The sequence below is a fragment of the Molossus molossus genome, unplaced genomic scaffold, assembly GCF_014108415.1.
Source record: "Molossus molossus isolate mMolMol1 unplaced genomic scaffold, mMolMol1.p scaffold_m16_p_13, whole genome shotgun sequence".
NCBI lineage: Eukaryota > Metazoa > Chordata > Mammalia > Chiroptera > Molossidae > Molossus > Molossus molossus.
In genome coordinates, this window is record NW_023425348.1 from 48,761,725 (window position 1) to 48,833,253 (window position 71,529).

The 71,529-nt window shown below is 42.1% G+C and overlaps 6 protein-coding genes and 2 pseudogenes across 8 annotated transcripts in view; all 8 read right to left on the reverse strand.

The window, feature by feature from the left end:
- Positions 1 to 5,767: 5,767 nt before the first annotated feature.
- LOC118627579 (ubiquilin-1-like) lies at positions 5,768 to 7,303 on the reverse strand. The gene has a single exon (XM_036257859.1). The coding sequence runs from the start codon at positions 7,301 to 7,303 to the stop codon at positions 5,768 to 5,770; it is 1,536 nt and encodes a 511-aa protein (XP_036113752.1).
- Positions 7,304 to 17,492: 10,189 nt separating this feature from the next.
- Positions 17,493 to 19,454, reverse strand: LOC118628855 (ubiquilin-3-like). The gene has a single exon (XM_036259837.1). The coding sequence runs from the start codon at positions 19,452 to 19,454 to the stop codon at positions 17,493 to 17,495; it is 1,962 nt and encodes a 653-aa protein (XP_036115730.1).
- A 2,051-nt stretch (positions 19,455 to 21,505) lies between these two features.
- UBQLNL (ubiquilin like) lies at positions 21,506 to 23,350 on the reverse strand. The gene has a single exon (XM_036257864.1). It carries the CDS (start codon positions 23,348 to 23,350, stop codon positions 21,506 to 21,508), a length of 1,845 nt encoding a protein of 614 aa, XP_036113757.1.
- A 2,227-nt stretch (positions 23,351 to 25,577) lies between these two features.
- On the reverse strand, positions 25,578 to 31,790 carry LOC118628583 (olfactomedin-4-like). The gene is made up of 6 exons (XM_036259560.1): positions 31,722 to 31,790; positions 29,878 to 30,030; positions 28,883 to 29,107; positions 28,597 to 28,696; positions 27,976 to 28,135; positions 25,578 to 26,232 (listed from the first exon to the last, which is right to left on the reverse strand). The coding sequence occupies exons 1-6, from the start codon at positions 31,788 to 31,790 to the stop codon at positions 25,578 to 25,580; spliced, it is 1,362 nt and encodes a 453-aa protein (XP_036115453.1).
- Positions 31,791 to 46,634: 14,844 nt separating this feature from the next.
- LOC118627565 (olfactory receptor 52H1) lies at positions 46,635 to 47,689 on the reverse strand. Its single transcript, XM_036257833.1, has one exon. The coding sequence runs from the start codon at positions 47,656 to 47,658 to the stop codon at positions 46,711 to 46,713; it is 948 nt and encodes a 315-aa protein (XP_036113726.1). The 5' UTR covers positions 47,659 to 47,689; the 3' UTR covers positions 46,635 to 46,710.
- An 8,265-nt stretch (positions 47,690 to 55,954) lies between these two features.
- On the reverse strand, positions 55,955 to 56,909 carry LOC118627564 (annotated as a pseudogene).
- A 3,440-nt stretch (positions 56,910 to 60,349) lies between these two features.
- Positions 60,350 to 61,046, reverse strand: LOC118628584 (annotated as a pseudogene).
- Positions 61,047 to 64,731: 3,685 nt separating this feature from the next.
- The window catches only part of LOC118627563 (tripartite motif-containing protein 5-like), a 19,888-nt gene continuing 13,090 nt past the window's right edge, over positions 64,732 to 71,529 (reverse strand). For all 3 annotated transcript variants that reach the window (XM_036257830.1, XM_036257831.1, XM_036257832.1), the window contains 4 exons: positions 68,980 to 69,002; positions 67,678 to 67,778; positions 67,362 to 67,388; positions 64,732 to 65,820 (listed from right to left, as the gene is read on the reverse strand). In XM_036257830.1, the coding sequence (XP_036113723.1) occupies positions 65,207 to 65,820; positions 67,362 to 67,388; positions 67,678 to 67,778; positions 68,980 to 69,002 (765 nt within the window). In that variant the 3' untranslated portion in view covers positions 64,732 to 65,206. The remainder of the gene's footprint in view (positions 65,821 to 67,361; positions 67,389 to 67,677; positions 67,779 to 68,979; positions 69,003 to 71,529) is intronic.

A 71,529-nucleotide genomic window follows, 5' to 3' on the forward strand; every position in this document is an offset into this window, starting at 1 on the left:
AAGAAGATTGAAATCATATCAAGCATCTTCTCAGATCACAACAGCATGCAACTAGAAATAAATTGTAACATGAACATGCAAAGACATTTGAAAACATGGAGTCTAAATAACATGTTATTGAACAGGGAGTGGGTTACCATGGTGATCAAGGAAGAAATCAAAAACTTCCTGGAAACAAATGAAAATGAAGACACAACAACACAAAATCTATGGGATGCAGCAAAAGCCGTTCAGAGAGGGAAGTTCATAGCACTACACACCTACCTCAAAAAACAAGAAAAATCTCTTATATATTATCTAAACTCACAACTTAAAGAACTAGAGAGCAAACAAAAAGAAAACCCAAGAGCAAGTAGAAGTGAGGAAATAGTAAAGATCAGAGCAGAAATAAAAAACGTAGAGACCAAAAAAACAATTAAAGGATCAATGATACAAAGAGCTGGTTTTTCGAAAAGATAAACAAGATTGATGGACCCTTAGCTAGACTCACCAAGAAACAAAGAGAGAGAACCCAAATATACAAAATCAGAAATGAAAGAGGAGAAGTAACAACTGATACAACAGAAATACAAAAGATCGTTAACAACTACTATGAACAATTATATGGCAACAAAATTCGACAATCTAAGTGAAATGGACAAATTTCTAGAAACACATAGTCTCCCAAAACTGGACCAGGAAGAGAGAAAACTTGAACAGACCAATAACAACAGAAGAAATTGAAGATGTAATCAAGACTCTCCCAGCAAACAAAAGCCCAGGCCTGGATGGCTTCACTGGGGAGTTTTACCGAACATTCAAAGAAGAACTAACACTCATACTCCTCAAACTATTTCAAAAAATTCAAGAAGAAGGAAGACTTCCAAACTCATTTTATGAAGCCAGCATAATTCTAATTCCAAAACCAGAAAAAGACACTACAAAGAAAGAAAACTACAGGCCAATATCCCTGATGAACATAGATGCCAAAATCCTGAACAAAATACTAGCAAATTGGATCCAGCAATACATCAAGAAAATTATTCACCTTTACCAAGTGAGATTCATTCTTGGGATGCAAGGCTGGTACAATATTCGCAAATCCATAAATGTGATACACCACATAAATAAAATGAAGAATAAAAACCACATGATCATATCAATAGATGCTGAAAAAGCCTTTGACAAAATCCAGCATCTATTTCTGATAAAAACACTCAGCAATATGGGATAAGAGGGATTATATCTTGACATAATAAAGGCCATGTATGAAATACCTACAGCCAACATCATACTCAATGGGCAAAAACTAAAAGCATTTCCCTTAGAACAGGAACAAGGCAAGGATGCCCACTTTTGCCACTCTTATTTAACATAGTACTGGAAGTCTTAGCCACAGCAATCAGACAGGAAGAAAAAATAAAAGGGATCCAAATTGGAAAGGAGGAAGTGAAACTGTCATTATTCGCAGATGACATGATACTACACATAGAAAACCCCAAAGACTCCATCAAAAGTTTACTAGACTTAATATATGAATTTGGCAAAGTAGCAGGATACAAAATTTATGTCAAGAAATCGATGGCATTCTTATACACCAAGGATGAACTCACAGAAAGATAAACTAAAAAAACGATCCCACTTACCACTGTGGCAAAAAATTTAAGATATCTAGGAATAAACCTAACCAAAGAAATAAAGGACCTATTTGCAGAAAACTACAGGTCATTGAATAAAGAAATAGAGGAAGATATAAAAAAGTGGAAGCACATACCCTGTTCATGGATTGGATGAATTAACATCATTAAAATGTCCATACTGCCCAAAGCAATCTAAAGAGTCAAAGCAATCCCCATCAGAATACCAACAACATACTTCACAGAACTAGAACAAATACTTCAAAAGTTCATATGGAACCAAAAGTGACCTTGAATAGCCACAGCAATCTTGAAAAAGAAGAACAAAGTTGGAGGTATCACATTACCAGATTTCAGGTTATACTACAAAGTCACTGTACCCAAAACAGCCTGGTACTGGCACAAGAACAGGCATATAGACCAGTGGAACAGAACAGAGAACCCAGAAATGGACCTAAGGCAATATGCTAAATTAATATTTGGCAAAGGTGGAAAGAGCATACAGTGGAGTAAAGACAGCCTCTTTAATATATGGTGTTGGGAAAATTGGACAGCTACATGCAAAAAAATGAAACTAGACCATCAACTTACACCCTACACAAGAATAAACTTAAAATGGATAAAAGACTTAAATGTGACTCATGAATCCATAAAAATCCTAGAAGAAAATGTAGGCAACAAAATTTCAGACATCATAGGTAGCAGAATTTTCACTGATACATCCCCTAAGGCAACAGAAACAAAGGAGAAAAAGAACACACGGGACTATATCAAACCTAAAAGCTTCTGCACAGCAAAAGAAACAACCACCTAAATGGAAAGGCAACCCACTCTATGGGAGAGCATCATTGCCAATGATACATCAGATAAGGAATTAATTTCCAATATATATAGAGTGCTCATACAGCTCAACAAAAGGAAGACAAAGAACCCAATTAAAAAATGGGCAGAGGAACTAAATAGACACCTCTCCAAACAGGACATACAAATGGCTAAGAGACATATGAGGAAATCTTCAACATCACTAATCATCAGAGAGATGCAAATTAAAACAACAATGAGGTATCACCTTACACCTGTCAGAATGGCCGCCATCAACAAATCATCAAACAACAAGTGTTGGCGAGGCTGTGGAGGAAAGGGGACTCTCATACTTTGCTGGTGGGAATGCAGACTGGTGCAGCCACTTGGGAAAACAATATGGTTTCACCTCAAAAAATTAAAAATTGAACTGCCATTTGACCCATTGATCCCACTTCTAGGCATATACCTTAAGAAGCCTGAAACACCAATCAGAAAAAATATATATACCGCCATGTTCATAGCAGCACTATTTACAATAGCTAAGATCTGGAAACAGCTCAAATGTTCATCAGTAGACGAATGCATAAAAAAGCTGTGGTACATATACACCATGGAGTACTATGCAGCTATAAGAAACAAAGATCTCTTATCCTTTGAGACAACATGGAGGTACCTGGAGAGTATTATCCTAAGCGAAACAAGCCAAGCAGAGAAAGATAAATATCACATGATCCGACTTATTTGTGGAATATAATGTACATAACAGTCTGAGGAATAGGGTGATTCCTGAGATGTGGAAGTGGGGTACAGACTGAATTCGCAGAAGAGGGGGTGGTGGGGGAGAGATAAATCACAGAACTTATATGCATGTATGCTTGAACAATGGACATGCAAAGCTGGGGACAGGGCGGGGAGGGTGTGGGAGGGGGTTCGGTGGGGTAAAAAGGAGAAACATCTGTAACAAAAATTAATTAATTAAATAAAATAAAAATAAATAAACACCTCTGAAAGATTTCTTGTGTCCGTGAGCATTTGTGAGTGTGTGTGTGTGTGTGTGTGTTAAGAATATTCAATCAGTTTTAACTAAAGTCTGAAATGAGGTTAGTGGTTAATAGGAGAAAGCAGCATTTTCCCAGTTAATATTTCCCTGATCACCACAACCCAGTGTTTAGTATCATCTATTCTTAAGTGCACACATGAAAAGAATTTGACATCTGAGGATAGACAGAAGTCACCATTCATCAAGCGTGAGCAAATGTTTCAGCCTGCTCTGTGAGCCTGGCCCTGCTAGACCTTAAGCAACCCTTCTGCTAGACAACTTTGCAAATGTCATACACTTGCATAGGAATCAGTAGAATTACCAAATTGCAGAGAAGGGTTTACAATAAGCCTAACAATGGAATCCTGCTGTATCGGATATTCTTGTTTCTTTTTGCCCTGAGGCTACATCTTTCCATTTGTGCTAAGGGAGACCCTTTGAACTGAATTTTGATTCAGCCCTGGTGAGGTCTTCAGCAGCTACCCTGCTGAGTTCTCCTCAACGTCGTAGCCTCCCCAGGACTAGAATTCCCCCACCACTCCCAATTCTGTCTGTATGCCTCTGTTACAAAACACACATGCGCACGCACACACACACACACTCACTTTCTTGTATATGTACAAACTAAAAAACAAAAACAATCTTTTCGTCTGACTCCTATGGAAAGTCCCTAGTACCTCTCTCTGCCTCCTACTTGACTGTCACATTATTTTATTTTATTTTTATTGTGCTCGTTATAAGTAGGCACAAGTAATTTCTTTATTGTGATTTGAGCTTTTCTCTGAGCTTTTCCTTTCTAAATAAGTTTCTAAACTCCTAAGTTGTTCCTTAGGAGTTGTGACCAGGGCCACACAGGACACACTTTCTGCTCACTGTCTTCCTGGGAATGGACTGATCCTGGCTGTCAGACAGTGTAAAGCGAAGAGCACAAACTGCGGAATCAAAGAGCTTGGGTTTCTTCATCTCTGTCAATCACAAACTGTGTGACATTGGAAAAATTACAAACCAAAGCAGGCATGCTCCATCTGCCTACACCATGAGTCACCTCAGTGATAGAGCAGAGTTTTCAGAAGATAATAAGAGGATGGGGAAAGCATAGATGACTCTCACTAAGATACTGGGCCCACGTAATTTAGAGTATGGATGGGAGTCAAGGAAAAAATGCTGAGCTATATTTGGACATGCTGAGCCCGAGGTTCCTTTCGGACAACTAAAGGAAAGGCTAGTAAACTTCGGAAAGTACAGATAGACTCAGCTTTGGGAACCATGTAATAAGCCTTAAGAACAAGAACCAAGGGAACGGCCAAACTCTTTGAACGATGAATAAAAAAATTGGTGTAACATATTCTCACGAATCACCGCTCTGTAAGACAGTAGATAAGAGAATAGATGAAATGAAACAGCTTAAAGAAAGAAAGGTCAGTGTATGAAATTACATAAAACATCTTGGGAAGATTGGGAATGAGGAACAGTTCAGGGAACGTTTCTGCACCATACTGGGGATAAGTCAGAGAGATTGCAGAGGATGGTGAGACATGGTCACTGGGAGGGCAGATGAAATTCTGAGATAAGAGGAGAGATAACCTGATACAGCAGCAGAGCCAAGGATTTTGCATCGTAAAGGGAGGAGATCTGCATAGAAGGAGAGGGTAGAGCTTCAGTAGTGGAGGTGGATCTCATTTGAGCAGGATTTTGACAGAAAGATATCTAAGGAAGTGCCCTAGCTGGGAGGAAAGTTAAACATCTCTTCCACAATACTAAGAGACTAGACCTAAAGACAGAGAAATGTGGTCAAAGAGTAGGTAGCTTGCAGAGGCTGTAAGGAAAGTCATGGCTTCCTGGGGGGGAACGAGCCAGGATTCCTTTGGAGTCACTCAAAGTGGAATAGAGGTAGTCATGGTGACAATGGTAATGTTGGTGAGGAGCTCGGTTTCCAAGTGAGCAGGAGAAAAAAAAAATTACTGAAAAAAAAAATACAAGTTCCCCACTTCATGTTCAAATTTGGAAAATACTCTGAGGTTAAGTGCATCAGAAGATAAAGCCCCAAACCAAGACCACTTAACATGATCATTTCCCTCCCCTCAGAAAACATTCTCTGCCTACCTATCCCAAAGTTGATATCACACATAAGATCCAAGCAATCTTTTTAATGTGGAACAGGCTTGGGCAGTGAGGGAGGGGTTGTTCCAGTGTGCACGTGATCTGAATAGGAGGAATTCCCAAAATACGCTACTTCCCCTCCCTTCCCCCTTCCCTTTCTCCACCTCCCTCTTCATGGGGTGGCATTGTGCACATCAGCTGAAGGAAGCTAGGCCTCTGATTCCCCCAGCAGCCTCTCAATGGCAGCATGGAGGTCTCCACCTGTAGCCATCAGGGCCTGCAGGTTGGCATCACGGTTAGCAAAACCCATGGCCTTCAGATGCTCCAGTTCTTGCTGGTATCTGCTTTCCGCTGAGGATAGTGAGGATTGGGTAGACTGCGGGCAGGCGCTGGCCAGAGCACGGAGAAGCTGAAGAACAGCCACAGTGGGTTGCACAGGGTCTGTTCTGTGACCCTGTCCTGCACTCCTAGTTTCAGGGGCTTCTGTTGCCCCATGTGGTCTACCTGAGCCCCATAAACAAGGTCCCAGACCAGGCACCTCCCTGGACAGTATCTGCAGGCCCTTTTCTATCTGTATCAATGCCTGCAGTGCTCGTGGGTTGGTGAGGATGGGAAGCAGTGGTATGTGATGCCGCAGGGGGCTGCCAGTAGCCAGCTGGTGTAGCAAAGCTGGATTTTGCTGAAGGACATGCAAGGCTCTACGTAAGGCACAGGGTGAGGGTCTCAGCTCACTGGTTAGAGTGGCTTTCCCTATGGGCTGCTGACCATCCTGGGAGGAAAGATCTTGGCCTGAATATGAGTCTGGCATACCAGTCCTGCACCCTGAATTGGCTTGGTTTGAGGCCATGCCCTTGGCCTGGGCGACTACTCCTGCACTGACCCCCTGTGTCAATGACCTGATAGGTGCAGAGGCAGCGGTGGTGTCAGTACTGCTGTGAGCATTGGCCTCCCCTCTGCAAAGCTCTGAACCTGGGTTGTGGGTTCTGGAAGCAACCAGTGGGGCCAGAGTGAAGAGCATGAGCTGTTGGATATCAGAGCAGACGGGACGCAGAGCATTGTCACCACCTGGCACTGCTTTCAAGGCCTCTAGCCCTGGCTTGTTTGCCTGAAGGACTGCCTGATGTTGGGCTGGATTCTGCAAGGTTTCTAGAGTCTTAAGAGCAGGCTCAGGTTTCTGTACTGGCCTTGAGGATGCAGGAACATGGCTGGTATTGGCTGGTTTTTCACTTGCCAGGCCTTGAACCAGAGGGTCTTCCAAGAACTGTACCACAGGCTCCGGTGCAGCCATCAGGAGTTGAGCCAGCTGGCCAAAGAAGTCAGCCAGATCAGGTGAGCTCCGGGCGAGCCAGCCCAGCCTGGACACCATCCCAGCACTCTCTGAGGCAGAGGGTTCAGAACGATGGGCGCAGTGGCCTACAGAATCTGGCAGAGTTGTGGGAGTAGACAGAGTTCCTTTCACACGGGTCCTCACCACCAAGTGGACCGTAGTTCCATCAAGGATGCCACGTTGGCTCAGAATGTCTTGATCCCGGAGGATCTTTCCAGTGAAGATGAGCACCAGTCGGTCAGTGTCTAAGTGAAGGCGTTTGGAGATCTGTTTCTTGAAGTGACGGACGCTGCTATTTTCTGCCAGCATAAATTCCTGGCAGTCCTGCGGAGTCTTGACAGACACTCTGATGATACGTGATGGCTCTCTATCGGACACCAAGCAGCTGTCCCCTGCTTCTTTCCTAGTCTGTGCCATATTTCCTCAAGAGCAGATGCAGGGCCACCTAATAACCTGTAGAAACCTGGACGCAGCACTGAGTACACCTAGGGGCAGGGACCGGAGGTGTCCAATGATGTCCTCTCACCCACGTCCTATAAACACCACCTCCCAGTTTACCCCTACAGCCACCTGGCTCCCATAGAGTTGGCAGCTGCCCTTCTCCAGGGCCAGCCTTAGGGGATATGATGTCAGTGATGAGGTCACAGTTGAGACCTGAATGGGGGAAGGGCACCTGCCTTGGGATGGCTTGCTTTATGAGTTGAGTTAAATAGCAATAGATAATATAATTAATATTTCCTTTTGGAAACATGTTTTGTATCAGTCTATTTTACTGTTGAAAACCATACCAATTGAGTTTGATCAATGAGTGTAGCTGAGTAGAAAAGGCAACTACAGAGCCAGCTTACAAAGTGCTGATTCTAGTTTCCTATCCTTCACTAAATTACTATCTACTGACATGGCCTAGTCGAGACCACAAGTTCCCATTTCTATATGATCAGAACAAATATATGTATAATCAGTCCATCCAGCTTCAACTGGGGTCATGTAGGCAGCTGGTGTCTCTGAGCCCCACAAGGCTGAGCAACTCATCTACCTAGTTCTGAGAAAGACAGCATCATGTTCCCTAAGAACGTATAAACAAAGTTGCTCCCAAAAAATAAACTATGATTTCGACTCTCACAGGATCAAAACAGAAACAAGAGAAATTGTGAGAAAGTAATAGTTTGACTTTAGGTCTTTATGACTTAACAATTAGATTTAAAGCATATTTGAAGAGGAAGTTTGTCACTTGGGAGGGGACATATTTTGGCTGTAAAAACAGAAAACAGGGACTCTCTCAGGCACTGCTGTGACCACTCCAGGCAGGTGGGGCCCTAGGGTAAAGTCTCTAATCCCTGCAGCAATTATATATTTTTTTTACTGTAAAGATAAATACATCTGGCTGTTTTCGGGTTTTTCCATTATAAATAGTCAGAGCTGCCATCCCAGGGGAATTGCCTGGTCCTCTTACTCTCAAATTTTTGGAATGTTTGAACTGCACAACCTTTGGCCTGAGCCCCCAAACCATCGCATTCCAAACAACCATCTGCAAAGCTAACAGGAGAGCAGACACCCTGAAGATAGTACTGAAAATAAGACATTCTTTACAATTAGCACCAGAGGGTATAGCTAAAGAACAGTTTAGTTTCATTGCACCTATAGAAATTCCTTCCTTGGCTTATTAACACCAACAGAACTGTCTTCCTTCTATTCATGTATTTATTCCTTTTCCCTGGTCTCCACCTCCTGATGGGAACTATTTTGGGTTTCTGCCTGAATCAGTGCATCCCAGAATTGCAATTCTTTTTTATCTCAAATAAACCCTTGTTGCCTCTCACTTTGGTCTTTTATTTTTAGGTTATTTTTCTTTATGAATATGGAGCAAACACATATTAGAATCCTTGGCTGTCATGATAAGTAAAATAATATATAACAGTGAACCCTTCTTGACTCTCTCTTGGCAAATCTGTGTCTCCCAGACTTGTGTATTAGGGCTAACTTCACAGCCAAGATGTAATGTCAGAACAGAATCTCAGATTTGCCTTTCCCTCCAGCCTCCTCTCTTCAAATAAGATTGTCATTCAACCAGTTGTTTAGGTTCAAAACACAGGAGTCATTCTTGATTCTGAAACGGAACAACAAATGGGTCCGGGCTGCCTGTCACTGCTTGAGCTAATTAAGCAGAGACAAAGTTGAATTGTATATGAGCATTTATTCCAATATTGCTGGCAGTATGGGAGAGCAGTGAGTCATCCTGTAAAATCTGCTCTGCCCACCCTCACTTGCCAGCTGCTTTTCAAGGGTAGAGAAACAATGACTATGTGAGAAAGGGCAAAAAGGAGAACAAAAAAAATGGTTATAGGCAAGAGGGGAAGAATGTGGGCTGGGAGCTGTCACCAATGAGTCAGTCACAGGTCCAGGGTCCAGCATTCTGATAGATAATCAAGTTGCTAATCTTTCCATGAGGTCAGGTAGTCTCCTTTGTCCTCAGATTAGGAGAATGGACAGCATTCCTGAGGTAAACTCCTGAGGCACACACCTCCCAGCCAGGTCAAAGGGGGCTTTTCTTTAATCAGAACAAAGCAACCACGATTAACATTGCAAAGGATGATTAGCATTTTTTATAACTATGGCTAGTATGCCACTAGGATTAGTTCTTTATTCTGTTATTCTCTCCCACCCCTTTCAATTCCCCTCTTTCCACATCTAATTTATCAGCCAGCATTATGAGCACTTTCTTCCAGGGATCCTCCCTGCTCTCCCTCTCAAGGCATCAGCCTCTGCAAATGCTTAGCTAGTGGAAGAAAACAGGTCTCTGAAGAGTCGATCGGCTCCATGTCTGGCTGGGTAAGTCAAACCGGTGTGCACGCCGGGAGTCCTCTGTCACTGCTGTCTGGGCTTTTTAGCTATCTAAATGCATCCTGAATCTGATCACTTTAATCCTTTCGGTACTGCAATCGCCTGCTAGCTAGCTGCTGTGCTTGCTTCCTTTCTTGGCCCCTTAGACTCACTACTTCCTGCAGTTTTGTGTTGGGCTCAACCTATCAAAACAAACTGTGTGGCTGGATGGGCCCTGTAGTTCTCATGATTATAAGATGCCCTCAGCAACAGCCATCAGGAAACTTTGAAAGAGACAGACTTATTATTTACAAGTCCTGGAAGTTAAACGTGGCACATTTGGGGCCACATAACAAGGTTGGGGCAAGTGAGAGAGAGATTTTATGGGTTTACTCTTTATCAGTGGGTTTAAAACATAAAAGCTTGAACTTAATCCACAGCAAGAGAAAAATTAAGCTGTCAAGTGGTCATGTAATAGAAATCAACCATAAGCTCTAAAATAAAGGATATCAGAGTGCAGGGGTTCTTTTCTAGTCTTGTGGCTGGATATGTGTTTATTAGTGATAGCCATCTTGGAAGTGTATGTGTCTTTGAAGTGGATGCCTGGGGAATGAAAACTTAATTCAGGCATTTGCTTTACAAATAAAGAAAGAGCACTGTCAAGGCTTAACTCTACAAGCAGTGAATATGATCTTTTAAAAATATAGTTTATTTAACCTCACCTCTTTACCCAAGACCATCATAGGTTTTTCTATTATACTTTAATTAAATCTAAATGCCTTACCAAGAATAAAATGCCCTAATAATCCGGCCCAAGCCAGTCTCCCTGAACCACCTCCTGAGTATCTGCTCCAGTCGCAGCAGGCAGACTCCTTGTGTCCCTGGAACACCCCAAGTCAGTAGAGTCTGCTTTTTAATTGATGTTCCTTTTGCCTGGGAACTCTTGCTCTTGACCTTCACTTGGATAATTCCCTTTATTCATCACATCTCTGCTTAAATGGTGTTCTTCCTGACTACCACCCAGAAACAGTCCACCTGTGGATCTGTCTCCTTACCCTCCTCACTTTCTTCTTAGCCTCTCCCTTTGCTTGAAATTACGTTGATCACTTGGTGCATGTACCCTCTGCACCAAGCCTGTGAAGGTAGGGCTTTGTGTCTGGAACACCTCCCCTCTCCAGCACCTAGCTCAGACCTGGCATAGAGAGGGTGTTCAATTAACATTAGCTGAATAAATAAATACTCAATTCTCTCTTCCCTTAACCTAACACATCCAAATTTATCAGAAAGTTTTATAACTTTCTGTCTCCAAAACATATTTTCAGTTGTCCACTTTTTGTGGAATGTGTCCTTGTGAAAAAACACCAATCTAAGGGCAATACCATCTTTGCTAGAATGACTGCAGAGGTCCTCCAACTGAACTTGGCTCTCACCTTTATTACCCTCTCATTCATGGTCCACATAAATTAAGGATAAAATCCACACTTTGTATCTGGGCAATAAAGACCTGTGCGATCTTGCACTCACCTGTCTTTCCCACCTCACCTTGACACACTCTCCCTCTCATTCCTTATGCTCTAGAAACTGAGGGGAGGCACAGTTTTTCAGTCCAAATAAGTTTTTTAGGATATTGATTATTTCAAGTTGGTTAATTTTAAAAAAACAAAAGTCTCAGTGAAAGGGTTAGTAATGTTTTAAAGGGTAAAGGTAAAAGCTTGCAAAAGGAGGAAACTGTGAAAAATGCATTGCTTGCCTGACCTTTGCTCAGCTTTCTGCTGAATAAGGATTATCGCATTATCCGCAAAACAATGAATCACCCAGCAGATGCAGGATGTGATACCAGAGTAGTCCAACTGCAAAGTATGTCACCAGGCAGAGTACATCAGCAGGAACTGTCAGAAGCTAGAAGTAGAGTATATAACTACACCCCAGCTGTTATTTGAGGCTGACCCCTTTCGGGCTCAACCCTCCTACACCCAGGCGCATTCAATAAAATCATTTTGCTCTACATTGGCCTTGCATTGTGGATGTGATTTCCTGCTGACTCACACCTTTTACTCAGAAAGAACCTTTAACTGCCTAAAGGAATTCAGATAGAAAACCTGCTTAAAGAAAGGAAGCCATCACCTTAACATATGAACTATGTGAGGCACACAGAGAGGAAGCGCACAAAGTTGGTTGGGCTCCAGGTTCCAGTGTTTGTGTGGCTCAGCAAGACTTTATTGACTAATTTGTTGTTTCTCATCTGCTTGTGAGTTGCCTGCTTTCCCTTAGAAATCCCAGACTTCATTCTCCTTCTCCTTAGTTCAGAATTGCACATAAACCTCAACTGTCCAATGTATCTTCAGGCCCTATATTCTCAGGAAACCCCATATGTACATAAGTGATAAATTTGGTCATTTTCTCCTGTTAATCTGTCTCATGTTAATTTATTAGTCCAGCCAGAAGAATTTAGAAGGGTAGAAAGAACATCATTTTTTCCGTTTGCAACACACCGGCCTTCTTTCCTTTTTCTCTTTTTCTTCCTATATGTCAAACTCTATCCAAATTCAAGGTCCTTTTTTACACTTTCCCATCTGCTTGAAACATTCTTCTCCCTGTCTTCCTCTTACCCTTCAAGTTTTGGCATAAATACTTTCTCCAGAGAGGTACACTCTGACTACCCCTCCAACAACATATCCCTCCTCCCCTAATATATACTAGAAATATATCTTACTTATTTTCTTCATGAAATCTATTATAATTATAATTTGTTTTATGTAATAGAAAATAATATAGAATAGAGATTAAATATGGCCTTTAGAAACACTGGTTCAAATGCAAGCTCTAGCTCCATCATTTACTAGCTGAGTAACCTTAGATCAGACACTTAACATTCCTATTCCTTAATTTAATCATCTGTAAAATGGGTTTAATAAGAGTATCTACTTTATAGGGTTCTTTTAAGAACTAAGTAAGTTAATACTTACTTAGCATAACACTTACTTTATGTATAAGCTTAAAGAACAGTGTCTAGTTTTTGGTAATTGCTCTGTGTTAACTATTACTTCAATTTCTTGTTTGTTTGTTTGTTTGAGGTGTGTTATTGCTACTATATTAGAAGGTTCTTAGAGCAGAAACCATATCTATCTTGTTCACCATTGTATTCCTAGCACTGAGCACAGTTTCTGACATATGATAAGTATTCAGGAAATATTTATCAAACTAATGATCTGCAAAAGGCTACTTTAATAAGTTAGAAAAAAGTTTTATGCTATATTATCAAGTTAAAAGGTAGGCTATGAAACACTATGTATAGTGTAATCACAGTTTTGTAAAATACATGAAAGGACATCATCATGGTATTAGCAGTGCTATCTGGGCAGCGGAATTAGTGCTTGTTTTTCTATTCTTATTTTAGCAATGGTATATAAACATTTTTTAGATATTAAATCTTTCAAACTGAGAAAAAAAGTCAAATTATGTTTTTAGAAAAAAAGAGGTTTAATTATTAGCACAGTGGAGGCTTTATGACTATTTATCAAGGAAACATTTGCTTGCCGTATAAGAATCAATGAAAAATGTCCCTGAAATAAGAATTCAAAATGTAGCTGGTGGCAGCGCAATTCCATCACATCCATATCCATTCTGAAAACATAATGAAAAATGTTTACTCCAAATAACCAAAAAAAAAAAAAAAAAGTAACATTTAAATAAAGCTAAATGTGTAGAACTTATATGAAGAAACTACCGTTCTTTATAAACAAATAAAACTTAAATAGAAACATTTCCTGTTCTAAAAGAAAATACTGTCTCTGATACATTTCATAATGTTTCTCTAATTTATAAATATAAAGGAAAGCCAGCTAAAAAGTCATTTGTCCTTTTCTGAAATTTGGCATCTACTGTAAAGTATATTCAGAAAAATTGACACATTTAGACAATGGGATTTTGCAAAAGAATAATGAGTCAAGCATTGAACTTCTATTAAATATTTCAAATTTTAAATAATTGAAGAAGTTAGATACAGAGAACAGACTGACGGTTGCCAGAGGGGAGGGATTGAGGACTGGGTAAAAAAGAGGAAGGGATTAAAAACTGCAAATTGGTAGTCACAAAATAATAGTCCAAAAGAGGTAAAGTATAGCATAGTGAATATAGTCAATAATATTGTAATAACGATGTACAGTGCCTGATGGGTATTTGAAATATCAGGGGACCATTTTGTAAAGTAGATGATTATCTAACCACTACTCTATACACCTGCAACTAATATAAAATAATGTTGAATGTAAAGAAAAAATCAGCTTAATTTATTAATTAAATAATCGAAGAAGTATGGTACTAGTAGATTTTTTCAAAATAGATACACATATCCTCATATGAGGAACACGGTAAAGAAGTATTTTAGTTCCGTGTAGATAATTGCAAGAGTCAAGGATACAACAATTTTAATTAAATACGACAGACTCTGCCCCTTTCCCATTGTTTGAAAAGGATTAAAGCAGTAACTTCAGTCAGTGCAGTGTTTCACATTGTGGGCTCTGAAAATAGATCATCTAATTTCAAATCCTGGTTCTACTACGCAGAGTTGTATAACTTGAAAACAAAGGGTTTCCCCTCTTCCTATGCCTCCATTGTCCGCATCTGAAAAATAGCGATAATGATGTGACCTGCATGAAAGAATGATTGTGTGGCTTCAGATGTAAAAGCTTGGGACAGGACAGAGCATATGGGGAAGCCTCAAAAAGTGTGAACTATTATTACAATTAAATGTACTTAGTGCAACCCTAAACTATCTAGAAAAATGTGGGCATGTATTTATGACAGATATTAGGAAAACATCTAAAAAAAATAAAGAACATAGATGTCAAAAAGTACTTTCTGTTGTTTGTAACGTACCTTTCTCTTAAAACGCTGTCCATCTACTTGTCTGGCTATGTGTGATACAAATCAGCAGACTTCACTGTTCGTTTTTTGTTTGTTTGTTTGTTTGTTTGTTCTTTGCTTTCCAGCAAAGTTTTTGGTTTGAAGAAAAGGTACATTTTGTGAGGATCCAGGCACCAGACCAAGCATGACCAGAACTCTGACCCTGCTTCTTGTCTCCACCCACACCACCCCCTAGTGTGGGGTCCTTCCAAGGCCCAGAGGTTTGACTTGGAGCACTGCTGACAGAGTGTGAGAATCAGAACCGGGTCTGCACATGGGACATCTCCGGAGGTCTGCCTTTTCAGTAACATCAGCCCACAGGAATCTCTCTTCCCCAAACCCCAACAGTCTTTATTTCCCTAAACACAATCTGCGATATCCTTTCTCTGATTCAGATCTACCTCGTCTCCTCGAACACTTTCTCATTCGGCACTCATTTCCTCAGTTCCCATTCATCGTTGTCTCCATCAGTCATTTACAATGCTTTCCACTCACCAGGCCCTTTGTTTGCTGCTGGTGCAGAACAGTGACTGTGCTTTCCACTCACCAGGCTCTTTGTTCGCTGCTGGTGCAGAACAGTGACTGGGCCTCCCCCAGGAGCCTCCTTCCCCAGGAAGTTCACCTCCTTCGCCATGGAGAGGGGCATGGGGCTGAGGAGCTCGAGTCATTGATGAAGCTACAGCAAGGATTCTCAATATCCCATCAATGGTACAGGGCTCTTGAGAGGACATGGCCAGAAAGAGCCTGTTAAATGAACACTCTTTTCCCTCCTCGGGACTTTTAGACACAAATTCCCACCTGCTGTCTGCCCTGGTAAGCTGGCTTTTCTTCATGTGCGTCCTTGTGCCTCCCTTTCCCGTATGAAGACAGCAGCATTTCTTTCCCCATTTTTTTTTTTTTTTTTTCCATTCCTGCCTGGCCTTCCCAGGATGGAAATGAGAGACTGTGTATGTACACCTTCCCCTGTCAGTAGCAGCCCAGAGCACTTGCCTTGTTACTTTCAGGAAACAAAGAAGCAAGACTTTTATCTTTTTTCCCCTGGCACCTTGATGAACTACAGTTTCATCGATCTGGACAAGAACTCCCCCGCAGAAGGGGAATGAAGTGGGCGATAAAAGGGGTTTTGAAGTTTGGTGCTCCACCTAGAGATCGAACCCTAAAACAGTGGGCAAAAGTTGTCCCCGAAAGCTCTTCTTATCTCTAAGCCACCTGCAGGCAGGTAGCTAAAAAGTAAAGAGAGTCTGGTACAAGTATCCTGGGTACCAGACAGAGGTTCAGTTTCTTCAAGTCCCTGAAAAGGACCTCCAACACTGAGTCTCTGCCGTGTAAACACACACTACGGCCCCTTGTCCCTTAGCAATGTCCTCTACCAAAGACACGTTTCTTTCCTTGACAGGAATATTGCATACTTTTTAAAAGGTGTATACTTCTTTTCAGTGGTACAACCTAATAGTGTTGTGTGTGTGTGCTTATACACGTGGACATAGAGTGTGCCTGCATGAAGATGTCTTTACTTGTGAATATGCACTGCAGGTTGCTGCATTTCTCCACACTGCTTACCGGTGCGGTCCATGGGCACGTTCCTGTGCATGGGGACTGGCAGGTATGGTTCACTAGCTTGATTTATGAACTGTATCATTTTCGCCCTAGCAGTGCATGGGCAACAGGAAGCATCCCTGGGTGTAAACTAAAATTTAGTCCAAGATTCTGAGGGCCTTTCCCATGTGTGAAATACATCCAACCTCAGTGCCTTTTTACATAATGGCCTTTCTGCTGGAATACTCTTCCCTCCCCTCTCAAATCTTTACCTACTTTGTTCTTACTTTTCAGACAGTAGCTCAGAGTGCACACTCACAGCAGCCTCCCCACACCTGATCAAACATGTTTTGCTATTTCACACTCCCCTTCTTTTTCTACCTAGCATTGATCACAGTTTGTAATTACCAATGAGCACTCTTCAGATACAATTTGAACAGTTCCTGCTACCAGATGATAAACTCATGAGGGCAGGATCATCTCTCACATCGAATACCTAATAGTGAATGCTGAGCCCAGGGTAGGTACTGAGTTTCAGAGCTAGGAGTTACAAGAAAGACAAAAATCCAGGGTACACAGAGCCTGGGACCATGACAGCAACTCTCTGAATCTGGTTGCTGAGGCCAATAACTTTGTAAACCTGGTGAGATGAGGGGCCTTAGAACTCAGTGCAAATCCTGCTCCATCTCTACCTACTCAGGGATCAGCATTGAATCACCAAAATGAGAGCCACCGGTAAGATAGTCTTCAGCGGCAATAAAAATAAAAAACTGTGCCCACCTTCACACTTCAGTTCGGCTGGTGATAGAAGCACCAAAGAATGGAATACATGGTGGCAGCTTCCACAGGACACAAAATGAGTGGGACCTCTGGAAGGGAACCATGAATGCTGCCTCAGTTCGCCCTGCTCCGTTCTGCATGCCTCTGAATCTTCTAACATCAAACATTGAGTTTCCCCTCAAGCCCTCCCATCCCATGCAGATATAGATCTTATCATCCCCTCTCCTCCCATATGTTCCCCTTTTCTCAGCGCCCACAAAAAACCAGACTCAGGCCTCAGCTGGAGATTCGATGTAATTGCATCTCGAGACAAGCATGTGCGGAGCTCAGCCTGGGGCCCCACGGCGGCACAGTGGAGGAGTGGGTGGGTCACTCACAGCACTCTCACCTTGTTTCTGGCCCTCATTTTTCCTCACTGACTCTGGAATTATATTGTCTCCGCAGTAAAGGGCATAATAGTAAATTCAGTTAGTAGTGCGGCTGCATTCAAGGATGAGGGAGCTGGGCAGTGGGGTATGGGGGAAAGGGCACAGAGGAAAAGATATGGTCTGAACAACTTGGGCTCCTAGGATTGTCTCAGCTTCTCCACTGCAGCATCCACATCACCTCCCGTGGCGATGAGGGCCTGGAGGTTGGCTTCGGGATTCAGAAAACCCATGGCCCGCAGTTGTTCCAGCTGCACCCGGAAAGGAGTCTCGGGCTGCAGCTGCTGGGAATTGGCACTAGCTAGGGCTTGCAGTATCTGGAGGAAGGGAGCAGAATGGAGGCCCAGACCCACAGAACCCTGTGGTGAGGGAACTTCAGGAGCTGGGGCTGAGGGAGGAGCTTCAGGCATAAGGCTTCCCTCTCTAGGCTCTGCACCTCCTGCCATATTTCCCAGCCCTGCTAGGCAAGGCATGAACCAGAGGAGGAGGTGAGGTGCTTCAGTCGCCAGGACCTGCAGACCCTGCTCAATCTGCAGCAGGGCACGCATGGCACGAGGGTTTGCCATGGCCGCCTGAAGGTGCAGCAGCAGGGGCAGCTGCCGGCGCATCTCATCCTGAAACTGTGGGGCCTGATTTGTGCTGGCTGGCAGCAGAGATCTTGGATATGCTGGTGGCGGCAGCCAGCCATGCTCAGGGGTGTCAGGGGTAGCCACCATTGGGGATGATGGTGAAGGAACAAATGGGGCCCTGTTGGCAGCGATGCCCAGCCCGGAGATAAGATCAGGCATGCTGGTGCTGTGATCAGTAGAGCCATTCCCTGAATGATCTTGGCTTTTGTTCTGTCTAGGACTACTCTCTGTGGGGTATCTTGAGAATGCTGGGCAAGAAGACTTGCCTTTGATTGCTACTGACTCCTTAGGGAGTGCCTGGCCTGACTCAGGTTTCTGGGATGAGGGTGAAGTTGAGGGAACTCGGTTTCCTGGTGGCGGTGCTTCTTGGCGTGGACTGAGGGTGGATGCAGTCTCCTGCAGGTACGTTCCCAGGGACTGGGGGGTCTCATGTAATTGTTGGAGATAGTCATAGAGCCCTATACTACCCAGAATGCTGGGAACCCTATTTCTAATTTCAGAAATGTCCTGGTCCCCGGGCCACCTGCCCCGTCTGCCACCTGAGCCTCCATAGGTGGAAGCCCAGGGGTTGGGAAGGGGATCACAGTTCTCCATCCTTGATGGTTGGTTGCTGTTAGTGGTAGCATTAGCAGTAGTGGTAGCGGCAAAGGGATTGCCACCAAACTGCTCCTGTACCGCATTAAGCATTGGGTCCATGATATCTGTGTACATGGTCCGAAGCACATTATAGCCACCGGGGATGCTCTCCAGGTTACTGAGTGCCCGGTCCTGGCTACGCATCATCTCTTGCATCATGGCAGGGTTGCGTAGAAACTCCGTTGTCTGCCGCATGATTTCAGGGTTGTTGAGAATATGCCCAATCTCGGGGTTCTGCTGCATCAGTTGCTGCATGTGGGGGTTGTCTAGAACCAGCTGGCGCACCAGGCCTGTGTTGGACAACAGACCCTGGACGAAAGGCTCATCAATGATCTGAGCCACAAACTCAGGCATAGATACATGCTGCCACATCAGTGAGCTTGGCTGGTCGGGGAAACTACCAGAGGTCAGGCCCAGCCCACTGAGGCCTGTGAGGACACCTAAGCTAAAGGTGGATGGCCCATCTGTTGGGTAAATGGAGCTTGGCTGAGGAAGCGGTCCAGGGGCTGGGGTAGGGACTGAAGCAGCTGGGGATTCAGTGCCCATGGGACGGCGCTGCATCTTGATGACCAGGTGGACAGTGAGGCCATCTCTCACTCCACACTGTTCCAGTGAGTCAGGGTCCTTGAGGATTTTGCCAGCAAAGATTAGGACCAGCTGATCAGGGTGAGCCTTGAAGCGCTGAGATATCTTTTTCTTCAGCTGCTGGATGGTGCATGTGTCAGTAACTGAGAAATCCTCCTTGTCCTTGGGCGTCTTCACTGTCACTTTGATGAGGTGGGGACCCTGGACTTGTGCTGGACTGCCCTGTGGCAGGGCCTCTCCGCTCTTGGCCATGGTGGGCAGCAGAGGCCCAGGTCTGTGGGGACACAGCTGGGGTGGGAATGGGAGACGGAGATCATCTTTTTGGGCAGTGGTGAAAGGAGGAAAGGTGAGCAGAAAGAGGGCCTGGGACGTCGAGGTGGGAACACCAGAGGGGCCACATAGAAGGGGCAGCGAGGTCCCTGGGACAGGATGTTTTGAGAGGATGATGGGTTTGAGAAATGTTGGGGTCAGAGAAGGAACACTTGAGGCCCTGGGAAAGAGAGGGTGAATAAACGGGCAATGGCAGGAAGAAGGACCCAGATTGGGGAATACATACCAATCAGCTGTGACCCCGTTTTTCCTCTTATACAGGGCTCCAAACCATCCTCATCTTGCTAAACAGCCACCCCTGAAGCCTTCTGGGCTGGAACCCACTCCCTCAGGTCATCTCTGTGACCTCAGCACTGACATCACAGCCCAATACAATAGAGTCCTGAGATTTCTCCAAGGTACTCTGGATCCCTGGGAACTCTGTCTCCCCCAAACTTTCACCGTTCCACTTCCTTGATCTCAGTTGCCTGTTTTATAGTGAAGGGCCTTGGCTGACCCTCCTTCTGAGTCCAAGAGTCCTGTCCTCAAGTCGTGGTATACAGTCTGTGGACACTCACTTAGAGTGAACAACTAAGAAAGACTCCCTAATCTCTTGTGTCCCCATTAAGACTCAAATTCAGCTACTCCCCAGTTAACCCTCTTGTTCATGGCATCTTACACTTTAGTCTTTTCTCTGATTCAACATTAGCCATAAGTAATTTATATTTTTTCAAAGTATTGACTTTTGTCTGTAGCAATCAGGCTGATAAATTAAATCACTTTATTCCTTTGCTCAAAATCCAGTAGTGATTTTCATAGTAAGATCCAAAGTCCTCACCACACCTACAGATCTCTTCATGATTTCTCTGATGTCCTCTTCCCCACCCCCTATTTTCTTATTCACTCCAGCTACATCATCTTGTTATTCAAGCACAAGGTATTCAAAATACCTGATGGCTTTTACATTTAGTATATGGTCTTTTCTGCCTGGAATATATTTCTCCCAGGAAATTGCATGGTTAAGTCTCAAATTTTTCTGACTTCTGCTCAACTATCACCTTTTCAGAGAGGCTTGTCCTGGTTATTCCCTACTTAGAACAGCTTCATGCTCTTTATAGTATGTATCAACACCTAACATGTCTATAAATTGAAGTCTGTATCCCCCAAAAGAAAATAAACTTTATAAGCAATGAATCTTTGTTTTGTCATGGCTATTTCTTCAATGCTTAAAGCAATAGTTGACTAATTAAGGTATGGCAAGAGCATATTAAATTGTTTAATAATTGAGTGGTTGAACTACAATGGTTTCCTTACCAGTTGGCTGAGATACTCTTGATGAGACAGGAAAAGAAGGAGATAGAACCTTGGCTAACCATAGAAAATGCAAGTTACAAAGGTTAGATATGCTAAAGATGATGCTGGAAAATGCCATGTCCCACAGAGGCCTGGGCTCTTTGTAGGTGGAATGTGAGTGAAAGTATCAGCAGATGAATCTCTCTGTGCTAAAGAGAGAATGAAAACAGTCCAGCAAAGCCCTGTGATTATAAAAATGTCAGTTAGTAGGAGGATAAATACTCAATAAAACTTGGCTGAAATGTAGACTTTTCCTACTCTGGCCTACCAGGTCTTTCTTCTTCCATAGCGTTGGGTATGTGAGCATGATGTGATATCTGTGCAAGCAGTTCTTTGTATGCAACTATGGAGCTCCATATTAATATAGATGTGTGTTTATGTATGTAGGTAGGTGAGACTGAGCTATCACATGCAAATAGTTGTTTTTTTGTGTGTGTGTGTGAAAGGAACAAAACCAACATCAGATGGGGGCAAGTGGATGTAGCCATTTTATTGACAGATATTCGAGCTGTGGCCAATGGTCAATAATTTGGTAAAAGAAAGTATTGGCTGCTTTCTCCTACTCCAGGACTTCTCCAGCTAGCAGATGAGGTGATCAAATGGTCAGCAGGAGGTAACAAGGAAATAGGTAGAGATGGTGATTAGAGTCCCTGGGATCTCTTGAGCTTGCGAATAGCTGCGCTGGTGTCCCCGTCAGTGGCAATGAGCGCCTGCAAATTGGCGTGGTGGTTCTTAAATCCCATGGCCTGAAGAGATTCCATTTGCTTGCTGAAACGAATCTCGGGGGCTTGTAGAAAGCTGGAAGGATCTTCAGCCAGGAACTGTTCCCTCTGCATGACTGCTCCAGATTTGTGGCAGCATTCAGGCCCTTTGGCCTCAGCCATATCTGGCACATCCCAGTCCCAGGGCACTGTGTCAGGGTAGCTGCAGCTGGGGGCAGGAAGAGAGCCAAAGCCCCAGAGGTAAGGTGCAATCCAGGACAGAAGAACAGGAGCCTCGGTGGCCAGCAGCTGCAGACCATGCTCAATTTGCAATATTGCTTGAGATGCCTTAGGGTTGGCTAGAGCTATAAGCATGTCAGAAAGCTGCGTCTGCTGCAGGAGGGTGAGCAGCTGCTGCCTCCACTGTTCACTCATCTGGGACATATTCACGAACAACATCATCTGGACTGCCAGGTAGGGATTGTTCAAAAGCAATTGCATCATGCTTCCTATGATCTGAGAACTGGTCTGCTCTTCCGATAGTTGGAAATCACCCTCTAATCTTTGGTCAGAGCTATCTTGGGAGATGGTTTCTTCTTTGCACTCTGCCTTAAGTAGCTGTGTGATCTCTATGTGAGATAAGGCTGGTACCCCAGCTGGCTGCTGAATGTCACAAGTATGACTCTGGCCCTTGGTGGACTTAGTGGCATTAGTAGCCCTAGAAGTATGGTTCCCCTTGTTGGGAGTAGCATTGGCTGAGATGATTGAAGGTAAACCACAAGGACTGGTATAGATATCTTGGATTATAGGAAATTGTGGGATCTGGTCACGCATTTCCTGGGTTGATGGTGGAGAATGGGGTGAGGACTGGACATGTTCTTGCACTTGTCCTTCCAGGAGAGCTGTGAAAGGGTTGCCCCCAAAGGGATCTTGTGAGCTATTGAGGATTTGGTCATTGGCATCTGTATATATGTGACCCAGAGCATTGTCCCCACCTGGGATTGTGTCTGTACCCAGCTGTGACAGTAGATTCAGTTGATGCTCAAGATTCTGTGCAGGTTGCTGGATCTTCATGAGCTCTTGAATCAAGGCAAGGTTCCTGGCCAGCTCCAGCGTCTGCCATAGGCTCTCAGAATTGTCAAGGATGTGTAAGACTTCTGGGTTCTGCTGCAGCAATTGTTGGATTTCTGGGTGTTCTAAGATGAACTGTTTCATGAGGTCCATGGTGAACGGAAGACACTGGGCACTAGGATCCTCCAGTGTCTGTGCTATGTGCTCAGGACCACTCACTTCTGGGTCCTGGGTATACGCATGGGGTATATCAGGCTCCATAAAGAGGGCTGCTTCCACTGGGTTGAGATTCATACGAGCAGGCTTGTATACCACACTGCTTTTTTCTTTGGTGTTTCTGTCCTTGTGGCAGGGCTCATTGGTCTGCAGTTTCTGGGAAGAATGGGCCAGGGATCTGGAGCCCTGTTTAGACATGATGACCAAGTGAATGGTGTGGCCATCCAGGATGCCCCTCTGGCTCAGTGTATCATGGTCTTTGAGAAGACGGCCCATGAAGACCAGCACTAGTTGGTCCATTCGGCATTTAAAGTGAGCTGATAGCTTCTCTTTGAACTGCCTTACCGAGGTATTGTTAGCTATTATAAAGTCTTCCTGCTTGCCTGGTGTCTTCAATGTCACTTGAATGATACTCGAAGAGATGTTCTTGTTGGCAAGCAGACCTGAAGAACGCCCAGTCTGGGCCATCTTGGATGATCGAGAGATGGCATGTGGCATGGACCTTAGTGGGAAGGCAGATGGAGAGCAGGCGGAAGCAGGGCGGGAGGGCTGAGAGGAGATTGCTGATCTCTGTCTCAGATGTTATATTCTCAGACCACAGGCTAGTTTTCTTGTTATCCTAAAAGGGATGAGTAACCAGGCTGGGGCCAGGTATTTTGCGATGTTCTGTCCCCACCCCAGTTCTCCAGATGTGGCCCAGCTGACATCTGTTGTGGCTACTGATTCATACTTGGTGCAAGGTAGGCTAAACAGTGATGACTCCTCCCTGGGCTGCCCCTCCCCTAGCCCCACCCACCAAGAGCATAACTTCTTTACAAAAGAGATATTGTGATGTTAACTCTGGCCTCACAGTCTCTTCCAGGACTAAATGGGAAAGGACATATTTAGGGAGTCCAGGTCTACATAATAAAATAAAATAAGACAATTATCCAAAAAATTGGGAACAGTTTCTCAGGATGGAACTATTAAAAAAATAAATAAAAGACCAGATTAGTTATGTGGGATATGTGGTACTATGTATGGGTTTCTTATAGAAATACTAGGTTTGTAGTATGAAAAGATGAGTCTATTGAAGCCATAGATAAAACTACATACCTCTGGGTAGGAATGGAATCTCTCCCATAAGAAGAAGCTTATTGCTTTTGTTAGTGATCTGGAAAGAGTTGGGGCTTAGAAAGGAAAATGAAGCAAGAAAAAGTTCTTAAGTGAAAAAGGAGGTCATGCTTTTCTCTGCATCTAAATTTTGGGATTCAAGGCTTAATTGAGAATGTTCTCAGGGGGTTAGGGAGCTGCAGGGCAGGTGGAGATTTTCTCTATTCTAGATGCAGGAGCAGGGTTAACCAGGGAGGTCCCTCTAGGGGCATTCCAAACTAAAGGTTAGTGAACTGTTCCTTGCAAAATATGTTTAATTCACTTATCAATCGGTCTTTTCTGGATGTTATTTTGCAGCACTTTTAGAATATTTTTTTTTTCAATATCCTAGCCTAGTTTTAAACGCTTACCTCTGTGCAGAAGCATTGTGGGGAAGGGATGTTTGTACACCAAGAGGTGAGCGTGGAAGCAGTTAACAGTGAAATTCCTAACAAGACAGGTTTAGGCAACAAGAAGCCATATTCTCAGTTCCATAAAAGGTACTGAAGATGGTAATTGATTTTTATTTGAATAGCAGATGAATTTTCTGTTAGTGGATAGGTTAAGATGCATATTGTGTTGTCTATGTTGATATTTGGTGTGGATGAAAATAGTGTGTATGTAAGAATGAGAATGCATATGTCTAATTGGATAAATGTTTCTGAATGCACATGTGTGAAAGTATAAGCAAGTGGCAGTGTGTATGAACTATTCTTTTGTCTGTGAAGACCTCAGAGTCTGAAACTTTGAACATTCCATTCACCTGCCTAGTGGGTAGGTGCACCATGCAGCTAGGTGTCAAGTGGAGAGTCCGAGCCCCTATGTTCTCAGTGTGTTGAAGATAAACAGCAAAACTACCGACAAAGTTGTATAGGAGACCTCCTGCTATCACGCTAAAGGGTATTCTTTGTTAAGAACGTCTGGACCTCTGCCCCAATCCATGCCAGACTTGTCCCGTGCTTAGCCATCAGTTGCTGATTTCTGAGAACAGGACTCAGACCTAAGCCCCTCTCTCAACTACACTCAAAGGTGAGATTTATTCAGGACAATGAGACATTGATTTCCACACCAAGACACTGTTCCTTTACTCCCAGGTACCCCACACACAGGTGGCTGGCGATGAGGAAGGGAGCTTGCCCATCCCATTCAAATGACAAGCTCCCCTGGATCTTCTGGGCCAGAACCAGAGGTTCTCACCCTGAGATGATTGTAAACCTAGTGCACAGAGTCCTACCATTCTAAGGGCTGGATTCACAGCTTTCAAACACAGAATGTGATATTTTTTTAAGTTCGGCTCCTACAATTCTAGGATTCTGGTAAAGAGGGGAGTAACATTTCCAGCCCATATTTTGTTTCCCAAACAAATCCAACTAGACCATTATTAAAGAGAACTTTAATGTGCTGATTGAGATATGGTGTATAAAGAACTAACTAAATGTAATCAATGCCACTGATCATTAAGGCTAATGGCCATTTTGGGGAGTGTTCCACCTGGAGGGTGAAGAGGAAGACTCGCTTCTACCAGTGCTCTTTCCACTGGGCCTCGGAGCCTGGAGGGCTTGTTGGGTTTGACAGATCAGGGTGGAGGCGAAGCTTAAGAGGGGCGTTTGGTGGGTGGTGTTGGTAGGAAGCTGAGGTCATAATTGACCAGGTAGCCGTCATTGTAGACATACAGCTTGTGATCTGTGGGGCAGTAGTTGATGCCCTGCAGCGTTTCCAGCATCTTATCCAGCAGGATGCTGAGGTGGTGCTCCTGCCCAGTGGTGGTATCAAAAGCATAGAAGATCTCCTCCTGGCGGGTGCTCAGAGAGCGTAAGGCATAGAGCACCCCGCAGGCCATGAAGGCTCCTGACAGGGCTGGCTTGTACTGGCTGGTGTGCCAGGTTTCTTCCACATCTAGGGTGCTGGGATTGAGGCGACTCACAACCAGGTTGCCCTTGCTCTCTTCTGTAGCATAGAGCACCCACAGCCCCTTCTCATCATTGGCAAAATCTAAGTCCTTCCAGGGCACACCAGCATAGGAGAAGCGATTGTTGAAGGTGGCGCCAGGCAACGGGCGCCGCAGAACCAGGATGTTGGAAGAAAGGTCCACCTTGGCTATTTCGCTTGTGCCATAGAAGTTAAAGTACATGAAATTCTTGTACACAGTATTGCCACTGCCATCACCATAGCCCATCTTCCACTGCTCATAGTTCTTCTGCAGTGCCAGGTCGTCATAGGACCTGTGCAGTCGGTAGAGGTCAAAGTACCTAGGCCAAGTACCACACCAGAATAATCATCAGGTGAGAGAAGTGGGGTAACAGTGTTATTTATAATGGGCAGGCTGTTCTAATAAACAATGGGGGCTTTGGGTTCAAACAGAATTGATATATCACCTTTATTTCTTTAACTTACAGTATACTCAGAGAGAATAATACTTGTAAAAGAGAACAGTAACAGTATTAAAAACATCAACAGGCACTCTGCATGCATATGTCATTTCATGATAATAAAGTCACTTTCAGATATGTTTCATCCCCACAGGCTAGAAGACTGCATCTCAGAAAGGCTAAGTAACTGGCTCCAGGTTAATCAGCTCATAAATAAAACTGGTAAAAAAAAAAAAAAAAAAATTCCTTCTTGTCAGGACTGAAACGATTCAAATAAAATAATTACTAGGGTCTGCCAGTGTAGCTCAGTGGTTGAGCGTCAACCCATGCACCAAGAGGTTACCTGTTCAATTCTTAGTCAGGGCACATGCCCGGGTTGTGGGGCAAATCCCCAGTAAGTAGGTAGCCAGTTGATGTTCTCTCTCATCGATGTTTCTCTCTCTCTCTCTCTCTCCCTCTCTCTCTAAAATCAATAAAAATTTTAAAGAAAAAAGTAATAATTACTAGAGCATTTGTCTCAAAGTAAGTAATCAACAAGTGGTAGCAATTCTTTTTCCTTCATAATGAATAATCTTTTTTTCTTAGACCTTGCTGCATCTCACCTGCCCTTGAGACTCAAGTGTCCTGTAGTAGGACAGAGTTCTGAAGCTGGATTCAGGAAGATTTATGCCCAGAAAGTCACTTTATAAAATCCCTTAAATTATTCCTGGCTTATCAGTATTGCCATCTCTTAATATTGGGCAGTAAGGCACGACTTACCCACAGAGATTTTGAGAGGATTTTAAAGCAAAAGCATGTGCATGTGTTTTGTATGTTAGAAAATATCTATAGGAATTGGGAAGCATTGTTATCAGCAGAAAGCTAATTTTTCGGAGATAAACTTCAATTGGGGCTCTTCAATAATTGGTTCAACCCATGCTCACCCCTCCCTCTATAACCTCCTATCATTTGAGTCTATGTCACACTTCTGTGTACTGACTTAAAAGACCGTGTCCATGAGTTGTGTCTGCCTTCCTAGGCAGGCTGCCAGTTTATTGAAGGGCTCATTCCCTACCCATTGACTCCCTGAGCCATTCTTTCACAAATATTTATCTGCAACTACTATGTTGTCCACACTTTTTTATGCAATTTTATGTGATAGTCTCATATATTTAATTACTCTTGTGTTACAGCTGGCTAAGAGTGGTTCTGAGATGTTCATTCACAAGGTCACTTCACCTAAGTGGCAGTGCTGAGATTCAAACTCAGATCTATTTGACTCTAAAGGTCAAGTTTGGTCAACTTTATCCTCTGAACTTCTGAACAGAAGTTAGGATTCTGAGGCTCAGGTATGGAAGAGTTTATTCTAGAGATAAGATCAGGCTAAGAATAGAACTAGCTCTAGATTTCATTGGGATTAGAAATTTCAGACAGTGACTCTGTGAAGGAAGTTTAGGGCAGTCTGAGCCATCCTTAACCCATGAGAGGAGCACCAGACGGTACCCTGTCAGGCCTAGACTGTTGGCCCAGGGGCATACCTGAAATACAAGGTGCCGGAAGGGGGCCACAAAGAAACCTGTTAAGGTAGGGTAGGGAACATTTGGAATAAACCTGGCTGCAGAAGAGAAATCAGCCTGGACTCACCTGCCATCTGCACGCAGAGGAGCCACCCAGTAGAGGGAAGAGGATGAGTTGGGTGCTGAGTCTCGGCCCCAGGCTCCTGCCTTGTAAGGGAAGCCTCTCCAATTAAGCTGCACCACAAGGGGTCTGCTGACTTTCTGGAGGCCTCCATGGGCACAAGAACCTAGAGAAGAGGGCAGGCAAGGTATGAGCTAGGTGTGAGGTACATGACCCACAGAGAGCAGAGTATAAAAGTATAATAACCGTGTGTGCACTTGAATGTATGTCCATGCACCTGAGTGCATACATAAGTGCATAAGCAAACGTGATTGTGCATGAATGGAGACTAGTATGTATGTCTGATTATAGGTGTATTTACATGTCTATGTATGTGGCTATGCCACTGTGTGAGAGAACAGCATCTTGGTCTACATCCCTTAGTGATACACCAAACAAGGAAATAATGACTTACTTTACATCAGAATCTTTACTGCCCCTCAGTGCACTATAACCAACCGTACATGCCCAACCCTGTCATTGGGGAGATGAGTTCTTGGGAAATTCCATCTGAGTCCTCACCTGGGGGTAGGGGTGAGCCAGAGTTTCTGGAGGCTGCTTTTTGCTCCATCTCCCTTTCACACTCACTTAGCCGGCTCTCAAGGACACCCACTTCCTGGCGGAGAGCGTGGAAGCTGCGCTGGTCAGTGTCAGCCAGAAGCTTGAGTGTGAGGCTGGCGTTAGCCACCTGTGGAAATGAGACGCCAGAAATGCGGGTCACTGAGTGTCCTTAAGAACTGAACTCAGGTGCACATATTTCTCAGCTCAGGGTCTTCTTCCCCAGAAAGAAGTGATTCTGGAAATGGTAAAATCTCTGACTAGATAAGACAGGAGGCCAGGAAGGGGAGAGAGAGTCTTCAATCTATCCACATACCTGGCTCTGGAGCTGGTAGAGCAGGTCTCTAGCCGCACTAATCTTTCCCTTAGCTGCAAGCTGAGCCGCCAACTCCTGTGCTCCCTCCAGCTCCAAGCGCAGCAGGTTGAAGGCTGGGGACTCATAGGAGACAGCAGGGACAGTAGGATTCCTGGACTTCAGGGCGCCATTCATTTCTAAGATCTGATTATCATAATCTTCAAAGGCATGTGAATACTCACTGACCTGGGCATGGGGGGATGGACAAGCAGTTACCCCAATCCTCAACAGCTATGGTCCTTTCCATCTACGTATACCCCCCTCCCAGTGCCACACAGCCTAGAAAATACTCTCATATCTGTCACTTATTTCCTTCCATTAACAGCTTTGAGATGAGCATTAGCATTTTCTCTATTTCACAACTGAGAATACCAGCAAGAAAAATGTATTTCCTTTTCTATTTAGAGCCCCACACTCTCAGGAATGGTTTAGTGAGTGAACAAATAAACGGGCTTCCAGCTTCCAGCTGCCAGCCTGGCCCCATCCACCCTTCACCAGGACTCCGCCAGTGGCCATGGCGAAAGCAGCTGCCCACAGCACACTACTGACACAGCATTTCTGTGTGCTCATCCTTACTCAGTGTCCATTCCAACCTCAGGCACCTGGCCCACACTTCTCCACAGATTGTCCCTATTTTAACTCTTCCACTTTGACCCTCTCCTGCCTCCTTTTCACTGTTCAGCTTATTTTCAAGCTTTTTCTTGTGGTCTACCCTCTTCCCATCTCCCAGTGAATCCAAACTCACTAATTTACTTGTTGATGTAGGAAGCTCCCCCTATATCAGCCTCTCTGTTACTACCCCTGGGGATTAAAAAAAACTACCTAATGTTCACATCATGCTAAGGATTCACCTCAAAGATGAGGGCTGTGCTTCCCTCAGCTCCTTCTTTACCCCCAGAGCTCATCCCCATGCTAGATCCCGTGCTGCTTCCTGTCTGGGAAGCACCAGCACTCACCCTGGACAGCTCCTGCTTGTACTTGTCCAAGAGTTCCTGGGCTGTACGCCGTAGCTGTTCCCTCTCTTTCAAGGGGATGAGGTCGTTGGACAGGTACACCACACAATGGCATAGGCCATCCTTATCCACGGTGCCTGGCACAAATCTTGCCACCTGCAAAGTTATGGTTACGGGCATGTTAAGCGTATATGTTGGAGCACAATGCGCTCTTTGGCAACAGGAGGCAGAAGAGGCTAACCCTGCTCTGGGGTGCCTGAGATGAGCTCTGTCTCCACAAGAGGCTGTTCTCGGCTGTCTGGGCATTCTTCTGCTGTGGGTTTGAGTGACCCTTGCCTTGACTCCTCAGAACTGAAGCCACAGTTCCTACTGGTAGGGCCATCCCTTCCCTACCTCATCTACTGACTGAATCTGGAAGCAGATTTTCCTGAATGCTCTGTGGGAGAGAGGAGAGCTGCTCTAAAGAGGCTTGTCCGAGGGCCAGTCTAGGGGCTGCAGTTCTGTGCAGGAACCCCCCATGCAGAGATGTAGTAGATCCCCACTGCTTTACTTTGTCTTGAAGACAGCAGGTACAGAGGCTTCCAAATTGTCAAAGAAAGAAAAGTTAACATTAACAGCACCATGGAGCCCCAGAGTCTGGACTGATATGGAGCAGTCACAAAAACATGGCACAGTAGAGCTTGTTATCCACATTGTACCATTGAGAACCAGAGGTTCTGAGGATTTTTAAAGATATTTTACTGAGTCACGTGGTGAATAAGTGATCAGGCTGCAAGCTGCCCACAGGTCTCATGCTTGTTCTACATCCTGTGTTTATGCTCCTAGGGGGCTGCAGAGCTCCCAGACGTGTGGGTGGGCGTGCAAGGCAGGCCAGCGGCGTGAGGGTGGCAGGCAGCGGCTTCGCCTCAGCTAACTCGAGTGAGCAGGGAAAGGTTCTAGAAATACGAGATGCATGATGTGGGGTCTTCTCCTCTTTACCTATAATCTCACTCATAAACCCACTGATTCCAGAGCCAGACTGCCTGAGTCTACTTCTGGTTCTGTGCTATTAGGTGAATTACTCTGTCTGTGTCCCAGTGCCTTTGCACGAAATGAGGATACTCATGTTTTACTTTTGGAACTATAAATATATGTGGAGTTTAATTTGTAAAGACTTTTACTAGCCTGTGGTTATTATAATTAGTTATTATAGACTCTAAGTTACTAAGACTCTCATTAGCCTGTCCTTTATGATGACGCCCCGTGTTCAGCTCCCTGTTCCCATCTCGAAGCTGGATGAGCCAGCACTGGATTGAAGACTCCTTCCCAAGCTGATGATTAGGCTCATGGCACCTGCTGGGGTTTCTTTACAGAATCTCCAAGAATTAAGGTATGTCCCTGGTCCTTCTCTGAATAGTCCACACATCGCCCCTGTGGCCCTGGTAGTTAATCTGGCTTCGTCTTCAGCCTACTGCAACTCCAACCCAACAGTGTAGTTTTGGAGAATAATGGAGCACAGCTCACATGCTTACAACAGCCCAGACTGACCTCCCTTAGCTCCAGCACCCGTAGCACAGGTAAAGGCTGCAGACTTCTGCATAAAATGAAGATTCATGACGAGCAAGTGGGCATCCCAGAATCATTTCTCTCTCTTTTATCTCTGTTTTTCTCTCACCCTTTGCCCACCCAAGCCCAGGGATCATCAGAGTAGGCAGGGTACTCCATCCTCCTTCCATCCATCCCTCTCCACCTTCACTCTCTCCCAGAACCCGGGATTCTTGAAAAGAAACAGAGCAGTGAGGGAAGCCAGTCCACAGCACACAACTATCTCCTTCCTAGCTTGTGATCCCTCCACCATCCACCTGTACCTGAGGCTGTCCTTGGTGCACCAAGGGCAGCAGCAGTAGAGTGGTCAGAAGGGCTGGGACCTGTTGCATCTTGCATCAGCTGCAGGATGGACTAAGACCTCTGAGTTCCCTTGGGCTTTTTATCTCTGGTCCAAGTGAATAATCTCACCAGGAGGGGCACAGATTTCGACATCTGAACAGACTGAGAGTGGGATGGGGTGGGGAGAAGGTATGGGGGTAAGGGGTGGGAGAGCAGGGTTGCGACAGACCGGTGTCTGCAGATAGGTTTCTCACTATAAACAGGGTCTTTCTCATCCATCCCCAAGCTGAGATCTGCCCTTGTCCTCCTGGGCCCCCCTCTCCAAACAGATTAAGGCAAACCTGATACATCCTGTGGGGGCCTTGGAATGGTCGCTGAGGGATTATGGTTGTTCCCTCCACTTTGAGGGAGAAAATACTCTAGGAGGAAATGCAATCCTACCTGCTTCATCTTGAGGACAGAACTATTAACTTAACCACGTGCCCTTGGGTGAGGGCCAAGCTGTATATCCAGGGGGGTTGCTTCAACAACACTGTACTGGTCTACTCGCTATGTGCCCAGCCTCACCCCTAGAAACGTGTGTCCTCCACTGTTACAGGCTTTCTAAACAGTTCCATCCCACCCCACTATTCAAATGTAGCCCCCAGTTTGAACTCCCGATGCCCACAGCTTCCAGCGTCTGCCCTTCAGGGAAGTCCCCCCAGTATCTGCGAACTAGCCTCAGGAGCCTGTTGACCATCAGTCCTCTGGCTCCCTGCAGAAAAGGAAGAGTTTGGGTCCTGAGTTCTCTATCAGGAGCCACAGTTCAGTGTCCCTGGTGCTGCTGTTCATCCTAAGTACTTGGCAGGCAGTGGCCAGTCTCACACCCACTTAAAGGCCGAGGTGAATGGCAGACTTTCTGTGAAGCCTGTGTTGCCCTCCCCATTTCCCGTTGAGGAATTTGGTCTTTGTAGCTCAACTGTCTGTCTCCCTTATTACTTCCCGATTTCTCACTGCCCCCTCCCCAACTTCAGATGTTAAGGACAATCAGCATAAAGGCCTTCTGCTAACGTACCGCATCCTCTAGGGTCCTTTTCCCAACACATAATACCTGGTTAAGACAGGCATATGAAACCTGTACTTCTAGGGAAAAGGTCCGAGAGCTTAGGTGAATGTATGATTCCAAGGAGACATGCCCTATGCTCTGTTGGGAAGTCAGTGATGAGATATTTAACTTTATCTGGTTTTAGAGATTTGCACCCTCTTATTCTCTGCCCGAGGCCAGGGATTCATTCTTCAACTCCTCTGGCTTGGTCTTGCTGTGACCATGGGGTCCAGAGACAACACAGAGGTCAGGGAGATAAGAAATGAGTTGGAAAACCTAAGCTGCATGAAGTTGGAAACCTAACCAGAATCAGTGTCCACCTGGGTGTTACTAGAAATTAAGGATAGGGGGAGTAGAGGGGAGGAAGGGTGTAATTACAGGTAGAGCATGAAGCATAAAAACTGGTGCTGGGGTCACCTTCCTGTGAATTGGCAGCTAAAACTGGTTAGTGGTACTAGTTGGAATAGCAGGAGCAGTCTCAGGGTCTGAGCTAAGTGGGTAAATAGCTTAGGGAGGCAGCCATGGTGTTGTCCACTGCCTTCCCTCCCAGAGCCTACAGTTCTCCCTTATTTAGGTATTAGCTACAAAGGCCAGAAACCGGTTTCTAGAGCTGTGTTCTATTCTATTCACATTTCCCCAGCCCCTTCTGTCTTCATCCCCTCAGCAAACATGGAGTCTCTGCTGAGTGTCACACACTGTACAAAAGGCCCATTCAGAGCCACCTTTCACTCACCTGGTTCTGGCTAGACAGACTAGTGGAGGAAGACAGGATCCTTACCTCCCAGGCTGTGTCCTGGGCCTCCCTGTCTGACATGTTTCAAGCCCACCCTGATCTATATTTGTGCGATCTATGTACATCTATGGAGATCAATCTAGGGTTAGAAAGTAGTCCAGGCATAGAAGACCCAGGCAGAGAGAGGCCAGTTCAATGCGCATTCTGCCCCCATGGTGGGAATAGAAGTCGGGTGAGCATAGCACTATCTGTTGGCCGATGAAGGCGATGAAGACGACAGGGGGCGCTATGATGCCTTGGTTAGAGCTCTACCCCATGGGTCCTGCGGCACTGCTTGGCCATCTGAGAGCACACACAGGAGAAAATAGAATGCCCGTTCACTCCCCTGGGAGGCCCTCTCAGGGCCCACGTCCCTCGCTGCTCCTGCCCAGCAGACCAAACCAAGCGCCTGAGCCTCTGAGCAATCTGCTGGGTCCGCACTCTGTAAACCACAGGAATAAGGGCAGGCGGCACCACCACGGAGAGGTCGGCCAGTAGGATGTGGGCATGGCTGGGCAGTGTGTGGCGGCCAAAATGGTGAGCCAGGAAGGAGAAGAGAGCCGGTGTGTAGAAGAGAGTGATGCCACAGGCATAGGACTCTCAGGTACTCAGGGCCTTGCGGAGGGCGCCACGAGATGGCAGCTGACAGACAGCCTGGAGAATGAGGGCGTAGGAAGCATCTATGAGCCCTAGGTCCAGGGCGGGAGAGAGCAGTGTGGTGGCCCGTCTGAACCAGATGTGGGGCCCGTGTCACCTCATGCCGGCGGAGCCACACGCATGTGCTCACAGTGGGGGTGGGACTGCACCCACTGCCCGCAGTAAGGCATTCTCTGGAGCAGGACCACAGGGGGCGCTATGATGCAACCACCCTGAGTCACAGTCTACCATACATTCAGCCACCGTATCTACCACACGCTGTGTCGGCAGTGCCCCATAGCACAGAGGCTGGAGATGGCCACATAGTGCTGCACAGCCATGGCGAGCAGCACCGAGGACTCAGCAATGAAGGCCACATGGGCGACACAGAGCTGAGCTGCGCAGGTCCAACGGAGATCTCCTCTGACAGACGCCAGAGCCAGGGCTGTGGGCAATGTGGATGTGGCCAGGAGCCCCCACAGATGGTACATGGGCGCCTGGAGTGTCTTATCAACTGCCACGAGCCCCAGCGGAAGGGCATTCCCTGCCAAAGCGGCCATATACAGCAAGCATAGAAAGCCAGGCTGCAAGGCCTGCAGCTGCGATAATCCCAGCAAGACAAAGAGCCCAGGCCCTGAGATGGGCCCAGGCCCAGAAGTGAGCACAGTCTGGCTGAAAGCAGGCAGTGTGCGATCCAGCTCCAGCTCCTGGCTCCGCCTGGCTCTGTGCCTCCCTGCAGAGGTAAATGGAGGCATGCAATAGCTCTACAAAGACTTTAGATGGGTGGGAATGGGGACCAGGGCCTCCGCACTTACTGAGTGCCAGCTTTCTGCCAGACACTGTTCTAAGAAGTTTGCATATGCTGACCTACAGAGTTTCTGTTTTTCTTGTTTTTTGGGTTTTTTTTAGAGAGAGAAACATTGAGTTCTTGTTCTACTCATTTATGTATTCATTGGCTGACTCTTTTATGTGCCATGCCTGGGGATCAAACCTGCAACCTTGGCATAGGGGGATGACTCTCTAACCAATTGAACTACCCAACCAGGATCTGTCCTACAGACATTCTAACAGTCTGTGGGTTTGCTAATGTTCCTATAGGGTGGATCAGGAATTTGTTTCTGAGAGGTTAACAGTCTTAACTCCAGGTCATACATCTGGGAAGTAGAACCAGAATGTGTATCCACAGTTTTCTCCAGATGTCTCAGCTCAGGCTCATGGGACAGTGCAATGTGCTTTTCCTGATGACCTGTCCCGGATGGTGTTGGTCATGTTACTGAAGCCTAATCCCTCTAACTGCCATCCAGACTCTGTGCTCCCTCCACCCTGGGGGGAGAAGCCAGGCAGAGGGAGGAAATATTCAATGGCTGTCTTCCACTCCATTCACCGAGGAGCTCAGACAAAGCTCCTCTTCTAAGATCCTTTTCCACAAGCCACTTTGGACTCACTCTCTAAAATATCTCAGTCCCCTCAGACTGTCCAGTACTTTTTCCCAGCTGCCTATGTCCACTGACATCCCTCCCTCCAGCTTCGATGCACCCTAGCTCTATGCCCCTGGGTCATAAAACTTGATTCCTCCATTGACCAGTATAGACATTCATGTCCTGACTCAGATTCGTGGCTCTTTTCCTTCTGTCCGTGGTCCATGGGAAACCCTTTGAGTTATACAGAACTCAGTCTGGGCAAGTTCTGATCCCACTGAGGGAACAGCAGAGCATCCAGGTTGGGCTGCAGCAGAAGTGACAAGGGCCAAATGCCACAGTATCAGTGAACTGGTGATCAGGTTAAAATGGTGGAGACAGGAGGGCCATACTTAACTGGGTTTAAGTGGGTAAAAAACAGCCTGGAAGAAGGGTTTCCATGCTCCACCTAAAGACCACAGTTGTGTCCTTGAACTATATGAGATACAGCACCTGGTATTTAAACCTGGTCCTAGGGACTGAGGAGCCCGGGGCCGGTGAGCAGAGAATAGGGTCTGTGGCCCTGGATGAAGCTATGAAGGTTTTGTGTGTGCCCCAGCTTCTCTCGCACATCCCCACACTTAGACTCTTCAGTGTAGGGTCAGGTAATAAACCAGGCTAGACTTTTCTACATGGAAGTCTTATTGGTTTAGAAACCAGAGCGTCTTTCTGAAGGATGAGGCTTCACCGAGTCATGGGGCCTCTCTCACAATGGGAGAGCTTATGGGCTCCTCTGAACCCTGGGAATGTTCTGCCAGGGCCAACAGGGCAGGCCCAGCCTTCACAAAAGAAGGAGGATATGTCAAACTCCTCAGAGCCTGAGAACGTCTCTCCCAAAACCACAGGGTAAGCACAACTGTACCCAGGCAGGGGCCCAGTAAGAAAGCCCTGTGCTCAGGGGCGGGGCCCTACTAGCACACTTCCTCTTGGCAGTATTCCGGGGACATCTCCTCTGTTTCCCCCATGTTCACAGCCCACACTCTGCGCCTTCCATTTCCTCCCATAGGCCAAATGACAAAGGAGAAAGAGACTGAGACCCACTTCCCACCCTCCAGAATCAGCCTCTGTTCTGTGTTCGGTTCTCTATAGGCACAGCTGCACCCTTCTCATCTACCTGCCTGCTTTGCTCTCCCTGCCTGCCCAGTCCCTCACCTCAACTCCAGGCCCAACACTGCCCAGCTTTCTCTGTAGGCCAGAAGTTCAGCACAGGATACATGAGGGAGAAGTAAGGTAGGTTCTCTACTGTCCTTGAGCTCCCAGGCCCTGGGCTGTCTCTGAGCTGTGGCTTGGAGCCTTCAGCTTCTCCTTAGTGATGATGCACTTCAAAGGGGTCACACTCTCCTGCACCCCTCTCTATGATCAAGAAACTGATGTCTAGAACAGATGGGGTCATGTAAAGCTGGGACCAAGAACAAGAGCTCCTGGATCCCAGTCCAGGACTGGGTCCTCTCCTGAAATTTTTGCCTTGTTCATCAATTGACAACAATTTTCTTCTGGACAGAAGAAGTTGCCATTACCACTCGCACAGCTTTGGAAGCTCTCCTTACCCCTGGGTTCTTTGGGAGAGTCCTCATTCCAACTCCATTCACACTGCTTCTTCCTGGCATGAGTTTTTGGGGCCACTGGTGGTCCACAGACCTGCACAAACCAGTCATAGACTGTAACTTGTCACCCACTATCTGCTACCTCCTCTCCACAGGGTTCTGAGTCAGAGCTCATCGTCTCCCTCTTCTTCTTCTGTTGATCCTTCTCAGAGGCGCTGGCTCCTCAGAGACATTCTGCTCAGAGTGGCTCACATATTCTGTCCTGCCTAAGGGACCCAAGGGACGAGGTGTTCCCTTCAGGAAAGAGGAGAACATCTAAGAACATATTAAATGGGAAGCATTATGGGGAAAAGAAGGCATAGGGAAAAGAGGTCAAGAAATGAACTCAGACAGCACTCTTTGTTTGTTATGTTATTTGAGGTGGATAGATTAATCATGCTGAACCTTGATATAAACAGAATATGTGGTCCCCACCCTGATTTGGGAGGAGGTAGGCATGACAGGAAAACATGGTTTCAGGTTACATTTTTCTTGTTTTCGTTTATTCTTACTTAAGCACAGTGGTTAAGATCCAGAATCGGCTCTGAAGCCAGATCGTCAAGGTTGAAACCCTACTTCTGCTACACATAAACTGTGACTTTGAACAAGATACTCAGTTTCTCCATACCTCCATGCCCTTACCTTTAAATATGGATAGTAATAAACACATCTACTTTACAAGAATATTGCAAGGATAAATAAAATAAACTATGCAGAGCAATTACATAGAGCACCATAGTGCCTGAAACAGTCAATGCCTAACACGTGTTGAACAGTATTGTAATTATTGTTTCTAGCACTTTTATTACTCCTGGAACCCAGTCCTTTTCCCCAAAACTCTTAGTTCTATGTTTCATAATCTTATAAAAAGAAATCCTTTATTATATCTTTAAAAAATAAGGTGATTTGGAGACTGAACTAAGGTTATTTGAAAGCAGAATGATCTCGAGTTTAAAAAAAAAAATGCCTAAAAGGAAGGCTGTAAGATTCAGATGTGATCTGATAAGACCAAAGAAAGGACTTCCTTTGCCAATAGACCCGAGAAGAGTAGGTTGAGTATCTAAATGAAATGGGGAATTTGGTAGCTATTCCCTGTTCCCAATACTGAACCTCCACCCCTCCACGTTATTCTGACCTCAGGAATGGTGAGACGGAAGAAGGAGTTGATGATACCTTAGCTCCAGTTTGCAAACTTAACAACCACCCTAGCTCTTTACTACATGGTCTCCTTGGCACCCCAGAGGTTTTCTCTAAAAATAAGTCTGAACAACTCATTTCCATCAAGATGAATAGGCTTCCTGAAATATCACCTCGAGCATGAGCACGTTCAGAAGAACCTTCAGTGTTGAGCTCAATACAGAATAAATTCAGGTATGAAATGGGGAGGAGACATTTTCAGGAGCACCAAACTGTGTCTAGGGTGTGATTGATCTTGGCTGATAAATTCCTGCTGATAGGACAGGAGTCTCTCACCTGGCGGCTGTGCAGGTGGGATTAAAGGTGAGTAATGGGTATCCAGCCTCTACCTACCCAATGCTGCTTTAGTCTCTGCCACTCCAGCCTGCCCATTCAGCAGTCAGTACACCAGGGACCTAGGAGATCCAGAAATGCTCCTCTACTTAACTGGGAGAGAGCAGGTATGGGTAAGAAGGATTTATGGGTCTCTTCTCTGAGTTCCTCAGGATGGCATGAACCCTGAGCCTCTGCTGAAAGGAAGGACCTGCTAAGTGGCAGATGTGAACTGTTAATGAGGAATTAGCTGAGGTCTGTGGCCACCTCTGCTGACTTTCCTGGTTCCCAGATTTATATACCTGGCACACTCAGGACATGGGGAAAGGTAGAGACTGAGCAGAGAAGTCTGTGCAGAACCACTGAGGTGACAACAACACATTCAGATGGAGACATAATTCACTCCAAGGACAAACCCAGTTGCCATCTAGAAATGGACAGTCATTATTTAGTACTGTTTCTGCCCCCTTAGCTTTATAAAGAAGCAAAGCAACTCAGTGGAAAGAGCCTGGGCCTTTGAATCTGGCAGACCTGGGTTTGAATCAGGTTCCTCTACTGTATAGCCTTGTTCAAGTACCTTAATTCTTCTAAATTTAATTTTTTTTTTTTTTTGTATGATGAGGATTAACGTATCTTCCCAAAAAGGTGCTTTTGAAGATCAAAGTAATATACATAAAGCACCTAGTTGAGTGCGTTGAGCTCAGGAGAATTAACACAACATTCTTCAAGGTAGTGTGACTTGGAAAGAGTCAGCTTGAAGACAAACTCTGGCATCTGAGATACCTGCTGGACACACAGGGAGCAACTATTGGACCCTAATAATAGACACAGTTTCACAATATCACTCTTTCCTCAAAAAAAAAAGTGCTCTTTTTCACTTAGAGGTATATAATAGAATGTGATCATGGCAAATGTTTCACAGTTTATATTTGTTTTTAGGCCTAATTTGAATAAAACTGGGGGGGAGAGCAGTTACACTATCATAAAATAAATTCACAATTTATCAAAAAAATATTATGCAATTGTAATTATGTGTGTTTAATATTCTAGAATAGTCTAAGCCCTTCTCATGTTGGGCCTTTTCTTTGTGGAGTGTGTGTGTGTGTGTGTGTGTCCAATACAGTCTAGAGTGTGTAAAAGCAGTTATTGAGATATGGCCCAGAGATCATAAACAACAAGACCACTGTGCAAATGTGATGATTTATTCCTGAGGGTTTTGAGTAAGGAACCCAATCTGCACTACTTTCTCTGGGGGTACCTGCCCTAAGCAGGCTGCACATTTTTCAATAACAACATGACTTTGCACATTTAGGAACAAGTTAATGATATGGAATTCCAACTCACAGAACAAATCAATAAATAAATAAAGCTGGCAGAGCATTTTCATTGCAACCTGATGAATGCACAGATATTGCTAGCATGATAATTATTTTATCATAGGTACGATTTCAGCATGATAGTGATGTGAAGGAACAATTATTCTTCCAACACTTTGCTGACAAACCCAACTGATTCTAAATTGTATATAAAACTATGGAGAATGCAATGTCAATGATTGTAGTTTAGGGTTTAAGTTTAGTGTAAAAGTATGTTCTGATGGAACAGTGATAGGTACGATAAACCTGCAATCGTTGCCAAGGTCGAGGAGCTTACATCAGAATGCAAACCAAAAAGCTTGCAATGAAAAATGAGTCAGCTAAACTGAATAATATATTTAGTTCTACAGTTAGAATGTGGAATTATAAAGATTAATGAATGAAATTCAAGATTATTCTCTTTATTGTATGATAGCATGAGAAGTCACTAAAAACAACAGTTACTGACTGAAGAAGAATGATGGTTATTATGAGAAAAAGCTCTACTGAGATGTTTAAACTATGGAATGAACATTTAGTATTTCTGGAGAATAATAAACCTTTTCGATCCCACTTCTTAAGAGTGTAAATTGGACAGCCAGACTCTAGTATTTTACTATATTAGGTATTCTTTATATTCTTAACACTTTTATGCAATAGTGAAAAAGTTTTAGAGGTAAATAAGGAAGTTAGAAGTTTGGAAGATTGACGTTTCTACAGAATATTATGACATAATTCATAATATAACATTAGTTTTTTTTGTTGTTGTTTTTTATCTTCACCTGAGAACATTTTTCCTTTTTTTTTTTTTTTTTTTTTTTTGTTCAGATAGAGTGGGAGGAAGAGAGAGAGAGAAACATTGAAGTGAAAAGGACACATCGAGTGCCTGCTACTCGCACGACCCAACCAGGGCTGGGGACAAACTGCAACCAAGATACGTGCCCTTAGCGGGAACCGAACCCAGGTCTTTCTGGACTACCGGCTAACAGTCTAACTGCTGAGCCAAACCAGCCAGGGCATAACATTAGTCTTTAATAAAATAAGTGATGTGCTATATATTATGCATCTGCAAAAAGTCATCACTGAACACCTTACAAATTTAACAATGTTTTGAGTTTTATTTTCCACCAAAACAAAATTCACACATAGAAATTTAAAGATTTAGATTCTATTTCATTGAAAGATCACTTGGCTCTGGCCAGGTGGCTTGTTTGGTTGGAGCATTGTCCCATGCACCAAAAGGTGGCAGGTTTGATTCCGGGTCAGGGCATGTATCCTGGAATGATAATTTAAAAATAAAATATAAAGGACGATCATTTGAATTTAACCATAAAAGGATAAGATAAATTGTTGGAACTGACTACTAATGAAGCACTAAAAATACACAATAAGCATGTAGCTTTGCTTGCCCACTTTTAAATAAAAGAGAAAAATAAATGTTCTTAAAATAATGACATTATTTTAGAATTATCTTTTCCATTCCCATTAATAGAAATTTTGTGAGACAGGTTTCTCTACTGCTCATTCTAGGAAAGCAAAACATAACCAAGCAAAACACATACAAAATGATTTAATTATAGATTTTGCTTACAAGTAGCATTGTCATAAATCCATCTTGTCAGGTAAATTAACAAGGAAGATACAAACTTATTTGATACATTAAAAATGTTTGATATTGCCCTGGCCAGTTTGGCTCAGCAGTTGGCCTGTGGACCAGAGTCCTGGGTTCGGTACCTGCTAGGGGCACATATCAAAAAAGAAAAAAAGTTTAATATTGATATACATGGTATTGTTTCATAAAGTATATATATGTTTTACATATAAAGTTTTTACTCTTCACTCATAATTTGTGTTTAATTATAATTACAGAAAGACAAAATATCATGATATAAGTTCTCTACATTAATCATCTACCTGCACACTTTCAAGAAACATTACATACAATTTCTGTAAACCTTGTACTTTTTCTCTGTTTATTCTAGTTATATTTATTATATTTTATGCCTTTTGAATAAAATAACAAATACTATTTGTATGTTCTATAGTTATTTAAAATTTTTATTTATTTATTTTATTGTATTTTATGAAAGTATTAATTTACAGTTTTTATAAACTTAAAAAAGTAGTCCTTCAAAAGAGCTTATCTAGAGGCCTTTTTCTACATATTTACACATATATGTATATAAAAATTTGTTAGCCAGTGGTTGCCTCTGCAAACAAATGAGCTAATATGATTGTTCTGTGAATCTTTATTCAGTCTTCGGTGTGTCCTCCAAAGGTAAAAGTTAAATATGAAAATAAAATTGTAGGAAGTAAAAAAATTTACATGTATACTATTACATATATATATATATATATATAATATATTACACACACACATATATATACACATTGAAAGTTATTCTGAATGTAGAGTCATATCACATTCTTGAATTAAATACTACCAAAAATAAAGCTTATATTTGTATCCGTCTGTCTGACTCCTATGCCTAAGGTACAATTAGTTTGCAAGAAGAAGTAGAGAATGTGTGACTATTAGCTTTCAAATGCCAACAATAGCACCAAGCTATGAGACAGTTTATAAACCTTATATACTGAAGGCTGGTTTGTGAGCTCCACATTTCTCACTGTACAACCCCCTGAGTAATGCCATCATCACTAGAGACTATTTCCCCCATTAACTTAGGTTTGCAGATCTTTGAAACACAGGGTGTGTCACCTAATCTCAGGCAATCCCTTCTGGTGGCATGTTCTGTTGCCCTTATTCTTGGGCTCAGAGTTTTTGTGTTATTCCAAACAATCACAGAAATGAACTCTTGCAGGAAGTTTTCCTTGACTCCAACAAATGGTTGAGTAGTCTTCTGTTGTGCTTCCCTAATACGCTACAGCAATCATTGCATTCGGTAAAATAATCTGAATAAAGTATCTACAGGTGTGACTTCCTCCTTGGGCTGAGCTATAAACCTCTTCATTGTTTGCCACATGTGTACTTGCTTCACATCTCTACTCCCAGGTATACGTGCTTTTTTCTGCATAACAGGTGCTATGTGAATGTTCCTGGACTAAAATTATGACATACATTATTTACAAATTTATTGGCAAACACGAGGCATTTAAACCTCCAACTGCCCCTTTTTCTCTAAGGCAAACATTATAAACGTTTCATGACTCATTTTAAATAACCTCTTTATTATTCTTCTGAACACAATAACCATGTCTAATTGTTATTGGCATATGGCATCAAGTATGTATGCAGTAATGAGTCTAGGTAAAAGCTGCAGGTATCTGGACAAGATGGGGACAGATGAGATGGCAGAGTGAGTGTGGCTAAAGACCTAAAGAATGATTAGATGTGACCCTGGCCGGTTTGGCTCAGCGGTTGGAGCATCGGCCTGCAGACCAGAGAGTCCTGGGTTTGGTTCCCACTAGGGGCACATACCAAAATAAAAAAAATAAATAAAAAGAAAAGAAAAAACAATGGAAAAGAATGGTTAGATGTGGAAAGTCTAAAAGAAAGGGGCACATTCGTTGATCCCAACTTTCTATAGAATAGCGTTCTAAATTCTTAGGATGGAAAGATAAGTCAATGCCCTTATTGATAGGGTCTTAATATCTTACATCTAATATCTAATATAAAAGATGTGGAATTCACAAAAAGAAAAAGATATAGGATGAGGCAAATTATGTGTGAGAAAATTACTTGCTAATTTTTGTATAATTATTCTTTTTTTAATATATTTTTTATTGATGTTTTAGAGAGTGAGGAAGGAAGAGAGAGATAGAAACATCGATCTGCTACCTCCTGCACGCCTCCTACTGGGGATCGAACCCGCAACCCAGGCATGTGCCCTGACCCAGAATCAAACCAGGACCTCTCAGTTCATGAGAGGATGCTCAATCCACTGAGCCATACTGGCTGGGCTAGTTATTCTTTTTTAATCCGAACTAAAATCATGTAATTCCATTCATGGTCTGACACTGGAACAGAATATTTGTGATCAGTCTCACCAGAAAGAACCACTGGCAGCTAGCATAGTAAATTTGAACTTGAGGGAAGAGCAAAGCTGGGCCTAATCTGTTTTCTCCTCCCATAAACAGTAAAGGGGAGGGAGATTTCATCTTTCTGGTTTTCTCAATTGCGTTTGACATACTATACAATATTAATTTTAAGTGTACAGCATAATGATTAGATTTATATGACTTACAGTGGTCACCTTGATAAGTCTAGCAGGTACCATACATAGTTATTAAAATATAATGACTATATTCCCTATGCTGTGGGGTGGGATAATTTTAATGATGAGCTCAGGTTTAAACATGATGGGTCCTAAATGAGAATGGCAGGGGTAATTAGTAAATATACTAACATAAAGGCTAACATTAGAATAGTATTTTAAAATCTGCAAAGCATATTCATCTACACATTTTAAAATCCTAGTACTGATTCCCTGAAGTAGGAAAGCAGATGCTAACATTTATAAGGAAGATCACATATCAAAACTGAAAAATGGGGTTATCAACAAAGAGTCCATAAAGCCATAGAAAGAAATGAACTCTCCTGGAAAGGGTAGAAAAGTAGTAACTGATAACTGGGCCAAAGATAGAGAGTGAGAGGAGGAAATGGGGACAGTGCTGGAGACAATCCCTTCTTTGTTGTTTTTCTAGGTCACTAAGCTTTCTCGGAAGTCATCGGTGCGTGTCCGTGAATAATCATGGGCTTGAGTTCTTACCAGGATAAAAGATGTATGTACTTCTAAATCTTCTCGGCTCAGACTCTATTTATTTATTATTCCTTCAGTAAACTTTAAAAAATATCAGCTATTGGCCAATTCACGTTCTAAGCAAGATGGAAATAACCAGTAGAGAATAAGGGATAATCTCTTCTGATATTTGTGAGCATTTTTAGCAAGTTGGCAGAGAAAGCAAAAGCCTGACTTAGTCGAATGCAGCTTAATTTAAGACAACTAGAGTTCGTAGACACAATAAAAAAAGGCTCTGATTTTTTTTTTTTTTTTTCTTCCTGTGAAGCCTGGTTTCACAAAAGTGAGGTTGTGTTCTCTGGGAAGAAAAATCATTGAACCGGTGGGCTAGAGATTCTATTTTAATTCCACATTTATGACTTCCTTTCTGTCTGCATTGGAAAAGGTATTTTCACTCTGTGGGCTTCAGTTTCCTCTTCCAAGAATAAGATTTGGATGATTTCAGTCCCACAGTATCTGGCCCTGCTCCTCTTCATCCCTCACCTCATATCCCCGCCTCACTGTGCTCCAGACTGCCCTTAATTTATGTCATGCATTTCTAGCCCATGACTCCGCACTTCTCATCCTCTCTGCCATTGTCCTCTCCATCCAGTTTTAGTTCATCACTTTACTCAGATTTACTTTTTAGTGTTTATTATTTGAAAGCAATAAATATATTTATTTTCTTGATTCTTATGTGTTACTCTTCCCAGGATATAGCTCCATAGAAACAGGGCAGATTCTCTTTCATTATTATTTACCTTCTATTCTGAATACTTGGAATAATGTTTGGATCATAGTATCTACTCAATAAATAATTTCCAAATGAGTGAATAATTTTTAAAACTGTATTGGCAGGATTCTATATATATATTTTTTATCACAACATATAATATTTACTCAGTTCTAATGCTTGTGAGGTTTGGATGCACCTTGCCGTAGATGTTATTTTATTGTAGTGCTGCCTTCCTCATCCCCTTCCTCACTGCAGAAGTGTCTTCTAATGGACTCTCTCTTGCAATCAAGAAAATGCATTCTGTAGATATGAGCTCCTCTAGTCCTCTGGACTCTGGGGTACATTTTTAACATTAGCGTTCAAATGAACTAGCTTGAGGACTCATCTATGTATGATGGTGAAGGAAGCCAAAGTTTTTTTTTAGCACTCGCAATGAGAAATAATTTCCAGATCTCCAATTATTTTCAGGGGTCATGTTCTCCTGGGGAGCTCACTTCCTCAAAGTGGCTTGGAGCCTGGAAGAGGCTTCTCCTCTCCCAGCACCAGTTCCAACCCTGGCGTTGATAAATATGCTACTTCTCTCATTTCCCTTATGACACTGTTCATAGAACTCGTTGCTAACAGCAGACTTGTACTGAAAATGTGTGCAGGGGGCATGGGATATGTAAAGGGAATTACAGTGAAGCATAACATGGAAATATTATAATAAATACCCTAAATCCATCCACTAATTCCCTAAATAAGACATTTCTGATTTATATTTTTACTTCAAGTCTCTGCTTCAGTGTTTTTGTCTCACTTAACACATTTTTCTTATTCCAAAACTGTACATCTCAATTTTCAATTTTTTTTAAGTTACTTAGAATAACTCAGCTCTCTATTTTCATCTCCTTTTTCCTGATCATATCCTGTAGAATCTCCACAAACAATGCATCAAGGAACTTTTCTATATAGAATCATCTCTTTCATAGAGATCATTCCATTTTCCTGGAATGCAAAATTACCCACAGGTAGTTCTTACTTTAAATATCATTTGCTTTTTTTATTTCTTGCTATATTAATATACATTGTGAATTTAGCCCAGTTTTTCCATTATGAATTATTTTGTACCTTTGGTAGAAAACAAAAGTATGACCTTATCTCTGATCTGCTTGGTCTTCACTCCATAGACAATGGGGTTGAGTGCAGGTGGAATAACTATATAGAGGTTGGCAAACATGATGTGGAAAGTGCGAGAAACATTATGTCCAAAGCGATGAGCAAGGATGGAGAAAAAGGCAGGTGTATAAAACATGAGGATGACGCAGACATGGGAACCACAGGTGCTGAGGGCCTTCTGGCGGGCATCTCGAGTAGGGAGGCGAAACACAGCACAGAGAATGAGAGTGTACGAAATGGCAATGAGAATCACATCTGAGATGACCATCATAATGGGAACACAAAAGCCATACCAGATGTTAATGGAGATATCAGCACAGGCAAGCCGGGCAACACCTATATGCTCACAGTATGTGTGGGGTATGATGTGTGTCTGACAGAAAGGCAGGCGTGTGAGCAAGAATACAACAGGCAAGATGATGCAGAAGCTTCTAAAAGAGATGCCCACAGCAATCTTAATGATGGTCTTTGGGGTCAAGATAGTGGTATACCTTAAAGGAGAACAGATGGCCACATAGCGATCAAATGCCATGGCTGTCAGGATGACTGAATCCAGGACAAAGCTATAATGGAGGAAGAACATTTGTGTAAGGCACCCTGAAAATGTAATTTCTCGAGCCCCAAGCCAAAAGATACTGAGTGTTTTAGGAACACCAGCTGTGGACAAGATGAGGTCAGTCATGGCCAGCATGGAGAGAAAGAAGAACATGGGTTCGTGAAGGCTACGCTCCATGGCGATGAGGTAGAGAAGGATGCAGTTTCCCACCACAGCCACAAGGTAGATGATACAGAAGGGAATCCCAATCCACACATGGAATTGCTCCAGGCCTGGGATCCCCACCAGGATGAAGGGTCCTGTGTTGTAACTGCTCAGGTTGAAAGTGACCATGACAGAACAAGATGACACAGGTCCTGAGGACAGAGGGTGGTAAAGGACAGTTAGCGTCACTTGAGTCACTCACTTCCAATCACTCATCATTATTGATTCCTAAAGATAAAGTAATTATGTTATTCATCATCCAAAATAAGAATTTTTGAACTGAATAAAAGTTGATATCATAACAATGGCAGGTCACATGCATAAACCAGGATTGTCATAAATGTATTTGGAATGCACAGTTGTTCTACATAAAGAGAATATCTTCTGCTGATTTAAACAACTTTCCCCAGGCAGCCTTCCAGACTGGCTACAATTATTCTTCTCATTATACAGTATATTCCTAATACAAGTTAACAAACTACAGAATATACTTGCCTCAGGGAAATTACTTGTAACTACCTGGTGACTGGCTCTTAGATTTGTGAGGCCAACAACCCTTCATTCCCATTCAAGAACCTAAATCAGCTTAACAAACACTAGCAAAGTTCTTACACTATGCTAGATAACTCAATTTTAAATTAGAAAAGTTCCCTATAACTAAGGTTCATGAGCCTTTGTGATTGGGGAAAACAACAACAACAACAACAACAACAAAACGTTTTTCAGAACTCTATACACTATTCAGCTGTAAAATAATCTAATCTTTTGTACTTAATGACACTATTATCTATTGGATATAGATTTCTATCCAAAAGAAGGATTGTTTTTCTGTCAACACATATTCTATTAGATAGACAATGGACCCCCATACTTTCTCAGATACACGCTCACACTTAATACTTACAACCACAAACATACTCTGATTTATATTGATATTCTCTCACACTTTTTATCATCACATTATCTTACACATACATAAACTCTCCTTCCCCTTTCTTTCTCTCTCTCTCTCTTTTACTCTCTCTCTCTCTCTCTCTCTCTCACACACACACACACACACACACGCATTGCACACACACCAATAAAATATAAACCAAATATCCTATGGTTGGATTTTGGATTTTGGTACTGCTATTTGTTTTGTAACTTCCCAAAACCTTTACTGAAAGAATTTTGTTTTTAAAGACTGGGTTCCAATACCTTCTTTCTTCCCCAACATAGAATGCTTTTTATAATCTGCAGACAATGAACCATAGAGCAAGCCAGAGACTCCCAAGATCAGAACTAAGAAGAAGCTTGTGATGGCCATACACCTCAGATTCCAAACCTGACAAGGACATAACCCACCTTCAACCTTATATCTACCCCCACTTTTTATCCTGTTCTTAGGCCCAGTGCTCCATACCTTCCATCTCCCAGACCAATACTTATTTTCTCCAGTCCTCTGCTTTTGCCAAATGAGAAACAGGATGCTCTCTTCTTTTCTGTCTGACTTTCCCTTATCTATTAAAAAACAACAACAACAAAAAAACATGCCCTGGTCGGTTTGGCTCAGCGGTTGGAGCGTCAGCCTGTGGACCAGAGAGTCCCGGGTTCAGTTCCCACTAGGGGCACATACCAAACAAACAAACAAACAAACAAAAAACACACACACACACTTTTCTTATAGTAACTCAAACTCTTGCCTACTAAGTCTTCCTAATTCATATAATCTAGGTCTGAGAACACAGTCCCCATATGCTGAGTGTCTATGTTCTCCAGCTTAGCTTCATTTTGGCGATCTTGTCCACTGGGGGCCCAGAGCCCATCTACTGCCAACAAAGAGATCTGATCAGGCTGTTCAGCCTTCATATTGAAACCTCTCTGCGGTGCTGCTCATGTACTTCCACAGTACGTGGAACCAGCCCATAAAATCATATATTTTGAATCACAACTCTTCCAGCTCATCTGAGGACATCCTTCTTTTATACACATGTGAGGAAAGGGCTTCTCTAGCTTTTGCATTTTCACACACTCAGACATAAGAGATGTTTAAACAGTCATTCAGAAGCACTTACAGACATACATGGGCACACATGAAGAAAGTAGGCACTTTTATCCCAGTTTCATAATTTACTAGCTGTATGACCTTGGGCAAGGTAACTTGAATGATATGACCCATGGGTTCCTCATTTTCAGAAAGGGCCAACTATCTAATTTTTGCAGTTATTATGAAAATAAAATAAGACACTCCCCAAAACCATTCTTTAGTGTTGTACTGGCACATAATTAGCATGTAAACTTGTTCTTTTTATTAGATTACATGTTATATCAGCAGTATTATTACTAGCTGTCCAGCCACAGAGTAAAGAAAAGACTCAAAATGGACAGGTGCATAAAAACTAAAAAGAGCACCCCTTGTGCTCAAACCCACAGGCTTAATTCCACTCTTTAGGTTGGGGCTATGGGTCCTTTTCACATGTCTGATACAGAAATTGCCTGAACACCACATACAAGGGCCATTCTTAACCAACTATATAATTGTCCATTTATACTAATCTTTCAGAGTTCATTAGATGGAGCATATATGCAGGTACTGGAGACCATGACCTTGGCTTACAATTGGAAGTTGCTCAGGAAAGAAAGTTATAATGCTTAGTTCATGGCTCCTAGAAAATGAAGCCCAGAGCTTTTCATTAGCTCCCCCTTTCTCTCCAAATCTGAGTCCCAACCACATCCCTTTGAACAGCCAGGACTCACCTAATCTTGGGATAGAGCCAAATAGAGAGAAGAAAGATTGTGTTGACCAACACTCGGATAATCTGTGACAGGGACAGACACACTAAATGAAGAAATAAGTGGAAGGGAGAGGAAGAGACTGATGGGCAGTTTGAGTCCCTCATTTATTTTTTTCTGGCTACCGCTCAACGTGGGGAAGAGATAGGTAGCGAGGGCCTGAGGGACCCTGACACCCTCTCTTCTTACTCTCAAGGGAAGAGTATAAAGAAACTTATATTAACCCTGCCCTTGACTGTGCATTAAAATTGCCTCAGGGTGTATTTTTTGTTTTTTGCCTTTGCATATAAGCTGATGTACCTGTGGGTGTGTGATTGTGTGTATATGTGTGCCTAACTCATCATTCAGGTTTTGAGTTAATGCTCTCACTTACCAAATAAAAGATTTTGGACAAATTTTCTATAAATATGCGATCATCTAATTCCTACCTATTAAGGCTAAGTAACAAATTGAATAGGACAGTGTATGTGAAAATTGTTAACACAGTGCTGGACACACAGTGCACCCATTAAAATGATTAAATGGCCCACTTCAAGATATTCTAATAGTATTTTTCAGAGTGGGGCCCCTGGTTCTGCATTAATAAGCTCTACAAGGGATTTTTCGACTGTTTATGCTTCCCTAGAAGAATATATGTGGATGTGAGCACAAAAACTTGAAAGTGAGGAAGTTGGTTGGAGCCGTCTCTATCCAGGCAGGACTAGAACAAAACGTGCACACTATTTCCTTTGAAAGACTACATGAGGATGTTCCTGTTGGGTGTTGAATGCCTGCCTCTTTGGAACATCTTTGGCTAAATATTCACTTTAACTTTCAAAGTGCCACATCTCAAGCTGTATCCACCTCCCACTCAAACCAGCCCGTTCAGTGCTCCTAAGGTCAGCAACTGTCACCTCACGACGCACATGGATTTTGTTGTTGTTGTTGTCAACAAATTGCATGGCTGCTCTTACATACCCCCTGAATCCATTCTATCCTGTCTCCTTTGCTCAGCTACCATCATGTTACCAAAATTACTCTGTCATTTTCACTTTTGTTGCCCTTAGTGCATTTTCCCCACAGCAGACAGACTACCTTTCTAAAGTAATCATACTCCTGATTATGTTGTTCCTTAGCTAAAATATCATTTTTTTTCTCATCTCAGAATCTTGGCACCTGCTCTTCTCCCTACTTTTATTTATCTTCACCCGATATTTGTGTGGTTGTCACTTTTGGTGGGGGGGAACTCAACACAAATGGAAGCTTTATTATGAATTTTTAGTGGTGAAAATATGAATTAATAAAATACATTCCTGTGGGAAGACTGTTAGATCTGCCTGTGGGTACTGCCAGGAGTTCTGGAGGCTGGATCTCAATTTATACCTAAGAGGCTCTTATCCACCTAGTCTAACAGCCAGTTTAAGTTCCCCGAGTTTGTAAAATCCAGCTTCTGTCTACATGTTGGCAGAGATATTCAGCGATAATTCTGAAGAGTGATTATCGTTGTGTACACTACAGGAGTAAAGATCACCTTCAAAAAGGCTAATTTGTTTGCTTTTATCTCATCCATAGGCATGTTTCCTTCTGGTTGAACCCAGAGTTCAAATAATTCTATTTTCAGTGGCTATCTTTTTACATTTCACATTGCAAGACTACTGAAAATGTCAGTAAATGCACACCAGTGTTTGTTTGATGTACTCCAAGTCGAGTTTTCTTGGACCAGTATTTTTAAAGAAAGAGTAGGTGTATTTAAGTTACAGAAATTTCTGATTCTTACCTTTGACATACTCGGTCCCCCTATGGAGACATCTGTCCTTCTTTGACAGGTAATTGTGTGGGGAAAAAACAGGTTATAGGTAATTTGCATGAGTTTTACATGAACACATGGTTCATACAAGGCTATAGAATTTAGAGCTTAATGTTGCCATAACCTGGACTAATAAAAATAGTCATCTGGTGAATCAGATAATGACTTCTGCTAGACTGAAATAGGGTCAACTCTGGAGTCCCTGCCATCCGTATTTATAATTCACATCCTGAAAATGCAAAATACATTCTCCAACTTTTACTTCCCCCCACACACACTTAAATAACAGCAACAAACCAATTATTATTGTACACACAAATGTTATGTTTCCATTAGCATGATCTAGGAGTGGTACCTGAATAGACAGCTTGCTCTACTACCTAGTACTCTCCTACAGGAGGACAAATCAACTATTTCAGATAAAACCCCACAATTCAGCTAGTACCCCGTATATGATGATTTGTTTAACTGGAAACCATGTAACTCTTTTTAAATGATTAAGGTGGAAATTACCTTATGCATTAACCAATGGACATAGACAAAAATGCTAGGGGGTTAGGGAGGAGTGGGATAGGGAGGAGCATGGGGGAAAAAGGAGAAACATCTGTAACAAAAATAAATTAATAAAAATTGGAGAAAAAATATAAAAAAAACAATTTATATGAAAAAAAGAAAGAAATTACCTTATGCCTGTTTTAATATTTTTGACATGTTAATTTTGGCCTCTATCAAATACTTGAATTCCCACTTAATTATTTTTCACAGCTTGGTATCAGAGTTATTGCACAAGGACTTCCTTGTCCATGGACATATATTCTTTGGTTTGTTTCTCATTGTAGTTTACTTTGTCTTTCCTCAGGCAGTTGACGAGGTTAGGGTTTGGTCAAGGAGGCTGCTCACCTACTGAGGGTTAACATGAGCTCCTGTGGGTTCCCATTGTTCTTAGAAAATTAAACTCCTAAAATGACTTGGATTTTTTCATCTTCTGCAATTTCACTTTTGCCTTTTCCTCTACCTAAACCCACTCCACTCTGTCAGTTCCCAGTGAGCCTTTTCTCAGCTCTGTTTATGTACATTTGCTAATCCCTCTGCCTTTCTTTTTCTCTTCTTTCTTCTAGCTTTATTGAGGCATAGGTGAAAAATAAAATTTTATATATTTAATGTGTACAATGTGATAATTTGATATAGATATACATTATGACAATCAATTACCACATAACATAGTCACTCTTTTGGTGGTGAAAACACTTAAGACCTATTCTCTTAGCCAATTTTAAGTGTATAATACAGTATTATTAACTATAGTCATTATACTGAATACGTCCCCAGGTTCCTAGACTTTTTCACTGTATAATTAAATGTTAGCACCCTTTAACTAACATCACCTCATGCTCCCTCACCCTCAGCCCAGCCCCTGGCAACAACCATTCTACCCTGTCTCTACAAGTTCTCCTTTTCTTTCGTTTTCTAAGATTCCACATATAAGTGATATCACATAGTATTTGTCTTTCTCCGTCTGGCTTATTTCACTTAGCCTGAAGCACTTCATCCATGTTATCACAGATGGCAGGATTTCATTTTTTCTCACTGCTGAATAGTATTCCATTGTGTATTTATACCAAAAATCTGATTGGCTAGAGTCCGCTCGTTACTCTGAATGTTCTAAAACATTGACTTAAACAGACTTAAGGAAATTAGCTTATATTGACTCCCCACAGAATTTTTAAGTTTTTATTGAATAAAAATTTAGGGCATTCTACTGCTCTATATTGTAATAAGGGACTAAAGAGTGTCATGAAACTATATATATTCCATAAGAATGTGATTAATTACATTACTGAGAACTTTTTCTCTGAAAGTTTTCTGAAGATATCTTTATTCTTGATATCAGGAGTAATAGTACTTCTCTGAAGAATTGACTGGCCTCAGCCTGGACAGTGTGGCTCAATGGTTGAGCATCAACCCATGTACCAAGAGGTCACCAGTTGGATTCCCGGCCAGGGCACATGCCCAGGTTGTGGCCAAATCACCAGTGTGGGGCATGCAAGAGGTGTCCAATTGATGTTCTGTCTCATCGATGTTTCTATCTCTCTCTCCCTCTTCCTTTCTCTTTCTTTAAAATCAATCAAGAAAAAAAAAAAGAATTGACTGGTTTCTAATTTGTAGGCACTGTGAATTGTATAAGTAAAACATGCTTAACTCTCATATAGACTAGAGCTAAATTCTTTTTTAAAATATGATTTTATTGATATTTAAGAGAGAGAGATAGAAACATCAATCGACCACCTCCAGTGCACCCTCCAATGGGGATCAAGCCCACAACCCGGGCATGTGCCCTGATGGGGAATCGAACTGGGACCTCTCAGTCCATGGGATATTGCTCAATCCACTGAGTCACACTGGCCATGCTAGAGCTGAATTCTTGACCCATGTGTAATGCAAGATAAAGAATTTGTGGTTAAGGGGAAAGTGTGTTAGCCACTTTATTATTTTTGTAATCTTTTATTTGTTTTTCTATTTGCCTCTATGTTCTCTTCTACTTATACCTCATAGTATTTTTAGTTAAGGTGTTCAAAATACATCAAATCATTGTGGGGAAAACATATATGGCTATTGTCACACAATAAAAGAATATATACTCAAACTTTAGACTCTGAGTCCAAGGAACATATCTTTCCTATAATGAGAGTTATTGTAAGAATGTTAATCAAATCATACATGAATGGGGCTATAGCATGGAAGTGGGAAAGCATCTAGAAGAAGACCACGTAGAGTCTAGTATTTGATTTAGATAAAGGGCGATTAGAGGAGAGGTGTGCACACCCTGGACTGGTAAATCCAATAAGTTTTTTTTTTTAGAAAGATACGCTTTGAGGACATATTAATTATGGGAGGAAATTAGACATCAACTATAATCAGCACCTGGCAAACAGGAAAAATAGTTATTTCCTTGACTGATTTAGTGACTGGGTGATTCCCTATGAGCAACTGACATACTGGATGTGAAAAAATAATGCATTATATAAATAAAGATATCTGTTTGGCATGAAATTACATCTCTGTTGAGATACAAGAATGAAGAAGAGGTTGGGGGCCACCAATGTTTCCAGTTGGTCAAGGTTCAAACCTACACCTTAGTCTATATATGCCTTTTCATCTTATTGGCCACAGGGATTTAACTTTCTGTGCTTATTTATTCTTTGGAGGCTCTACCTGCCCACATCTCATTCAGCTTCCTCAAGATTGATTGAAAAGTGAGTTTGGGATTTCATCATTGTCTTCTTTCTTTGTACAGGGTAAACAAATGCACTCTTAATTTAAATATTTCATGATTACATGTCACTCATTCATTTGACAAACATTATGTATGCACCTAATACATGCCAGGATCCCTACTTAATGCTGTGTAGAAATGGACTGGAGTAACCAAACTAAAGGTCCATAGCCTCACAGAGCCATCAGAGTAAAAATGATTTGCTCTGCTATGATGTATAAACTACTATAATGTATAAATCTGAGAAAAACTAATTCTTATTCTTTAAAAATATCTTTATAATGAAAAAGATAAGCTGGTCATTTTGTTCTTTCCAGTAAAAAAATTGTAATTATCTTGGAGTAACCATAAGAAATTGCAAAATTTTAATTTCTAGAAATTTTGAAAAATTGTTTTTTAGACTCAAAATGTATTTATATGTTATTTTGTATTTGTAATGACTGAGTATCCTTCTGCCTAACATTTTAAAGAAAGCAAAATCATCATTCTAATTAATAAGAGATTTTTCATCTCTTTTCTCTGATGTCATTGGCTACAGGGTCAATCTTTACCTTAACATATATACGAAGAACTTGCCCCTGCCTCTCAGATCACCGAGGCACCTTAGGAAAGAGCAGGCGAATGATGTTGTCCTGGATCAACTTGATCTTTACTCCATAGACAATAGGGCTGAATGCCCCTGGTATGATTACATAGAGGTTGGTAAACATAATGTGAAAGGTACGAGGCACATTATGCCAGCAGTGATGTGCAAGCTTGGAGCAGGATGCTGGTGTATCGAGCACGAAGATGACACCAACAGGGAACCACAGGTACCAAGGGCCTTCTTTCAGGCGTCTCGGGAGGGGAGTTTCGGGGAGGATGAGGTTGTGGGACACAGCAGTTAAGATCACATCTAAAATCACTGTCATGATGGGAACACAAAACACATACTATATACTGATGGAGATATTAATACAGGCAAGTGGGGCAACATCTGTGCGCTCACAGTATGTATAAGGGATGATATGTGTCCTGCAGAAGGGTAGACAATTTACAAATCATACACACACACACACACACACACACACACACACGGAACAACACAGAAACTTCTGAAGGAAATTCTCATAACAATTTTGACAGTGGCCCTATGGGTCAGAATAGTGATGTATCTCAAGGGTCAGCAGATGGCCACATAGTTAAATGCCATGGCCAGCAGAATAGCTCTGTCCAGGAAAAAGCACAATACAGAAAGAACAGCTGGGTGAGACAGCCAGGAGAACTGATTTTCTGGGGGTCAAGCCAGAAGATGGTAAGCATTTTGGGGACACATACTGTAGACAATAAGAGGTTAGTAAAGGCCAGCATGGCCAGGAACAAGAACATGGGTGTATGAAAACTTCACTCCACTGCAATAAAGTAGAGAAGGATACTGTTACCCACATGGGCTACAAGATAGATGAAAGAGACGGGGATGTTGCTCCAAATGTACTGCTCAAGTCCTGTGATACCCACAAGGGTGAAGGCACCTGTGCTGTGGATACTCAGGCTGTAAATGGCCATTGAGGTCTGATGAGTAGCTTATGTATCCTAAACACAAATTGTGTATAATGACCATGAGAAAATTGCATGATAATTCTTCCGTCACCCTCTCCTCTTCTTCTTTTCTATCTGCCAAGAAAGAAACGCCCATTGCTATTAAGAGCAACACTTACCATGCTCATTTCTTTAGGGAGGACTCCCCAGACCTGATACTCCTTGTGCTAATCACTCCGTCACTCTGGAATCTTCTTCAAACTATATAAAATGCTGTTTCCATTGTAATGACTGAGTTTTCTCTGGGTAAAGTTTAAGTTGTTGCTGCATAGATGTGAATATAGAGAAAAACAATCTAACCATGTACAGAGGTAGAAAGACTAAGAAAAATGGGACACAATTGGAACAATAAGGAGATAATTAATAATTACAGACTACTATGTGCCAGGCTCTTATAAAGTATTACCTTATTAAGGATACTCTTTTAAGATATGCATTTTTACCTCCCTAATTTTTTTTTTTTTTTTTTTAACAGAAACTGAAATTCTGAGAAATGATCTTACCTAAGATCTCATATTTAGTAACTGGCAGAGCCAAGATTGTCCATTTCCATAGAAAATACTGCTTCAGGCTTCTGTCCCACACCTGTGACTGCCTCAACACACTGTGAGAGGCCAGGCATTGAGAAAGGCAGGGAATATAGAGAAGGGTGTAAGGGAAAACATAACACTGGAACTGTAATTTGTCCAGCACACCAACCCTACCCTAGTTGCAGTGATTTTCCTGGTATCTTTGACACTACAGGGCCTTGGGATTCGCAGATCAGAATGTTCTCTGAGACCGTGATGTGTGATGACTCACCAGGGAAGGTCACAGGAGAGAGGATATGCAGCTCAGCCTCCAGCCCACACTCACGATTTAATGAGGAAATTGGTTCAAATAGGCTTTTGATCAATACAGAAGTGACCCCTAGTGGAAGAAATATAGAACTTATATATTCTAAATTCCAGGTCAAGATAAAAGAAAACAAGCAACCTCCATAGCAAGAGTTCATCATTTTTTAGAAGGTTTAATATAGTACACAATCTAAAGCTCTACATGAAATCACTTCTATAATCCTCTCAACCCTATGAAATAGGTAAGAATGTTATACATGTGTCATAGATGTAGACACTGAGGCAGACAGATATTAAGTAGCTTGCCAAAGGTCACACAATGAGAAAATGGTAGAGCTGAGGATCAAATGCAGGGAGTCTTTTCGTAGACTCCTGTGCACATAACCAACTTTCTATTTGGAGCATGTGGCACATGGTATGTACATGATGTATGGATAGCAAGTGATATAGAATTAAGTTGCATGAAGGAAACAGAAAACTGACAGTATGAAACAAATGGGCATCAAAATCAAGCACATCCTTAGATTACAAATATAGATTGCTTGAACTTCGTTATTGAAAGCACAGGTGTGACTGAAGTCTTTGAAAATAAAATCTGATTATATGTTGCTCACATGAGAAAGACCTAAAACAAAATTACCCAAAAAGAATAAAACAGAAGGATAGACAAGTGTACTTCAGACCAATTAAAATCTAAAGATCGGATATATAACTATCCCACCCCAAATACAGTGTAGTTACCGTATGCAATCATGTATAGCTCTATCACCACATATCACAAATGAAGCAATGAAAGTCAAAAAAAAAAAAACAAAAACAAAACTGAAACCCATAGACATAGACAGCCCTATGGTGGTTACCAGAGGGAAGTGGTAGGGGAGGGTAGTAATGGGTAAAGAGGCCAAATATACGATGATGGAAGATGACTCGACTTTGGGCAGTGGGCACACAATGCAATATACCGATTATAGATCATAGAAATGTACACTTGAAAGTGATATAATCTTATTAACAAATATTACCCTAATAAATTTAATAAAAAATAAATAAACATAAAGGAAGAAGCTTAGGAAATTAAAAATCAGAAAAAAGAAAAATTAAATTTGAAAAGTATTAAATGAAGCAAAAGATACTTTATACTATTAAAAGGAACACATCTTAATGAACATGTTGTCATAATTAGGTGTCTCTTCTTGGCCCTCTAATTTTAAATTAATAAGTACATAAATAAATAAACTTTCCTCTTTTCTAAAATTATTTTCCACAGGCCTCCTTATAGAGAATTAAATAAATGAAACAGGAGGATAGACAAGTGTACTTCTGACAAATCTAAATATAAAGATCAGATATAAAACTGAAACTCATAGACACGGACATCCTGCCACTCACCTATCCAAAACATTTTCCTCAAAGTAGCACATCATCCTGGATGACTTTATTTTATCACCCAGTTCCAGGGCCATATCTTGAAGGTACCATAATCCAAAACTGACTTACCTGATAACTCACACATTTCAACAGACTGCTTTGTATCTATCCAATTATATGGTTCAATTATTCCTAATTTGTTCTTCAAAAACCTCAAGCTCTCTAGTGAAATAAATTATTCACTGTTCATTCAGTGCCAAGATGTCTTTGCATTCCTCTTTATCTAAGTTTCAGTCTATAATTCATCATTTCAACCACTCCTTTACACATAATTTACTTGCCCTTGCTCTACCACGTATGTGATGCAAAACTCAATCCTTAGGTTCATCAACCTAATAAGTACTCTAGGTCATGTTGGAAACCACTTCTTAACTAAACATATTTGGGTTTCCATAATTTCATGATCATCATCCTTAAACTAGTAGCAATAGCCAGACCACATGTAGGTTCATAGTTCTCCACATGGCCCAGAAAAATGTCTCTCTGTAGCAGTTCCCACCATGGCTTGGGGGAAAGGCCAGAAAAAGTACAGGGATGATTTAGCAATAGTGATAATATATTCAGCAGTGGTGGCCATCACAATAGACCTTTGCAGAGTCCAGAAGACACCCATCCATGGTCCTGTTCAGGGAAGGACTTAGGTGGTGACAAAGATTCTCTCCTTGACCAAACTTTAGTCAGGCTCCTCTGAACTATCTTCTCATTGAACCATGACGTTCAGTTTCTGATGTCCATCTCTTAATTGTCCACTTTAAGCCAAAATGCTGTTGACTCAGTTTAGTGAAAATTTCCCACCCCCATTCTGACCACTTTCTACAACTTATCACCCTGGTCTACCTTCAGCAAAAATATTGCTAGGACTCTTTAGCAAAGAATTATCCTACCTCTTAGTGATTTTTTGTTAACCAACCTCTGACCCTGCTCCTCAGCTATAAATCCTCCCTTTTCATTATTATATTCAGAGTTAAACCCAATCTCTCCCCCTATTTCGGTTAAGCCACCCTGTTTGTGATACACTGTTAGGACAGCCCTAGAAAATTATTAATACAAAGTCATTCTAAATAAAAAGAGAAAGGAAGGAAGAGGTGGTCAGATAGTGCAGATGAACTCAGGTACATGAGGGGAGCCCCAGGGCAGGGAGCACTACAAGAAATGGGTGAGGGGAGGAGATTTGGGGGTGCGAGGGACACAAGGTGATGGGGAGCATGAAGAGTTCTGAGGAGTAAAATGCAGATACTCAGTCTGACAATACTGACATTTAGAGAATTTGTAGATGAGTGACCCATGGTTTGTGACATTAATGAATGAGACAGTGCCTGCTTCAGAGTCTAGGAAAACTATCACTAGATGGGGAGGAACAGCCATGGGAAGAGTCAAGACCTTGGGATCAGAGGTGGAAGAATCCTCAAAGGCATTGAACTCACATTCGTTCTGTAACCCGACCACTCAGCAGCCATTTTCAGGTAAAAATATAGAGTACTTACATTAATATAGATCATTTATGTTTGGGTTAAAAACAAACACAGAGTTATTATTATTTTTTTCTATTGAGGGAACTTGTGTTACTGTATACTCCCAGGATCCAGGCAATCTTCCCAGACACATCTATTTCCCAGTAATATTTCCCTGAGGGGAAATTTTGGCAACCCGTGACATCAACAGCTGAAAAATTGCATAGATATACATTCCTAAACATAAAATGGTTCCCAACTGTCACTTTTCTCTGATCCACAGAAATGACAGCATTTTAAAGAGTGCTGAGTGGATTCAGCATCAAGTTCACTCTAGGAAAAAGTATACAATCAGGTGAATTAAATAGGATGTGTGTGTCTTGTGACATTGTAAGGAGAGATATTGGGGATTGACTGGGAGGAACATGAGTTATGTAGTTCATTTAAGAACTGGCAGACACATTAACTAAGATCATGGGTCTTAATAGTAACCACAACTTCTAAAGAGGGATCAGAACATGATGATTTGAAGATCCTATAAGTTCTCACCCCAGTAGCATTAAACCTCTTTGAGATACGAAATGACAAAGTTTCAATGATGTTAGAAGCAAAGGAGGAAACATTAATACCTGTCTTTTCTCTCAAGTTAAGGACAGGGACGAGGAGTCCTGTGAGGCTGTCAACTGGTAAATGAGAGGACGCTGGGCCATTCCCACTTAGACATGATCCCATGTTCTGCATAGGGTTTCTATCGCTCCTTTATCCTCATCAAGAAACAACATCCACTCTCCCATTTTGCTCTGATACTACAAAAGTTTCACACACACCCCACCCCCGGGCTCTCCTCACCATTAGTCACAGTATATTTTTAGATTAGGGGCTCTTAAATGTCTTTTTTGTTTCTTCAAAAAAGTTTTTGGCACTGCTTCTAGGAAGGCACCAATGGTACTTTAAACACATCATCAGTTTATTTTAGTTTTCCTGCAATATACTGAACATCAAAAATGGACTCATGGCCCACATTAAATATGAATACTATAAAATTCATGACTTTTGTTAAAGATGACCATGGGTCATTACAGCTGTTTGGGATCAATATAATTATCATGTATTCTTCTACTATGAAGGAGTTTTTACCCTATAACAGAAAAATGATATATTCTTATTAAGTTTCCAATATTCTTAGAGTTAAGAGAAAAAACTTAGTGTCTGTCATAATTAATTTCATGTCAAATTGGCTAAGACACAGAACCTAGATATTTAATCAAACACTTGTCTCAATGTTGCTATAAAGGTTTATTGTAGATGAGATTAATATTTAAACAGTTCACTGAATAAAGCAGATTACTCTCCATAACGTGAGTGGCCCTTGTCCAACCAACCAAATGCCTTAAGAGAAAAAAAAGTAGGGTCCCCTAACAGAAGGAATTCTGCCTCCAGAATTGGGCTTCAATATTAGCTCTTCCCTGGATCTCCAGCCTGCCACCCTGCCCTAAAGATTTTGGACTTGTCACCCTTCATAATTTTGGGAGTCAAATGCTTTACATCTATCTATTTATCTGTCTGTCTGTCCATCCATCCATCCATCCAGCCAGCCAGCCAGCCAGCCAGCCAGCCAGCCAGCCAGTCATCCATCCATCCATCCATCTAAGTGCACATCCTATTGATTCTGTTTCTGTGGAAAACCTTAATACAGGGTCTAGGAATAGACCTGTATAGCCTGAGTGACAAAGCAACACTAAGGAAAATAACTGTCCCATGTTCCTCCCCAGGGAGATAGATGAGTTACCTGAATGGGGAGGGTACATGGCACAGCAGAGGGAAATGCAGGTTGTGGGTGCTAAGATGAAGAGCATACCTAAATTTGGACAGTATAGAGAGATTAGCAGACGGGATAAAGCCTGCACAGCATCATTAAGCAAACTGAAAGGTCACTGAGATATCATATTGGTGAATGCAAATCATGTATTTCTTCTAATGAAAATATCAGGTCCCCAAATAAAAAAACTTATGATCAACACCAGGTGAAGGCCCTAGATACCCATACATTGTCCTTGGATGGCCCTACAGGTTGAAGTTTCTTAAGTCACGAGCCCACCCAAAATTTCCGTCGACACACGTCTGCTCCACGGAAGGCCCAGCACAGCCCTGGGACCCCAGAAACACAAGAAGGCAGGATTGCTGCTTGGAGGTTCATGTGGAGGAGAAAGCCCTAGAATTGATTTGCAAGAGCAAATCTTCACTTGGTACCCACCAGACTTTTTGAAGCACTTAAAACTTTTGTATTCTTTTCTGGATCTTTTTCTAGGGCCAGGAGCTTCTGTTAAAAAAGTATGCAGGTTTGTTTTCTGTTGTATATAAATATTCAGGTCTTTCCTTGTAACAAGGTGTCTCGTCCTGAATTGGGTATTCCAGTAAATCAAAGACATGAATGCCCTTGGAGCGTCGTTTGTCAGTAATTCAAGAGCGCAGACTATTCCTCGTGAACCAGGTCGGTCACCACAGCAACGGGGTGACAGGAAGGCAGAGGTAAGAGGAAAAACGTAGAGGTTAATTTTTCCCAGTTTCCATGGATGAGGGATAAAATATAAACATGTGCATACACACAGAGATTCTGGAAGTTCCCACCTTGAAATGCTTTGTCTCATTAAAGGTTATCCCAAGTGAGGAAGCTGGGAATTCCTGGAGACAATCAGAAATGAGGAAAGACAATACTTGACCACATAGGGCTTTGTTTTTTTTCTAGTTCTGAATTTGATTTGGGGAAGAGTTAGAAATAAAAATGGGAAAGATATGGGGGTCCCAAGCAGCCCTGAATGAATATCCCTTGCAGAAAATATGCCCTCCTATCTCATTGAAAGAAGAACAGGTTTTTGGTTCTTTGGAACCTTCAACTCACTGCAAATGTGAGGCTGATGAAGGTAACAAAACACTCACCTCCTCTATTGTCACAAAATCCCACAATTGTACTTCTGCCTCCTACTCTATCACTATGAATAATAAGTTTTTAAAGCTAAGCAAACAGAGCTAATATTTAAATCAATTTCAATAACATAGAATTAATTACTTTGGGAAGAAAAAGACTGGGCAGCTAGACATTTATTTTACAATTAGCTAGAATTTAAAGAAAGTTGGCATTTTTCACCTTTATTTTATTTCTTAAAGCAAAGCAAGAGCAATAATGTTGAAAGTAAATTAATATGTATTCTTAAATCATTTATTTCAGTCACAGTAAAAGGCAAACAAAAAATAGACAGCATACTTGATTTCTCATTGTATGCTAGAAATGACAGAAGTTACTGAAGACATTCTGTTGTTCAAGTTTCACAATACTACATCAGATAAATTTTGTTATTTTTATACAAATGAGAAACTGAATCCCATAGGATTTATATTACTTGATTAAGGCCAATAGGTAGTTAACCAAAATTACAATAAAATTCTCACTCTCTCTCTCTCTCTCTCTCACACACACACACACACACACCTGCTCATATACACACCCATATCTATCACTGGTAGAGCTGGAGTGGTCTAGACAGCAGCTCAGAGGGATCTGGGATATGAAACATGAGACTTTGGTAAAAAACCTCTAGTGCCCTGAAGACACAACCTGTTTCATGAGACATTGACACAGCTTATATTTCACAGAAATTAGTAGAGAAAATGTTTGTTCAGTAGAGACATTTACATATTTTATACTTAATGACATTTTTTTCTCAAATGATTCTACATAGAGCATGGCTTATATACCAGCACTCTTCAGTAAATAAAGCCAGCATTCAAGTATCTTATTCAAGTTTACACTGCACATATTTGGAGAGACTGGACTTGAACTGGACACCCTGGACACAAAACTTCCACTTAGTACATATTATTTATGATATTGTTTTTTTCCTTTTTTTAAAAATCCTCACCCAAGAATATTTTTCTATTTATCTTCAGATAGAGTGAGAGGGAAGGAGAGAGAGAGAGAAAGAAAAACATTGATGTGAGAGAGACACATTGACTGGTTGCCTCCCTCATGACCCCAACCAGGGCCGGGGACAACCTGCAACTGAGGTACGTGCCCTTGGCCAGAATTGAACCTGAGACCCACTGGTCCACGAGCCACATTCTACTGCTGAGCCAAACCGGCCACGGCTGATATTGTCTCTTTCACTTCTTAATGAATAAGAAATATCATGGATAAACTCACACACCCCTGAGAACTCATTCTGTAGTGAATGACTCCTTTATAAGGTCTTCAATACCATACAAACGTTGTTGAGAAGCTTTCCTTGTTCTCAGTTGCAGAGAAAATGACATTGTAAAAATTGGTGATGTCACCTCAATACTAGCCTTTTATTTTTTATGAGGCATTGGTCATTTTTCTTGGGATTATAAAAAAAGGATGAATTAGGATTCTCTGTTAATGCAAACAAGATATTGGGGGAAATATGACATAAGGCAAATTGTGCACCCTATTGATGAATGAAGGGTGCTTGAATTTAGAAAGAAGAAAAAGAAAGGCAGCAAAGAAGAGATGGTGAGAATGGTGCAGATAAACTCACTTTGCTGGATGCGCCAAAGGAAAACTAGGCCTTGAGGAACATAGTTTCAGGGTGCCAGTACATGTCATAGGATTGAAATATGGAAACACTTTCTGAGAAAAGGAACATGAAGAGAATTTATAAATGAGAAAACCATGGTTTGTGACATTCAAAAATGAAACAGTGCCAGCATTGTAGTCTAGGAAAATCCCAACACGATGGAGAGGAACAGTCAGTTTGAGGGGTACCTTTGATGGGTTAAAATTAAAACCATCCTCAAAAGCATTATATTCACATTGATTCTCTAACCCTATAACCCAGTAGCCACATTTAGGTTGGCATCTGGAGTAAATATGTTGACAGTTGTTACTCTGTCTTACAAAACCCGGCCTAAAGTCAGGGCATTTTTCAACACATACTCCCAAGGCCCAGGCACGTTTCTCGGACACATCCACCTCCCAGTAATATTTCCATGAGGTGATCACCAGCGAGCCGAGTATACCATAATCCTCATTTTCACATTTCTCAGAAGTACAATTTGTATTCTGACGTAACACACATCTCACTTCTTTCCCATCTGCAGAAATGTCAACATTTGATTTTTTCTTGGGAGGATTCAGGGTCACGTGAACTGTCGAAAAATCAAAGGGTTGAGTGAGGGATATGATGTATCTTTACTTGTGACACTGTAGAGGGATCTTCAGAATAATGAATGGGAACTGGGAAGAACTTAGCTCTGTTCTTGGAGAGAGGTATAATATTGCAGAAATAAAATACAGTAAACCTCGATATAATGGACTAATTCAGAAGAGGGGGTGTCCCTTAAAGCCAAAAGTCTATTATATAACAATGTAGGTTTTCTGAATGTGTATGCAAAAAATTGACAAATTAGTTAGTTCACCTGTTTTTATTTATGTGGACATGCATGTGTAATTAAAATTAAGCATATGCAAAAAGTTAAATTTCACAGAAAACTTTTCTATATGTATTATAGTCATTTTAATGTATACTGAATAGGTCTAGTAAATGCGTGCATTTACCAGTCACCGAGAGTAAACAAATGCACAAGGCTGGGGAGAGGCTTAGCACACATGGGGACGCTGGCTGGCACGTATTAAAACTGCAAGAGAGCCCTGGCCGGTTTGGCTCAGCGGTTAAAGCGTCCGCCTGCGGTCCGGAGAGACCCAGGTTCGGTTCCCGCTAAGGGCACGTACCTCGGTTGCAGTTTGTCCCCGGCCCTGGTTGGTTGTGCGGGTGGCAGCCACTCGATGTGTCCCTTTCACATCGATGTTTCCCTCTCTCTCTCTTCCTCTCTCTCCCTCCCACTCTATCTGTACAAAAAATGGAAAAATGTCCTCGGGTGAGGATAAAAAAAAAACTGCAAGAGAAAGTCACAACAGGAGACAACAGAACCAATTACCACATACAATGTGTTGTGGTCATGTGCTAATTATTCGCAGAACATTGGTTGTGAGTGGTGACGCTTAGATTTAAGTATGTAGTCTATAATCATAGATATGTAGTATTTCTTTATGTCAGTGAAATTACTACAGTGTTTGTTTCATACATATGACCTATTCTCTAAAACGTATTAAAAATAACAGTGCATCAATAACAAAAAATAACCTGTTAATTTAATTATAAGCAAATCTTGGTTAGAAGAATTTTAAAATTAAGGGTGTTGCCTTGGCCAGTCTGGCTCAGCAGTTGGAGGGTCAACCCACAGACCAAAAAGTCTCAGGTTTGATTCTGGTCAAGGGCACGTACCTGTTTTGGTCTTGTCTTGATCGGGGTGGTGTGGGAGATAACCAATCAATGTGTCTCTTTCACATCGATGTCTCTCTCTCTCTCTCTCTCTCTCTCTCTCTCTCTCTCTCTTTTCCCTCCCTCCCTCCTACCCTGTCTGAAGATAAATGAAAATATACCTTCAGTTGAGGATTTTTAGAAAAATTAACAGGGTGTTATTTTTTTACATATGACATATGAACTGGAAATTCTGTCCATTAATCCCAAAGTGCGTTAGATCGAGGTCCACAAAATACACCTGTCTGTGCATATGTGTGTATCTAGAAAGAAAATACGAGTCTTAAGACATGAGACCTAGTAGAAAATGTGAACTTCGGAAAGAAGGTGAGGACAGAGTGACTTCATGACACTGTGATTTCTCCTTACCCCAATAGTGTCGCATCCACGTCAGCCCTGAAATGATAAAAATCCATAATATTAAATACAAACAAAGGAGTCAGCACTAACACCTATTTCTTTTCAGATCAGGGAGAGGCTGGAGTCTATGTGAGGCAGTACACAGAAGAATGAGAGGTGAAGAAGACAGCTGACCACTCCCCATTGAATATGCCCGTGTCATCAGTACAAGATATCTATCCTGCTTTGTCTCCTCTGTCCACACCCAGAAACGGAACCCTCATCCCTCTTTAACCCCCACATAACAAGAATCTCACAGCCACCCACTTGCTCTGGCATTCCTCACCAGTAAACTTTTGCAGCACCTCTGTCAGATCTGGTCCTTTGAACACACTCCTTTGTTTCTTGACGAGAGTTTTTGGCCTCCTCAGAATGAAGGTCTTACTCCTAGGGATGACAAAAATTGAATCTGACGCCTCTGACTCCATCCCTCCAAAACCACTGATTTATATCCGTTCACCGCCATTGAAGCATATGAGTCCCATTCTATGGAGACACTGAGAAAGGAGAGAGTAGACTCCTGATTTTGGAGCCAAAGAAATGTGCTCATGTCCAACTTTCCAGTATACTCTGTATGAGCTTAGTTAGGAAGGCCTTGATCTCTCAGAAGTACAATTTATTCCTTCCAAAATAATAACCAACCTCTTCCTCTCTACCTCCTGGAACCATATACAATTATGTGAAATTAACTTTTTTAAAAAAAGGAACCTTTGGTTCCTTAAAACAAATTGATGTGAGGAAAGTCACTGCAATGTTGTAGAGAGATGTTACATAAAAGTGAGGCTGCAGAACTGGGCTCCTGGTGGTTTGAGATATGTCAGGTGTGGGAATACTATCTGGAGAGGACCAAGTTCTTCAAAGTCTGTTCTCCAACAAGGAGGCCCTCAGAATAACATCTGAGATTTCAGGTTCTCTGGGAAAAGTTGTAACATTTGGAAAAGAAGACATTATGAACACCATACTAATAGTGCTTGAAATGTCATGTGTTTGAAGAGTTTGATGCAGCCAAGTAGGTGGGTAAATTTAGGCACAAGGGTGCTGCCCTTTCATTCTGGCTTCAAAAGTACATGATCAAGAGAGATCAGTTGTTTGTACCAGATCCAAAATACTTTTTGTGGTTCAAGACTGTTTTTACAAAATAAAGAGAACCATATAGAAGAACCTGGGCAGAAATTTAACCATAAAAGAGTCACCTCTTTTCTGGCTGCTTGGCAGGTAAAGAAGACACAGCCTGCTCACAATAGTTGAAGCAGGAATGAAATACTGAGCTAGATACAGGCACGCTGAGTGAGTCAAATTTATGAAGGGGCAGGGATCTGATACTGCAACATCTTACCCCTCGCTGCTACTGACACAAACTCTGCCACTTCCCCCCAACCCCATGACTTTCTTACCATAAAATTTTGTCCAACCTCAATACTTATAGAACACTCAAACCATGATATGTGAACACAAATTTAAGACAAAACTACACCCAAATTTTTCTGCCCTGAGAAACATTTTATTCTAATTAACCACCAGATAACTTTAATGGTGTTAAACCAGTATTCACAGCACAAAAGGACCATCTCTGGTCTCCCACACATACCTTTTCATGATGCTATTCACATCCTAGAGAGGAAAGAGAAAACAAAGGGTCAAGAAGTAATAAGCCCTCCTCATTTACAAAGCTTCAACATATACCCACCACCCCCTGATATGGTGGGAACAGAGATGGTCCCAATGTGAGAGTCAAAAAGTGAAGACCCCTGTCAGTAATTTCAGGAGACTCATGTGAAGTTGTCCAGTTTCCCAACATATAAAAACAACTTGGACCCTGTGGATGCACAGTTTGAGCTTCCAGTACCAGGAGACGAGACATAGTTATGAGAAAAGCTTGAGGCCTGTGATATTTTTCCCGTGTTCAAGAGGCTTCTCATGAAAGAATTTGAATGAAGCATGGGTTGTTCATTTATTCAACATGAATGTAAAATGATGTGCTATTATCTGTAAAGCATTATGCCTTAGTTGGAAGAATCAAAGGTGAGTAGTTATAGTGTTCCTTGGGGAGTTTACCTGGCTACTGCTGAGGGTACAAGCAGACAAATGTATTGACGTTGGTGTTTCTCAAGTCTCACTTCATTTTATACACGATCTATAAATGACCTCATGAACTCCCTAAATTCAACATACACATGTACAATTGATTTCAAAGTCTTTATATTTACTCAATTTTGTCTTTTAAATCCAGGTTAATATATTTCCTAGTAAAGAATCCGGAGGAACCAGTAACAAAGGATGTCTCATGTGTACCTTAGTCTTCACCAACCAAACTGTCTCCTCCCTTTTACTCCTTTTTCTATGTTACCAATATCCACTCAACCACTGTCCTAAACACTACAATATTTACCTGCATTTCAGTCTATAGAAAGCCAGTTTAGTTCACATCATTAACAGTTTTTAGTCATCTGAACTTCTATATCATCACAGATTTATTTCTTTGAAAACATATGTACAAATATATTTGGTCTCCTTTACCTCAGACTAACTTCTCCCATGACACCAAAAACTAGGCCAACCTCTGAGTCTACACACGCACAGAAAAAATGCTTTGCTCTCTGTATTAAAGCTTTTTTGGTTGTATATGACAAAAACAATTAAAATAGATGAATTAGAAAAAAAGGAATTTGGGGGACAGTTGTAACTTTAATTAAAGCTTAATTTTGAAGCTCAAACACTGTCAGCAGAATCTGGTCTATGTCATTCTCCAAATTCTATTTATTCCCTCTATATCGACTTCATCCTCAGTTCATGAAAGAAACATGAATCTCTTCATATAAATTCCAGAAAATAATGATAATTTGTCTTCCCAGTTATATCAAATACTTCTGAAGCTTGCGTGGCCTTGGGCAGCATTGAATCAAGCACCCATACTAAACTCATCACTGTGTTGTTGCTGGAATAACATTAAGCAGTGTTGGAGGCAAGAAACCATATTTTACTGGAATTAATTTAGCATTAATCTAAAGCAGATTGTAATAAAATAGAGTGTATATTGTAATTAGAAGAGCAACCATCACAAAAATAAAAATAGTAAATCTTAAAATTTTATATTAAAAATATCTGTTTAACTCAAAAAAAGATAGTAAATGAGAAAGAGATCAATGAAAATTACAGGTGACATAGAAGCCAATAACCATATAAATTGTATAGAACAACATCAACAACTGCAGTAAAAGTTATTATCTTTGTCTACCAATCAAAAGGCAGAGATTTTTGAACTAGAAGAAAGGATTTTCAATCATTGCAATCTACAAAAGATATGTTTTTGAGTCAAAGACACAAATATGGCTAAAGTAAAAAGATAGAATTTCTGTCCAAATGGTGGAATAGGTGCTTGTATCCTCCCACAACCACATCAAAATTATAACAAAATTGCCCAGCTGGTGTGGGTCAGTGGTTGAGCATCAACCCTAGCACCAAGAGGTCAACGGTTTGATTCCCAGTCAGGGCACATGCCCAGGTTGTGGGCCAAATCCCCAGTCAGGGATATGCAGGAGGCGGCCAATCTATGTTCTCTCTCATCAATGTTTCTTTCTCTCATTCCCTCTTCCTTCCTCTCTCTCTAAAATCAATAAAGAAAAAAATCAAAATTATAACAAAATTGTAGAATATCCACCCTCGAGAACCACATGATGGCAAGCTGAGTAAAAGTTCTATGATCAAGGATATTAAGAAGAAGCCACCTCGAGACTGGTAGGTGGGGTGGAGACAAGCTTGCTTGTACCACACCCACACATGGAGGTTAAGAAATGGGAGGAACATCTTGGCTGCAGAGGTCCCACCTGAGGAACAAGGAGTCCCAGCCCCAAATCAAACTCCTCAGTTATCAGTACCAAAGTGGGGAAAAGGAGTCCCCACAGTATCTCGCTGTGAAAATCAGCAGGAGCACAGTCCAGGTGAAATGGAGGGCTGTTGTAGATGCAGGCATCCTCTTAAAGGGCCCTAGAACACAGTCACTAGCTCACAAACACTTGTCCTAAGCTCCAGAGAGGGACAGAAGCTTGCAAAAAGCTAGGGACATTCAGAGAGAAACTGAATCATCTGGCTTTAGGTTGAAGGCTGGCATAGCAACTTTCTCCAGGACTAAAGTGCAGAC

Bases quoted from the DNA above. Each gene is read 5' to 3' on its own strand.
- LOC118627579 (XM_036257859.1), bottom strand. From the start codon at position 7,303: ATGGCACAGACTAGGAAAGAAGCAGGGGACAGCTGCTTGGTGTCCGAT.
- UBQLNL (XM_036257864.1), bottom strand. From the start codon at position 23,350: ATGCCACATGCCATCTCTCGATCATCCAAGATGGCCCAGACTGGGCGT.
- LOC118627565 (XM_036257833.1), bottom strand. From the start codon at position 47,658: ATGGTCACTTTCAACCTGAGCAGTTACAACACAGGACCCTTCATCCTG.
- LOC118628583 (XM_036259560.1), bottom strand. From the start codon at position 31,790: ATGCAACAGGTCCCAGCCCTTCTGACCACTCTACTGCTGCTGCCCTTG. The intron at 30,031-31,721 runs GTACAGGTGGAT...ATAACTTTGCAG, and splicing joins TGCACCAAGGACAGCCTCAG to GTGGCAAGATTTGTGCCAGG. The intron at 26,233-27,975 runs GTGAGTCCAGGC...TACTTGGCCTAG, and splicing joins CCTCTGCGTGCAGATGGCAG to GTACTTTGACCTCTACCGAC.
- LOC118628855 (XM_036259837.1), bottom strand. From the start codon at position 19,454: ATGGCCAAGAGCGGAGAGGCCCTGCCACAGGGCAGTCCAGCACAAGTC.